Source organism: Rutidosis leptorrhynchoides, chromosome 1 (genome assembly GCF_046630445.1).
Source record: "Rutidosis leptorrhynchoides isolate AG116_Rl617_1_P2 chromosome 1, CSIRO_AGI_Rlap_v1, whole genome shotgun sequence".
Taxonomy (NCBI): domain Eukaryota; kingdom Viridiplantae; phylum Streptophyta; class Magnoliopsida; order Asterales; family Asteraceae; genus Rutidosis; species Rutidosis leptorrhynchoides.
This window is the reverse complement of record NC_092333.1, coordinates 30030844-30102932: the sequence shown is the minus strand read 5'-3', so window position 1 is coordinate 30102932 and position 72089 is coordinate 30030844. Positions and strand designations below refer to the sequence as shown.

At 33.8% G+C, this 72089-nt stretch overlaps 2 protein-coding genes across 3 annotated transcripts; one reads left to right on the top strand and one right to left on the bottom strand.

Moving 5' to 3' along the window:
- Window positions 1–34303: 34303 nt before the first annotated feature.
- LOC139854200 (uncharacterized) lies at window positions 34304–35387 on the bottom strand. Its single transcript, XM_071843536.1, has 2 exons — window positions 35156–35387; window positions 34304–34905 (listed from the first exon to the last, which is right to left on the bottom strand). Exons 1-2 carry the CDS (start codon window positions 35385–35387, stop codon window positions 34304–34306), a joined length of 834 nt encoding a protein of 277 aa, XP_071699637.1.
- A 554-nt stretch (window positions 35388–35941) lies between these two features.
- On the top strand, window positions 35942–39498 carry LOC139858257 (uncharacterized). 2 transcript variants are annotated; one of them, XM_071847134.1, is made up of 4 exons: window positions 35972–36023; window positions 36122–36671; window positions 36974–37074; window positions 38850–39498. In XM_071847134.1, exons 1-4 carry the CDS (start codon window positions 36002–36004, stop codon window positions 39482–39484), a joined length of 1308 nt encoding a protein of 435 aa, XP_071703235.1. In that variant the 5' UTR covers window positions 35972–36001; the 3' UTR covers window positions 39485–39498. The 2 variants fall into 2 exon arrangements, with proteins under 2 accessions (XP_071703228.1, XP_071703235.1); XM_071847127.1 differs by having other exon boundaries at window positions 35942–36671.
- The last annotated feature ends 32591 nt before the right edge of the window (window positions 39499–72089 follow it).

The following is a 72089-nucleotide window of genomic DNA, read 5'->3' as shown; positions in this document are numbered from 1 at the left end:
GCCATATAACATAAGTTCTCGCTTACACCATCTGATGTAACTAATGATAATCGGATTGAGGATTTTCGTTCTAAACTCGTATGTAGAATGTTTGTTTTCCCGTTCTTGTGTTCACTTAGTTCAAAAGAATCGTTTATGTTTTCTCATCCCAAAAGTAAGTTCAAAAGAGTAAAAAGTGGGACTATGATCTCACCTCGAGTGCACGAGTATAAATGTACTTCACAAAGTAAACGTGTGCATGAAAGTTGCTTAGCCTTGACCTAAACAAATAAGTTGTATCAATTAACCGGTTACGACACAAGGTCGGGTGAAATGTGTTCAATTAGTCCTATGGCTCGTTACGACTCGATTAAGTATAGCATGTGAATCACGTTGTCAAGTTTCATACAAGAAACAAGTATAAAAGCATGTTAGAATGATTGTATAAAAGTTTGGTTAAGTTTGACTAAAAGTCAAACTTGGTCAAAGTCAACGAAAAAGTCAACGCGTTCGGGTCGGGTCCCGGACTATTTTTCTATGCTAAATATTCATATACAAGTATATTAAAACAAGTTTCATGTGAATCGGAGGTCGGTAGCTAGTCAAACATTTCACGTGAAATGGGACGAGGAGGTCAGAATCTGACCAGGCACATCTGCGCGCCGCGCGGGGATGGGGCGCGCCGCGCCACCATCTGGGCAGAGATTTCTGGTCAGTTTTTCAAAGTATGCACGAACCAAAACATTTTCCAACCCCACTCTTGACCCGCAAACACTTATAATGCCTATCATATATCGTCGAAAAGGTATTTTGACGAGGAATACAACTAACCACATAACATCAATCAAAAACATCATTTACAATAACCGAAAACTCGTCAATTGATCAAGAAAGGTTTATTTTCAAAGTTTCAAGTTCGTAAAACGTATTTTATGATTCGGGAATCCAATTTACACATACGATATGCCGTTTTGAAGGTAATGAAGCATACATTACAACTAAACACATATTCCAAGTTTCAATAAACATTTACTACGTCAAAATCACTAGCCACGTTATCGTTTCAAAAATCAATTTCGACACAAATGAGACTTATGATTCACTAATCAAACGCTAGCATACATCACACCATTTCGAAGCTATTTACGCATACAATTTAACTAGTTAACTAGCATACATTCAAACAAGTGTCTCAACTAGCATTCAACCGCATCAAGTTCCTACCAAAACGATAATCGATCCACCAAAAACACATTTCATGTTATTGAGCTAGTTCTTCATCATCCAACATATCAAAACGAAGCTAATGAAGTAACTAACACTTTTAACACATACACTTTATCTTATAACATCATTTGAGCAACCAAAACTCAAGATTAAGCTAGACCCATTTGGGTGTTCATGTCATATTTTCAAAACACGAAGAACGAGCATACAAATTACATACACGACATCCCTACGAGCCATAGACACTAATTAACCACTTGACAAGTCTAAAAACGAATTTAACAAGTTAGGGTTTCATGAGAAATTCTTACCCCATGCCATGAGACTAGTATCAAACCGAAGAGGATGAAACGAGGATTCCAAAAGTACAATTTGTTTTGATGTTTGATTCCTTGCTTGAATTTGGATGATGATTGAAGATGATGAAGAATTTAGGATGGGAGTTCTTGGTTGAGAGAAAAGAAGAAAGAAAAGAAATGAGGAGATAATGGTGGGAGGTGGTGACTAGTTGCTCCAATTTGGCCAAGTGACAAGATTTGTCCCTCAAGTTTCAAAGCGGGTGCGGGAATTAACCAAACGAATATTTTTAAAACGCTCGAGTAAACGGGTGATGTCAAAATTAAATAGCGGAAATATAATGAACGTTACTCACGAAAACTATTAATTTAAATACGAAAGATTATGTTTTTAAAAAAAAAACGGTGTTAAAATTAAATTTAACGGAAAAACGCGGGATGTTACATTATCCACACCTCAAAAGAAATTTCGTCCCGAAATTTAGTTGGAAGTAGTAGTTGTTGAATCTTCCTCGAGATCTTGCGTTGCCAATTCCACGAGTGAGGGAGAAGTACGTCCTAGGGTATTTCAACGAATTTTGACGGTCGGGATCATATGTTGTTTTAAGGTTTGGCTTCACGATTTATGGTTTCAACCGGTCCTCCTAGGAAGTGAGGGTTATCGTCGATAGTGAGTTCATCAAAGGAGATAACAAGTTCTCGTTTCGCAAAACACGTCTTTGAGTTGATACATCGAATGTAGGATAAACGGAGACCCAAAATGAGTCGGAAAAGTCTAAACGGCTAGCGACGGGTCCAAAACACCCCAAGAATTTAAAGGATCAAAATATCGCGGATTTAGCTTCCTACGTTTTCCCGAAACGGATTGCACCTTTCCAAGGTGCGACTCTTAACGTGACGCGGTTTCCCACGTGGAATTTGAAATGTTTACGTCTAAATCGGCGTAGCTCTTGGTGATTACGAGTCGCGTAGGGTTTTACCTGAATATGAATAAATTTTCTCGGTTGCTCATGAATAACCTCGGCCCCGGTGAATTGATCATCGTTTACTTGGTTCGACAAAGGAGAATGACGTTTCCGGTCACATGTGGTTTCAAAAGGAGTGACGTTAAAACTCGAATGAAAATCATTGTAGTACGAGGATTCGGTTAAAGGAAAATACTTTTCTCAAGTAAATTTGAAGTTGGTAATACAAACTTGTATTATGGTTTCCAAGGTTTAAATCGCATGTTTGTTCGGTCCGTCGGGTTGTGGATGGTACGCGGTACTCATGTCTAAACGCGGTCCCGAGGCTTTTTGTAAGGTACTCCAAAATCTAGAAGTGAAACGAGGATCTCGATCCGAAACGGGGTACATTTCCCTAAGGCATATTGAACAAGTTTGCTAGGAATTGAAAACGTTAGCTAGGACAAGTTTCTCAAGAAAATTCGCGTCGCGGAAGATTTATCGGTTTCCAAAAACGTTCGTCGGGGCAAGTTCTTACCGGGTTTTGAAAACGATTGTTAGGACTATCCACCCTCGCGGCGAATACTTGTATGACGTGAAGAGTCGCTCTCCATTGAGAATTTAGAATAAGGACCTCCTGAACCGGAAGTACGAGGGTGATGCAAGAGAAGTTTCCGTCCCGATGTGAGCATAACGAGTAAATTGTAGTTAGTCAATAAGACTGCGCGAGGACGAGCTAGTATACCCGTGTGACATACGGTTGAAGTCGAATGGAATCGGTAATTCATTCGGAAGTATAAATATAATTTGACAATAATTGAAGGTGTGTCCCCGGTATGGTTGTTATAAATATTCTCGGAGTTTTCGGATGTCCAAACCTGAAAAGATGAAGTCATGTACACGGCACATGGTGGTGTTTAGGTTGATCGAGTCTAACCACCATCACGCGTCACTAGAACTTTGGTATGTCTTACCGTAATATAACCACGTTGATCGAGTGTCGTTATATTACGCTAACTCATACCTCCATTCCCACATCACTCTATAGATTCAAGTTCGTGTAATCGTGAAGACCTAAAATGAACAAAATGTAACGACGTCTCAAACGTGACTCATATTAAATCGAAAGAATTTCTGCAATTCTAAGGAAGCGTTCCCCGAGGGAAGTGTATAAATGATTGTTCACGTCAATGCGGTTCGAGTCAGACAAAAATGTATTCAGGTATGAAAAGAGTAACGAGTCATGATAACGAGTAGCACTCAACCGTAGTGATAAATGTTGATGACGATACTCACCTAGAGTAGTGATGGTAGTAACACCAAAAAGTAGATAGTAAGAAACACCAGTGGGAAACCGATAGTAAGTTGAAACGGTGGCAAATAACAATCCGGGAGACAGAGTTCCCGAACAAGTGTGACTAATGAAGTCGTCGTCTTCCATACGTGTATGAATCATGAATTTACGTGTGTTACCAAAAAGTGGCGGAATACGAGTTCGTATGATGAAGGTTGGGTACCATTAAAAAGTTTGCCTAAGAATGATTCAAGTATAATGCACAAGTAGTCAAGTAAGTGCTATCTATAGCAAATGTATGTCAGAATGCAAATGCTAACTATCCGGTTGTAGTCTAGACTCACTAATGCGTCCTAACGACTCTGTCAGACACACTAATGCACGTCCTAGTTCCCTACAACCAACGCTCTGATACCACTTGTAACGACCCGACCAAAACCGTTATTGACGGCGTCGTTAACTTAGGTCCCGTTGCGTGGTCGTAGTCCCTATATGAGACTCGTTTGACCAAAATTATGTCGCGTTCATTTGAAAGGTACAAAGTTTAGTTTAACAAACGGATCGACAATAAGTTTAAGTTTACAAAGTTATAAAGTATGAATGAAATAACTTGCGACATAATTAGTTTGAAACCACAGTTGCTATAAATAGCGTAAGTAAGTAGACAAAAGTTTGAATCCAAAAATGCTATCCCTAGCGTATGCATGCATGGTAGACTCCAATCAAGTAATCAAAGAGTGCGGAAGCGTGTAACAATTAGCCATGTGAAAACCTGAGAAAACATAGAAGAATCTGTCAACGTAAAAACGTTGGTGAAATCATAGGTTTGAGTAAGTGAGTAAAAGTAAAGTAAGTCGAACCACAAGATTTGCAAAGTTGAGATAATAGTAGTACATTCTAAAAGTTAATATTCACGAGCACCCAATTATCAAAGCTTAACATTCCGTCCGTTGAATACCCCATCAATTAGTGCTAGAACAACACTGTTCCCGAAAATATATTTCATTCGTAAACGGTAGCGAACCGTTTGAATGAGGGTTTGTCAAACCCATATGGCCATATAACATAAGTTCTCGCTTACACCATCTGATGTAACTAATGATAATCGGATTGAGGATTTTCGTTCTAAACTCGTATGTAGAATGTTTGTTTTCCCGTTCTTGTGTTCACTTAGTTCAAAAGAATCGTTTATGTTTTCTCATCCCAAAAGTAAGTTCAAAAGAGTAAAAAGTGGGACTATGATCTCACCTCGAGTGCACGAGTATAAATGTACTTCACAAAGTAAACGTGTGCATGAAAGTTGCTTAGCCTTGACCTAAACAAATAAGTTGTATCAATTAACCGGTTACGACACAAGGTCGGGTGAAATGTGTTCAATTAGTCCTATGGCTCGTTACGACTCGATTAAGTATAGCATGTGAATCACGTTGTCAAGTTTCATACAAGAAACAAGTATAAAAGCATGTTAGAATGATTGTATAAAAGTTTGGTTAAGTTTGACTAAAAGTCAAACTTGGTCAAAGTCAACGAAAAAGTCAACGCGTTCGGGTCGGGTCCCGGACTATTTTTCTATGCTAAATATTCATATACAAGTATATTAAAACAAGTTTCATGTGAATCGGAGGTCGGTAGCTAGTCAAACATTTCACGTGAAATGGGACGAGGAGGTCAGAATCTGACCAGGCACATCTGCGCGCCGCGCGGGGATGGGGCGCGCCGCGCCACCATCTGGGCAGAGATTTCTGGTCAGTTTTTCAAAGTATGCACGAACCAAAACATTTTCCAACCCCACTCTTGACCCGCAAACACTTATAATGCCTATCATATATCGTCGAAAAGGTATTTTGACGAGGAATACAACTAACCACATAACATCAATCAAAAACATCATTTACAATAACCGAAAACTCGTCAATTGATCAAGAAAGGTTTATTTTCAAAGTTTCAAGTTCGTAAAACGTATTTTATGATTCGGGAATCCAATTTACACATACGATATGCCGTTTTGAAGGTAATGAAGCATACATTACAACTAAACACATATTCCAAGTTTCAATAAACATTTACTACGTCAAAATCACTAGCCACGTTATCGTTTCAAAAATCAATTTCGACACAAATGAGACTTATGATTCACTAATCAAACGCTAGCATACATCACACCATTTCGAAGCTATTTACGCATACAATTTAACTAGTTAACTAGCATACATTCAAACAAGTGTCTCAACTAGCATTCAACCGCATCAAGTTCCTACCAAAACGATAATCGATCCACCAAAAACACATTTCATGTTATTGAGCTAGTTCTTCATCATCCAACATATCAAAACGAAGCTAATGAAGTAACTAACACTTTTAACACATACACTTTATCTTATAACATCATTTGAGCAACCAAAACTCAAGATTAAGCTAGACCCATTTGGGTGTTCATGTCATATTTTCAAAACACGAAGAACGAGCATACAAATTACATACACGACATCCCTACGAGCCATAGACACTAATTAACCACTTGACAAGTCTAAAAACGAATTTAACAAGTTAGGGTTTCATGAGAAATTCTTACCCCATGCCATGAGACTAGTATCAAACCGAAGAGGATGAAACGAGGATTCCAAAAGTACAATTTGTTTTGATGTTTGATTCCTTGCTTGAATTTGGATGATGATTGAAGATGATGAAGAATTTAGGATGGGAGTTCTTGGTTGAGAGAAAAGAAGAAAGAAAAGAAATGAGGAGATAATGGTGGGAGGTGGTGACTAGTTGCTCCAATTTGGCCAAGTGACAAGATTTGTCCCTCAAGTTTCAAAGCGGGTGCGGGAATTAACCAAACGAATATTTTTAAAACGCTCGAGTAAACGGGTGATGTCAAAATTAAATAGCGGAAATATAATGAACGTTACTCACGAAAACTATTAATTTAAATACGAAAGATTATGTTTTTAAAAAAAAAAACGGTGTTAAAATTAAATTTAACGGAAAAACGCGGGATGTTACACTAATTATATAAAATAACTTTAGTTAATATTAATGCGTATTATATTTAAAACTATATGTAACATAATTATTAATTAAATGATAAGTTATTTTAATCATTATATATATTTTTAGCTTATAAAAAAAATAAAAATAAAAAGAAATAAGATTTTTTTTATAAATTAAATAATGAGCTCATGAATTTTGACTAAATATTTTCAAAAACAAAAACTTATTAAAAACATTTTTAACATGTTTTTATTATTTTGTCAAAATTGGCACCTTTATTTTATTATTTTTTTTTCTTTTCACCAACAATTTTTTACCTATAAATACATGACTCCTCATTCATTTTTTCTTGCCAAACACAAAAACTTAAGTTATTCTCTCAAAACCTTGAAGAAAATTTGAGGTACTTTCTATTTTTATTAATTTTTTTCAATATTGTCATTTATATTTATATTTATTGTATATTCTTTGTAAAATTCGAAATTAATTATGTTTATATGTTATAATTAGTATTATAAGTGTTATGATGCATAAAAATAATTTTGATAATTTATGGAATATTATTTATAATTAAATACGAATTATGTAGTGTTTAAACGTAAAAACAATGTAAAATTCGTAATAATTACTTTTAACCAAAAATAAAATATATATAATTTTTTTTCTGAGTTTTTAAAACTTATATAGATCTGAAAAAAAATTATAAAAATAATTACTTGGGTCGAATTGGTATTTATTATATAATTAAACTCTATTATTATGTAATTCGAAGGTAAATTAAGAATAAATATAAAATAATAAAAAAATATTTTTTTAAATATTTTTCTACAGGTTATTAGACTGATAGAAACTTATAAAAATTATAAAAATAATTATTTGGGTTTATTTAGTAATTATGTAGAATTAAAATTGTTTTGTGAATACATTAAGGGTAAAAACAAAAATAAATACAAAAATATAATAAAAACGTTTTCTTAAATTTTTCTACTAATATATATGATTAACTAAGACTATAAAAATTATGTATGTAATTTTTAGATATTTAATTTATTATTTAGACATTTTTGAATAATGTTCGATTAATAAAACACTATTATTTTTGAAGTAATTTAGGTATTTATTTAAAGGTAATTATATTTAATATATATAAGGCATACTAAGGTATAATAACTAAATATTAAATAAAACTTAGGTTATATTATCACATATATAATTATTAAGTACATTAATAATTCGTTGTGTGTATACACCTAAAGTGAAGGTTAATCAAAGATAATGTATAATTCATGTGAACTTCATCGCTACTCACGGTCGTAAGTGAATGATGTCTAGGTTGCCATTTATGGGTAAGCTTGTGGATCTCGAATGCCATGACTTAGATTCTGGTCAAGAATCCTGGGCCCCCGGTTACATCTGGTCATTCCTGACTTATTTGATAGCAACGAAGTTTGAGTAAAGTTATACAACGTCTTGCTAAACATTAACCCGAACTTTCTAAAATTGGAAAATTACTATAAGTGGAAACTTTCCATAAATAGTAACCTTCCGAAAATGAAAATTCTTTAGTAAACCATTACTATCAATATAGTACTATATACTATTGTCTGTTAGTCAATGTCTGATCATACGTTCTATCTCTAGGTTGAGATCTCGGTCACGTCCTTCCGTTCAATTCTTTCGTGGAATACTCTTTTGTGCTACTAAGGTGAACTTCATAGCCCCACTTTTTACTATTTCATAACTGTTTTATAACTTTTGGGGTGAGATACATGCTTGCTTTATAACTGTTTTACGCTTAGACACAAGTACTAAATTGTTAACTATGATGTCATGCTTTGATTCCTGCTAAATCCCTACCGTAATATCGTTAATTGCTACGTTTAAATGCAAACTTAATTATTGTGAGTAGGCCTATTGAGAGTAACGTCTCTAACCATTCGACCGTTGGTCTTTGGTTACATAATAATGATTCCACGACACTGACAGTACAAGGTGTCATAGGGTAAACTTGTTTAGTAGCGATATTACAAAATGCAGCAACACTTTTAGATTGATATTTCTATATCAATCAACTTTAAACTAAATCTTGTGGTCTAAAACTTTGGATATTATTTATAAACCTGTGAATTTCACTCAACCTTTTTGGTTGACACTTTAAGCGTGTTTTGTCTCAGGTGATGATTGAGCTAGCTGCTACTTGCTACTAGATGATTGATGTATGCTTTGCTGCTTGCATGGAGTCCGTCATTCATATTTATCATTTTGTTTAAGACATTTTCCATTTACTGTACTCTTATGATGTAAAACTTTGAATAATGCTTCCGCTGTTTATTTAATAAATAAAACGTCTCATTTAGAGTCATTCTCGCTTATACAACTGTGTTATGATATGATTGGTCACAATTACCCCTGGTCCATTTTGGGGGTGTGACAGATTGGTATCAGAGCAGGTTGTTGTAGAGAACCAGGATTGCATTTTATGTGTGCCTTATACAATTAGGTACCTTAGCAATGTAGGACTACAACTTCCTTTGACTATAGTACCTTTAATTGTTGCCTTTAACTGTTAAATGCTACACTATACTTTAGAAACTTTACTTATCTTTGAATGCCGAGCCAATCTAAGAACTCTGCTCATTCTCCTAAGTACTATTCAATTCCGCTACCACATTTAAATGCGACACCGTTCTCGACATTCCTATGTCATTTATCATGATTTTGTGTATTACATATGTATTACATAAAATATTATCCATGAATTTTTGAAACTCCTATATTTGTTACTATTCATACTCAAACGTATATAACTCCCTGTTATATCACGTACCTATATGCTTTATGCCTTTATGCATCAGTTTGCGAACCAAAAAATGTCATTGAGTTATCGAGAATCTCAAAGACATTATAATGTCATCACTACTCATATTCATTACTTTTATACCTTTTATTTCTCGTTATTGAATTTTCTTGACGGATGGCGTCTACGAAACTCTAGAATGGAAGGGTTTGGATTACCGATTTAAAGGATCCTATAGCTCAAGCCCCTAGACCTGAATAGGCCATTACGAATTGAAAGTCTTTAATCGAAAGATTATCAGATTACATACTTATCATTTTATGATCTCGACACGTCATACTGCTATTATTGGATTATAGACACATCATATCTTATTATATCATATCATATCTATCTTAATAAACTTTGTCTAACACTTTTCCTAAATTTTCTCCGTAAATTACGGAAATCTTTTTGCTATATATACGTATATCACGAAGACAAATATATCATTCAATATTCAACACTCATCTCATAACAAAAACCCTTATTCCGATCAGATAATATGGATTTCTCACTTGATTCCTCGAACTCCTCGAGCTCCAATGGCAGCGTAACCGGAATGAACCAACCAATTAGTCATCATCTATTTTGGATGAATTGGGGATGGGTTCGTAGTAAACTTAATCAATGGAGACAAGAAGAAGGTGATCCCTTCCACCAACCGAATTCACCTCTTGGTGAAGAACCTGAAGCACTTACCGGCGAACCCGTTCGGAACACTATTTTCATCCTCATTTCCAGGGTATCCAGTCACGAATATATAATATCTAAAATTCTAGATCTTATTCATCCACTTGTCCGAACCGCCAATCACCCCGGAATAATAGAAGAAGTCAATGAGCTTCGCGCTCGAGTGGTGGCTCTGGAGAATATGGTGCGAAACCTACGAGCACCAGCAGCAGCACCAACAGCATAACCAGCATCACCACCAGTACCAACAGCATCACCACCAACAACATCAGCTTCACCAACAACAAACACCATAATCTGTACCTCGAATATCAACATCATACGCCCCATAGATACCAAGGAATATTAGTAATAATGAGTTAAGATGTATTGACTCATTCTTCCTGAAAATTATATATGTATACTTTATATATATATATATATATATATATATATATATATATATATATATATATATATATATATATATATATATATATATATATATATATATATATATATATGGTTTGGAACAATAATAAATCTTTTCGTATTAAGCTATTACGTGTGAATCTTAAATAGTATGTACTACTTGGTTAATTCATATCACTAATATGCTATGATATACATTCCTCGTTAATCACTGCTTCATCACAATAAACTCCATTTCATAATAAACTAAGTGTATTATTCAAATACATGTTTGGTTTTACACTTTCATTTTCGATGTACTCAAAACTCTTTAGAAAACATCATTCGTGCCTTGTGAATTTCACAAGAATTCCACGAGCATCAACATCATATACCGAGGTAAATCAATAACAATGAACGATGGAGTATTGATTCATAACTTCATTAAAGAAAGATTCTGCGATGATTATGTAATCTCTCAAGTTTTGAAGATTATTTATTCTCGCTTCAACCGCAAATCAAATGATTTTAATAGTATATTAACTCATTAAATCTATATTATACGTGAAGAATACATATATGAACGTATATCTTCATAAAGATTGTAATTAAAAATCCTTTTGTACAAACTGTTAATTGTGAAAATATTTTAACGGGTAGGTAAAACCCGAGAAATATTTATATCTCACATCAATATCTTACATTGTACATTCTTCAAATTCTGATTCAATAATTAGTAACTATACTACTTACATCCACATATGTATCCGTTCACTAAAGAACAACCATTTTCATACAAATTTAATTACCTATTCTGATTTGGACATATCGGAATCCAAGTAAAGCTTTAGCAAGTGTAATCTTCCTAAAGATCACTACATTCATGAATTATATTCATTTGTATTCTATGATGAATTATCACATCAAACTACCGAAATTATCGTTCATTACTTTTGAAATCAACAACGCCTATTCATCAACCATTAGATCCGTTGACGATTACAATCAGCGTTTAATCATCTAAAAATAAAATTTCTTGAAACCATCTCGGATTGATAACCGATGAATCAAATATAGCTGCATTAAATGCAGAGAAAACAACAAAATTGTAGATGGTCTCAATGGCCAAAAGTTTGATAATAAAGAATGGTACGTTGGAAAAGCTCAAAAGAAAATTTGGAACTGAAAAACGGATTGAGCTAACCATGGAGGAGACCAAGGACAAATACAAGGACCAAACCCTATATTCAAAGAATCCAAGTAATTCTGGATCCGATGAAATCTTTAGAGAATATCTTGCTCCGAAGTTATGTTAAAAGCTTGCGAAAAATTTTTCTTCATCAACCTTCTAACTTAGAAATTCCAAAATGTCGTTATAAATATCCTCTATATTTCTGAAGATATTTTCATAACGATTCTTGTCCACAATTAAGTATCTCTTTGCGATATCTTTATAAAGGAAACTATTTTAGTTTCTATATTCAGTAAAATTCAAGTTTAAATTATAAATGTTTTGAAGAAATGTTGGAAATTGAAGCATGAGTTAGTATAATATAATGACGTCAGGCCAACGTGATTATATTACAGTAAGTCATGCTAAATTTTTAATGGAAGATGATGATTCATAGACTTTATAATCATTATTTGCCATGTTACACGACTCTTACATTCTACTTAATCTCTGAACATATCAAGAACATATATTCTTGATAGTTCTATCCTCAGTAATTCTGGTAATTTACCAAATCAAATCGTGATATTACGCTTAGAACATTAGGTTCATTCGAAACTTCATACCTAAAAATTCTGGACCATTACTCGCTTAACTTAGAGTCGAGAGCAGAATAAAAAGGTAAAGAGCTCTGACATATAAGGGAAAATACAAAGTCCGATAACAACACAGAAATTACAAATCGTGTATATCAATGCGTATAGCAACATAAAGACACGGGAGAATTAAAAACACTATAACCCCAAGAGCATAGTAGAAGTAAACAGATTCCTCTGGTGGTAAAAGAAAAAGAAGCATGACTGCATATATGGTCAATATAATAACAAATATCAATACGGGATTGAGCATATTAACAAATCTTTTGGAAGTATGAATCTAGGAAGAAAGTATAGAAGTGGTGAAGATAATGAAACGGAAGAAGCTAATTTATAGCAAAATTTCCAAACACAGCAATCGAGGCAATTCACTGCATTTAATCAAAGAAATCCCAAAATTCCGTAAATATCGGATAATCAAATCTTATAGATTACGAAGATTTCCTTTAATCCCTTGAATTCCGGAAATCAATCGTGACTACGTCAAAAGTTAAGGCGAACATTTAATTTACTCATTCACTCTTTTACGATAGCTTCGTTTATACTCTTTCTATAATCGAATCGTTCTATCCATATTATTCAATAGTGATAAAACTTTATTCTTCAACTTATATTCATCATTACAATATTCTTGTTGTAAACAATGATGATCTCTATCAAACTTCATGACTATAATTTTCATGAACTACTCTCTGTTTTGTCTACCCTAACATTGTGGCATAAACGCTCAAGGTTTAAATGAGCTCGATATTATTCATAACACATTTTATATATCCAATTTACTGAAATGACTTGTATAACATCATCATTTTGAATGATCTCCGCATTAATAATAAAATGCACTTCGTAGAAGAACTTGTAGAAATTATGGTATGTATGATTTTAATTCTTGAAACAGAATAATATTCTATCCGTTGGAATTCACGCAAGGCCCCGAGCATACCTGGGAACGTGAAAACCAAATAAAACGTAAATATCCTCGTCTATGTACGAACAACACCGATTAATGGCAACAACTAAATTTCGGGACGAAATTTCTTTTAACGGGTAGGTACTATAACAACCCTCATATTTCCATACCTGAATTGACTAATTTGACTATAGGGTTGTTATCCATACGTAATATATAATTAAATTCGACGTTGATCAAATATTTATTTTTAGTCGACATGTTCTGTTAACTAAAGTTTACACTAATTATATAAAATAACTTTAGTTAATATTAATGCGTATTATATTTAAAACTATATGTAACATAATTATTAATTAAATGATAAGTTATTTTAATCATTATATATATTTTTAGCTTATAAAAAAATAAAAATAAAAAGAAATAAGATTTTTTTTATAAATTAAATAATGAGCCCATGAATTTTGACTAAATATTTTCAAAAATAAAAACTTATTAAAAACATTTTTAACATGTTTTTATTATTTTGTCAAAATTGGCACCTTTATTTTATTATTTTTTTTCTTTTCACCAACCATTTTTACCTATAAATACATGGCTCCTCATTCATTTTTTCTTGCCAAACACAAAAACTTAAGTTATTTTCTCAAAACCTTGAAGAAAATTTGAGGTACTTTCTATTTTTATTAATTTTTTTCAATATTGTCATTTATATTTATATTTATTGTATATTCTTTGTAAAATTCGAAATTAATTATGTTTATATGTTATAATTAGTATTATAAGTGTTATGATGCATAAAAATAATTTTGATAATTTATGGAATATTATTTATAATTAAATACGAATTATGTAGTGTTTAAACATAAAAACAATGTAAAATTCGTAATAAATACTTTTAACCAAAAATAAAATATATATAATTTTTTTTCTGAGTTTTTAAAACTTATATAGATCTGAAAAAAATATAAAAATAATTACTTGGGTCGAATTGGTATTTATTATATAATTAAACTCTATTATTATGTAATTCGAAGGTAAATTAAGAATAAATTTAAAATAATAAAAAAATATTTTTTTAAATATTTTTCTACAGGTTATTAGACTGATAGAAACTTATAAAAATTATAAAAATAATTATTTGGGTTTATTTAGTAATTATGTAGAATTAAAATTGTTTTGTGAATACATTAAGGGTAAAAACAAAAATAAATACAAAAATATAATAAAAACGTTTTCTTAAATTTTTCTACTAATATATATGATTAACTAAGACTATAAAAATTATGTATGTAATTTTTAGATATTTAATTTATTATTTAGACATTTTTGAATAATGTTCGATTAATAAAACACTATTATTTTTGAAGTAATTTAGGTATTTATTTAAAGGTAATTATATTTAATATATATAAGACATACTAAGGTATAATAACTAAATATTAAATAAAACTTAGGTTATATTATCACATATATAATTATTAAGTACATTAATAATTCGTTGTGTGTATACACCTAAAGTGAAGGTTAATCAAAGATAATGTATAATTCATGTGAACTTCATCGCTACTCACGGTCGTAAGTGAATGATGTCTAGGTTGCCATTCATGGGTAAGCTTGTGGATTTCGAATGCCATGACTTAGATTCTGGTCAAGAATCCTGGGCCCCCGGTTACATCTGGTCATTCCTGACTTATTTGATAGCAACGAAGTTTGAGTAAAGTTATACAACGTCTTGCTAAAGATTAACCCGAACTTTCTAAAATTGGAAAATTACTATAAGTGGAAACTTTCCATAAATAGTAACCTTCCGAAAATGAAAATTCTTTAGTGAACCATTACTATCAATATAGTACTATATACTATTGTCTGTTAGGCAATGTCAGATCATACGTTCTATCTCTAGGTTGAGATCTCGGTCACGTCCTTCCGTTCAATTCTTTCGTGGAATACTCTTTTGTGCTACTAAGGTGAACTTCATAGCCCCACTTTTTACTGTTTCATAACTGTTTTATAACTTTTGGGGTGAGACACATGCTTGCTTTATAACTGTTTTACGCTTAGACACAAGTACTAAATTGTTAACTATGATGTCATGCTTTGATTCCTGCTAAATCCCTACCGTAATATCGTTAATTGCTACGTTTAAATGCAAACTTAATTATTGTGAGTAGGCCTATTGAGAGTAACGTCTCTAACCATTCGACCGTTGGTCTTTGGTTACATAATAATGATTCCACGACACTGACAGTACAAGGTGTCATAGGGTAAACTTGTTTAGTAGCGATATTACAAAATGCAGCAACACTTTTAGATTGATATTTCTATATCAATCAACTTTAAACTAAATCTTGTGGTCTAAAACTTTGGATATTATTTATAAACCTGTGAATTTCACTCAACCTTTTTGGTTGACACTTTAAGCGTGTTTTGTCTCAGGTGATGATTGAGCTAGCTGCTACTTGCTACTAGATGATTGATGTATGCTTTGCTGCTTGCATGGAGTCCATCATTCATATTTATCATTTTGTTTAAGACATTTTCCATTTACTGTACTCTTATGATGTAAAACTTTGAATAATGCTTCCGCTGTTTATTTAATAAATAAAACGTCTCATTTAGAGTCGTTCTCGCTTATACAACTGTGTTATGATATGATTGGTCACAATTACCCCTGGTCCATTTTAGGGGTGTGACAGAAATGCAGGATTGTTTGTTACCAGGGGATGAAGCTTGCGTGTTTATTCCTACTTTTGGTGATAGGTTAGATAAGCTAATTAAGGAGATGAAGAGAAAGAAGGATGAGTGCTCGGTTAGTAGAGATGAAGATATTACACCCAAACCGAAAACTGGGTTAGCTAAAACGGATTTGAGACTTAAAGGGAAAGTTGTATCCATTGAAAGTTCGTTTTCTCTTAAGGACAATGCCGATGATGTAATGTGAGGTGAGGCGATTCAAAAGAAGTTCGTGGAGTCTAGTGATGGGTGCTCTTCGAGAAGTGATTATCTAGGTGTTTTCCAACAATTTGCGGATGAAGGAATGCCTACGGTACCCGGAAAACGTATTAGGAGCTCCTCTTCCAACGTAGTTGCGTATAATTTTAAGTCTCGGGGTTGGGGTTCACATCGATATAATTAATGGGTTCACAAAGGCGTTCTTAATTTTGTATTTTCGTGCTTAGATGTAGCTTTTTATAGGACTGTTTCGTGTAGTGTTCGTTTATATTTTTGTGATTCGAATGTAGTTTGTTGGGGTTCTTGGTTTGGCTCGGTTGGAGTTAACGTCGAGTTGTGACGTTTTCTAGTTTCGAGCCGGCTGGTTACTTTTCTCTATTTCTCTCGGTTTGAATCTTCATTTTTCGATGAAGGTTTCATTTGTATATAGTTTTCTTTATTTTTGTATAAAATGAAGATTCATATATTATAAAATTCAAACCAACTAATTTTTGTCAATATTTTGGTATACCCCATGAAGAGTCATAGTAACGGACGTCGTTATCCTTGTAGAACGAAGACAATTATTAGAAGACAAACAACTACACGAACTTAATGATACATATATATACCGGGGTACCTCTTAGTTGTTTCTTTTCAAAAAAATATCATGGTTGGTCCCCAAAGTTTGTACCAAAAATCAAGATGGGACCTAAAGTTTAAATCAATCATAGTTGGTCCCAAGTTGTTAACATTGTACACGGTTGGTCCCACAAATTAACAAGCGTTAATACCATCCAGTTAAGTAAAATAAGTGCCAAACAAATGATGGGCTTTTTTGTCTTTCTACATGTTACAGTTTTAAACCCTATAAGCCGGAGTACCAAATTAACCTTAAAATTTCAATTTTACTTACGTTATTACTTGTCAAACCCTAATATGAGGTATTGATCGGAGTCGAAGGATGTTTCATTGAAAATAATGGATATACAAACTGAAGATGCATATGACAGTATTAATATTATTGCCATGTGAGGTTAATTTCATGATGCCATTTTTAAGTAAAGTTCTGTTATAGGAGTAGGTAACAAACATTTTTTCTGGTCGGACATCCAACAACCACATGTTTGAGAAGCACCTTAAATACGGCTATCCCAAAGACTTGTTGGTTGCTTTAAGGTATTCTGGACAGATTATCAGGTCACCCTAATATTTGAATAAACTATCGCATTGCTTAACTAATATAAATGTTGCTCCAATTTACTCATACCTTATACCTTTTGTTCGAAGTTGTTCACATTTTAGAATATACGGAGTAAATATTTAGTGTATATGATATATTCTAGATGTATTTTTTCCCTTGTGCTCTAGTCCCTAATAATGTTAGGGTTTGAGAACACCGTAACTAAATTGGGGATTTTAGGTTAATTTGGTAGTTTATATACTCACGAAATAAAATAGGGTTTAAAACTGTAACATGTAAAAAGACGAAAAAGCCCATCACATTTTTAGCACATATTTCACTTAACTGTAACGTTTGTTAAATCGTGGGACCAACCGTGTACAATTTTAAAAACTTGGAACCAACCATGATCGATTTAAACTTTATGTCCCATCTTGATTTTTGGTACAAATTTAGGGACCAACCATGATATTTTGTCTTTCTTTTCTTAGTAACGTGGCAATTTCATTTATCAACGAACCAATATCATAGTTACAAGTTTAATTCATTATATTATATTATATGTAATAACAATGCTGAATGTATCGTCAGCTATTTAAGATTTGATTGTTTTTTCCTACCTAATTAGATTAGATTAATTCGTAATTCTAGTTGATTTTTCTTATAAAATTCTAATCACTTGAAGTACTTCATATGTTCCAATAGAAAAAATTCGACCGCGCGTTGCTGCGGTTGTATTCGACGCGCGGTCGAATTTGGATATACGTTGTTTGGTACCTAATATATCTAGTATGTTGGGTTGTTTGTTGAACGTGTATGTATATGTATGTAAAGCTTTTTTAACGATGTCCGTTTCGCGTATAGTTAGTTGCGTTGTGTTCGTAAAATTATTTCGAGTTGAACGGTGGTCTCGGAAAAATTTAACTCGCACCGAGCGAGAATATAGGGCCCGTTATTTAGTGTTTTTTTTAACGATATCCGTTTCGCGTGTAGTTAGTCCCGTTGGATTCTTGAGATTTTTTAGAGCTGAACGGTGATCTCGGAAAAATTTAACTCGCACCGAGCGGGAAGATATGACTCTCTGAAAAATCGGGTGGAGTTTATTAATTAAAATAAAAAATTGACATTTTGTACCCCTGTTTTGGGGGGTGAAGTTGCATATTGCTAAAATTTTTGGGGGTAAATTTGTTTTTTTCCATTTGTGGTTTTATTTGTCGTGTGGTTTTATTTGTAGTTAGTCCCGTTGGATTCTTGAGATTTTTTAGAGCTGAACGGTGATCTCGGAAAAATTTAACTCGCACCGAGCGAGAAGATATGACTCTCTGAAAAATCGGGTGGAGTTTATTAATTAAAATAAAAAATTGACATTTTGTACCCCTGTTTTGGGGGGTGAAGTTGCATATTGCTAAAATTTTTGGGGGTAAATTTGTTTTTTTCCATTTGTGGTTTTATTTGTCGTTTGGTTTATTTTTTGGGGCCAAATGGCCAAATTTTTTGTGTCAATTAGTATATATTGAAATTAATCAATTATTTTCCCTTTTTAAAATGTTTAACTTTTATTTAACTTTAGTCATCGAGAAATATAAAATTCTATTGTAAAATAATTGTATTTTTAAAACTGTTTGTATGAATTAAACATAATTGTTGGGTTTAGGGTATGTTTGGCTGATCACATTTAAGACCTTAAAAGAGGTTGAATTTATGATTTTGATAAACTAAAATTCATAAGTTTTCACTACAAGAAAAAATGAGCTTTATGACGAGGCATATTGGTCACTAATATCGCTATGGTCACTAATAACACTAAATTAGTCACTAAATCGAGTTAGTGACCAAAATAGGTTGATCACTTTTCATTACTGTAAATCCGTCACAAAACATTATTAGATAATAATATATTAAAATTGGTCACTTTAGTAACCATTTTTTGGTCACTAATATCGTATAATAACTAAAATTTAGTGACAACCCTTTTAATGGTAACTAAGTAGTGCTATTAGCGACCACATAATAAGTCGTCATCAAAAGATCGTCATAAATGACTATTTTTTTTGTAGTGTTTGTTTGGTAATTAATAAAAAAAATAGAGATATTATTATTTTGTACGTTTTAGTCAATTTACAATCATAAGCTCAAAGTTTAACTACTTTACTAAACATTTACAAAATATAATAAGCTTCAGTTTTCAGATCAAAAATAAACTTCAACTACCGGTTTCAACTCCAGGTACTTTCGTTCAAACAAACACTTAAAATGACATAATTATTATAAATATAAAAGAGGTGAGATATGTATGATATATATTTGGTAGGGGTTGATTATCTGGATGTAACGTTCAGCTAAGTATATAGCACTAGCATGAGGGAAAATGAAAGGTGCGATAACATAAGAGTAACTCCAAATAAGAGCATGTTACCATGACTACAACCAAACTGATTAGTCCAAATGCAACCACATCTCACATGTGCCTTTATTCAGGCCCCAGCCCACCCTTTTTTCCACTAAGCCCGCACCCAAAACCCACACTTGTTCAACCCCCATATATATTCTCAATACGTAATTAAACTTTCTGAGTCATCCATATATCTACCTTAGACCATGGATAATCCGCCTATGCTTCTCACAACCACTTTAACATAGCAAGACAAACGTCCCTACAAACGTCTATAATGGGACATTTTGTGAAAAACGGAGCTGATGCGTTTGTCAATCACAAACGCAACATGTAAGGGAGAAAGAAGATGACGTGTCATTGTGTAACTAGTTGAAATTATTTATCTCTCTCTAACTTTACCTTTCAAACATAATAACATTTTACCATATTACTCACAAACTTTCAACAACCATCCCCATTACAACTCCCCTTCCTCCATCATTGTCATATCATATTCATACCCAAAAAACCATTTATCCACTTTACGTCAACATCACCATTATTCACAGTCTTATAGTAATACCAAGTATTTTCTAACCTTAATTTCAATGTTTAGCAAATAATTTGCTTACATAAAATTTCCATAATCTTATTCACAAGGTTAGGTGTAACTAATAATTTTTAAAAGAGAGAAACAAGAACGAGAAAATATTAACAAATGAGACCACTTTTATTTTATTTATTATTTGTTCTTAATTATTAAATTATTTTTATTTATAGATATTTAAAACGTTACTCCATTCGTTCCGAAAAAACGTCCACCAACAAAAATAATAATAATATACTCCCTCCGTCCCAGATTAATTGTCCTCAGACAAAAAAACACACAGTTTAAGAAATGTCATTATCACATTGTATTTTTTTGTACTTTTTTCTTACTTTACTGTTTTACCCTCAACTAATTAATTATAAGTCTATCTCACCTTTATCAAATTTACTTTCATATTTATAAGTGGACAATTAATTTAGGACGTCTCAAAAGGGAATACTGGACAATTAATTCGGGACGGATGAAGTAAGATATACAATATAATTGTCCAATTTGCCCTCATATATACAAATTATCTAATTTTGATAACTTCAACAAAGTTTCCATTTCCATGAACACATAGTTATGCTAATTTTTTTACCTTTTCAATAATAAAAAAGGTACAAGTGGAACTTTAATATTATTTCAGATAAGGCACATTTGTTTTCGAACAAATATAAATATTAATGTTGCTTCTTTTTTTGATAAGGGTGTGCACGGTTAGAAAAAAATTGAGAAGGCGAACTGAAAATGAGGAACCGAGTGTATCTCGAACTGAACCGAGCTGAGCTATATCAGTCTGGTTATCGGTCCAGATTTTGCTAAATTTTCTGTCTTCGGTCCACACCAAACCCAAAAATAACACCAAAAATAACGAAACCGAAAAATATGGTCTGGTCCTCGATCTGATTTTTTACTATAATTTGGGACTCGAGACAGAACCGAACTACTTTAGTCCGGTTCCGTACCATGCACATCCCTATTTTTTGAGTACGGAGGCTCCTTTCGTCTCGAAACAAACAAGTTTTGGGGCCAGCCGCGCTGCGACGGCGGTGGACCCCTTACTTTTGATATCTAACATAATTAGTCAGCTTTTCGTTGTATACAACTTATGCTTTAATTAAAATACTTAAATGTTAATAACTTATAAGAATCAAAGTGAAAATATGTTTCAAATCAATAATAAGAATAGTTAAAATCAACATAATTTGAATATTCTTGTTATTTAATACTAAAGTGTTGGAGATGTCAGATGACCCGATTTTGTTAATCCGAAAGATCTTTCTGCGTGGATTGACTCCTTCATGGCTTATTCGGCTTCTAAATCTCATCTTTATTGCATCTTCGCCTCAACACTTTGGTGGTTATGGCGTTTTAAAAACGACAACTTGTTTGGATCCCCAACTATTAAAAGAAGTGACATCTTTGAAAGCATTGGATTGTCCTCTTATTCCTGGTTAAAAGCTGTATGTAGATTAGCCCCTTCATGGATCAATTGGATTTCATGCCCTTCATGCCCTTTGATATTTCAAGCAATAGATATTTATTATTAAACAAATATAAATAACAATGTGAACTATTTTTTAAAACGGAAAATTTTTAACAACATTCACCATATATATTCCACTTTTCAACTAATAGTCTGTGATGAACATTGTTAGTGACACCGTGACCACTTCTCGTGTTGTTCTTATGAGTACTGTTGTTGGTAAGATATTTTTTTCTTAGAAATTATACATCAAACAAACTAATGCAACACATGATATACGTATTATATATTTCATTCACTATGTCATCCAATTCAAACCAACCGACTTTTCGGTTACGCTACTTTTCTTCCATCGTTGTTAACCCTAAATCGCGATCAAGATTTGCTATTTAGACATTACAATGTTTAACAACTTATACACTATTAGAATTGATGATTCCGAGACGTATTATGAATAAATGAAAGATATAAACGGTGTCAGAATCATCAGTTCAAATAGTGTTTAAGAACAATGACTAACCGTTTATATCTTTCATATGTTTCTGACACGTCTCAGAATCATCAGTTCCAATAGTGTATAAGTTGTTCATCATCGTAACGCCTGAATAGAAATTCTTGATCTGATTTAGGGTTAACAACGATGGAAGTAAATAGTGGAATTGAAAAGTCAGTTGGTTTGAATTTGATGAAATAGTGAATGAAATCTGTAATACATAATAAATGGATTGTGAAGAAAAAATTTGAATTAATCTCACGTGACCAATGTGAACTAACGTTAAAATTAAAAGACGTTAGTCTTTGGATTGTCAACACAAAAACTGCAAACCACTGGGATTGCCAAAACGATAAAATTAGTTCGAGGACTACTGACGGAATTTATGCAAACTACAAGGACTGTTGGCGCAATCTTCTCTCTCTCTCTCTCTCACTCTCTCTCTCTCTCTCTCTCACACTCTCTCTCTCTCTCTCTCTCTCTCTATATATATATATATATATATATATATATATATATATATATATATATATATATATATATATATATATATAACCACGCATGCTTGCCTAAGTGGCCACCGAGTTTCTCAATGAAGCATACCACCCGGGTTCAATTCATGGTTATGCCAAATTGTTCAAAAAATGAGTGTGACTAGAGGGTGCGCATAATGCGCAATTCACCCGGTACCAGGTCTTGCGCTCGAGGGGCTTGATTACCCAAGGTTTTTCTACGAGGGAGCCATTGTGCTCGTTCATAAAAGGATTTACTAGCTTACCCAAATATATATATATATATATATATATATATATATATATATATATATATATATACACACACACACGTATGTATGACAAGATATTATAGTAAAAGTATAAATTCCTGATTTAATTTAGATATTCGCTTTAAATAGTTATGCTCTACACTTCTGTAACATTTCAAATTTGCATTGAAATTGGTAGTTGGCACTTCAAGATCTACCATTAAAATGACAACAACTTGAGGTCCGGTCACATAGCTAGCATTAACTCTTGGAATTTCAAACTTTTTACTCTTATAAATTTGATTCAAGTAAATTTATGGGTTATTCTAATCATATATGCATAGACACATTTAGTTTCATAGATTTATAATAATATATTAATAATGTAAATCGGTTGGTGATACATATATCTTTGTTGTATTGACATCTTCCCTTGGTTTCCTTGTCTTTGTTCCTTTGTTCCTTTGTTTCTGTATTCTTTTGTGATTTAAGAGCTTTATTTTTCCCTTTAGTTTTACCTTTTCTCTCAAAAGAATTATTATCTTAGTAATACCATAAAGGGTTAGCAGAGAGTAGTCCTGTATTAAAGGAAAAGTAGAAACTTGTGGAGGTATAGTGGGTTATTACATTTGGCATTATATTATATTAAGTCTTATGGTAATAGTTATAATCCTTCTTATTAAGGTTAAATTAAAACATTAGTACAATTTAATTACAAAAACTATTGTTTCACACTTTCACCTATTAAAAACTAATTTACAGGATATGATGGTTTTAATTTATGTACAAAATAAATGTGTTCATTATGCATTAATTTATTTCTCCGTGCATTAACATTCGTCATGTTATTACAAGTAAAAGGTGCTTATCAAGTAATTCTAATCAATAATTATGTTTATATGTGATCTATATAATTAAACGTCTTACCAATCGCATCCGATATTTCATAGAAATACCACCACTCTGTTTTACATGTAATTGGTCCGCATGATAGGATTATTAGCATTTACAACGAAAGAGTTTATAAGGTTAAATATTAACATATGTCACACGAGTCAACCGACGTGCAATTCGTGTGATCATTGAGGAACACTTGGAAGAAGAGTTACATGTAATACGTTGGCCACTTTTCGTTACTCGAATAGTTTATAAGGTTAAATAACTATGATTACCGGATTCAAATACTTGTTTCGAATGTAGTCAAGGTCAAACTTGGTTAATCGTTTAGAGAGATAAAGTTCTTATATAAAGAGAGAAAGTTCTGCTCTGACAAAATGATCTCATCTGCCAGAAAAGAAACGCGTCATGCTCTGACTAATGGGTCAACCTTTATCTTCCGGAGATTGACCAGACAACTCCATAAAACACAGAGCATAACTTTTTGTATGACTTTCAGATCTACTCGCTGTTTGCTCATTTTGTATCTTCTAGGCGCTCTATTCACGTTTATGGCAAACGATTCTTCAATTGTATATGCTTTTATGTTAAATTTCTGTATGCTAGCCGAATAGCGTATCATTAGTTGTATATTAGTATTACATGCAAGCCCTCCATAACAACATCCGACATACATCAAGGAATTTAATATATAAGCACTTTATTATGTGGAGGTTTACACACATAAGGAGTGTGTATGCTACGTAAGCCTCATTTATTCCGGAGTTATGCATGTGCCATGTGTAACACCCTAGGCAAATCCCACATCGCCCACAGACATGAGTGATCATGGGATTATAAGGTAATACTCACGCTTAAATGACACAACGCGTTTTGGGACCACAGGCAGAGCAGATGTGTGAGTACGCTGCAGTTAAGCGTGCTCGGGCGAGAGCACTACCAGGATGGGTGACCTCCTGGGAAAGTACTTCTCGTGTGTGGTCCCCAAGAAAAACCCGTGCGCCTGCGGGCAAAGCGGACAATATTGTGGTCATGTTAAGCTGGGGTGTTACACCATGTCAACACAATTGAAATAAATTATTTTCCTCTGGTAAATAAGCGTCAGAGCCATTCATGTAAACATGTTTTTACTCACTTTAAACTTACTCTTCTAAGACAAACCATCTTAGTTACCTATAATTAGTAGAGTTTCAATCAATTTCAGATAAATTTTCATCGAAATTTGACATTACATAGTTGGGTTCTCATCACCTGTGAGCTTATCTATCGATTGTTTACCACCCACATAGATTTCTTATCTCAATCGGGTTTTCATGATTGCCGAAAATTAAATAGTCAATTCATCCTATTGACCTACTGATCATATACATAGCATTGTATATGTATATTTTATTTGCCAAAAGCCAAGAGCAGAGTTATGCGGATTATAATGCAAAGTCATGAAGTATCCGCTGAAAATAAGCATAACAGCTGTGTTTCCGCACTAATCGGGGACTGCGGTTCAATCCGCTGAGTTTTCGCGGAAGGATAAGCAATCCGCGGATCGCGGTTATCTCGAACACTATAAATAGAGAGCTTGGCCTCTCATCTATAGGTTGTTGATTCTCTGCCATTTTGCCTAAGCCTTTGTAATTTCCACTTGTGATCTTGCCCAAGGGATTTTTACACCGCGCAAAGGTGAATTAAGCTAATTAACAATCAAGACCGGGTCGGGGTCGTTGATCACTTGATAGTTAAAGTGAAAGACGATCATCGGGGCCCAAAATAATCAACAAACATTCCATCCTCCATTACATTCTTATTGCACTCAATCCGTAATTAAGTAACATCGCTAATTAAGGATTGATCAATTGGCGCCATCCGTGGGACACGTTTTATGAATTAAACTGAATTTTTTTTGTTTTATGCCGTTAAAACAATTAATTCGACGGTTTAATTTCAATCGTGTTTTTGTTGTGATGATTTGCAGGTTCATACATCTAAAATCAGCGGCGAATTGCTTGATTGCTTAGAATTATGAGTAATATTGGAAATAATAGTGATGTAGTGGTCGCTGTGCGAGCGAATGCCCAAAAAAGAGGAAAAAAGCGAAAGTCCGCTAAAAAGTATCATAATTGGCAATTTGCGCCAATTAGTTTCCCGAAAATGCAGAGCGATGATTTCTCTGAAATGCCGATAATGGTATCGTGCAAAATCGCAGAAGCTGATATCACAGTCATGAAAGTCCATGTCGACAACGGCAGTAGCGTTGATATTATTTACGAACAATGCTTCGCTCAATTGCCAGAAAGTATTAAAACAAACCTGCAAACAACCGCAGTTTCACTAACTGGTTTTGCAGGAGAATCTTCATTACCTATAGGTGTTTTGTCATTAAACATCGAGTTAGCTGCTGTTAATGATGACGCTTTGGTGCGACAAGCGCGATTAGATTTTTATGTTATGCGAGCCTCTTCTCGCTATAACATGCTGCTGGGAAGAACCGCTATAAGTAAATTTGGAATAGTCCCGTCTACAATTCATGGCATGATTAAGTTTCCAACATATAAGGGAGTTGCCACAATATGTTCAATGAGCATTATGCCTATTTGTGCGGCTGTTAACGTAAAAACCACAGGGCAAGAACCTGTTGATGGTGCGGATGCTATGGAAATATTTAATCCCGCATATCCAGAACAGAAAATCAAAGTAGGACGCAATGTTAGTGCGGATACTAGAAAGCAAATTGTGCAATTACTTGTCCAGTATATGGATGTTTTTGCCTGGTGCGAAAATGATATGACTGGTGTTCCGCGTCATATTGCGGAACACAGGCTTAATGTGAATCCAGCTCTAAAACCCGTAGTGCAAAAGCGAAGGGGTATGGCCCCAGATCGCGTAAAATGGTTGTGCGAAGAAGTAACAAAATTGGTAAGAGTCGGAATTTTGTGCGAAGTCCAATACCAATCATGGATTGCGAATCCAGTATTGGTGAAAAAACCTGATGGTTCTTGGAGAATGTGTATTGATTACAAAGATTTGAACAAAGCGTGCCTCAAGGATAACTATCCGCTTCCAGAAATTGATCTGAAAGTGGAATCTTTACATGCTTTTCCATATAAATGTTTTTTGGACGCAGCAAGAGGATATCATCAGATCCCTATGGCGCAAGAAGACGCAGATAAAACCGCATTTCATACTGGCAAAGGCATATATTGCTATATCATGATGCCTTTCGGTTTAATGAATGCGGGCGCGACATATCAACGGTTGATTGATACCGCGTTTGATAAACAAATAGGGCGTAATCTTGAAGCTTATGTAGATGATTTAGTCATCAAAAGCACGACGCAAGAGCGAATCATTGAAGATATGCGAGAAACATTTGACAGACTGCGAAAAATAAACATGAAGCTTAATCCGCTAAAATGTAATTTTGGCCAAACGGAAGAGAAATTTTTGGGATATCTTGTTACAGAACAAGGTATTCAAGCTAATCCAAAAAAGATCGCGGCTATAGAAAATATGACGGCGCCGAAAACGGTCAAAGAAGTGCAAAGTCTGACGGGAAAGCTAGCCGCATTAACGCGCTTCTTGTCTAAAGCCGCGGAAAGGCAGTTGCCATTTTTCAAAACCTTAAAAGGTTGCTTGAAGCAAAAGAATTTTGCTTGGTCCAGCGAAGCAGAATCTGCATTTCAGGAGATGAAAACGTTGTTGAAAACTTTGCCTACACTAACAGCGCCGGTTCATGGCGAAACTCTTTATCTTTATATTTCAGTAGTAAACGAAGCTTTTGGCTCAGTTTTGATCGCGGAAAGGGACAAAATACAAAAGCCAGTGTATTTTGTTAGTAAAGCTCTTACGGGGAGTGAAATAAACTATGCGCCGATTGAAAAGTTTGTGTATGCGCTCATTTTAACAACGCGAAGACTACGAAGATATTTTCAAGGGCATCCCGTGCATGTATTAGCTAATCTACCAATCAGGCAAGTCTTAACAAAGCCAGAGATATCTGGTAGACTCGCATTATGGGCGGTAGAATTAGGTGCTTATCAAATATCTTACCTTCCGCGTAGCGCGGAAAAAGGACAAGTTATGGCGGATTATCTCGCTGAACTGTCTGGAGAGTTGGAGGTGATTAACGAGCGAACCGCACTAAAACCTGAACACGGTGAAACTTGAGATTTATTTTGGTGCTTCATGTGCAGAAGGTGCAGGTGCGGGTTTAGTTTTGGCAAGTTCAAGCGGTGAAGAGCATACTTATGCTCTGCGGTTTAATTTTGACGTAACAAACAATGAGGCAGAGTATGAGGCATTGCTTGCAGGTTTAAATATTGCGCGAAAAATGAATATTGTTAAGTTGCGTGCATTTACGGATTCGGAGTTAGTAGCGAATCAGTTTAATGGATCTTTTGACGCGCATGATCCCTCTATGCAGAAATACTTGCAGTTGTTGAAAGAAATGGCAATGCGATTTGAGCATTTCGAACTCGCGCAAGTGCCAAGAAGCCAAAACAAAAAGGCGGATGCGTTGAGCAAATTGGCTGCTTTAACGTTCTCGCACTTTCAAAAACAAGTATGGGTTGAGGAATTACCAAGTAAATCAATAGATAGTGACTTAATGGTTGCATCTGTTACAGAAGAACAGCAAAATTGGATGGACCCAATTCTACAATATATCCGCAGTGATATTCTGCCAGATGATGGTCGCGAAGCCCGTTTAGTAAGAGAGCGAGCACCGATGTATATCATCCAAGATGATATCTTATATCGCAAATCATATTGCGGGCCAATGATGCGTTGTGTCGGCCCAATCGAGGCAGAAATGATTATAGAAGAAGTGCATAATGGTACTTGTGCACTGCATTTAGGCTACAAAACTATCGCAGCAAAAATTATGCGAATGGGATACTTTTGGCCATCCCTATACCGCGATGTAGCAAAAATTGTTAAACGCTGTAAAAGTTGCCAAAGGCATGCTCCGCAGAATCGAATGCCGCGGCATGATATGATTCCTGTTAATTCACCATGGCCGTTTAATAAATGGGCTATTGACATTGTAGGGCCATTTCCTGCAGGCCCTGGAAATGTTAAATTCCTGATTGTCGCGATTGATTACTTTACCAAATGGGTTGAAGCTAAGGCGGTTCGCACTATTACTGGTGTGCAAGTGCGAAATTTTGTATGGGAATACATTGTTTGCCGATTTGGCATTCCACGAGAATTGGTTAGCGATAATGGTGCTCAAATAGCGAAAGATCCTTTTAAGACATGGTGCACTGATTTAAATATTATACAAAAATTTACATCAGTGACGCACCCACAGGCTAACAGTTTATGCGAAGTAACCAATCGTGACATAGTAAGCGGTATTAAAAAGAGATTATATGAAAAGGGAACAGGTTGGGTAGATGAATTACCCAATGTGTTATGGGCACATCGCACAACATTTAAGAAAAGCACAGGTGAAACACCTTTTAGCTTGGTGTATGGTTCTGAGGCAGTCATTCCTGCGGAAATTCTGGTACCAACGCATAGAATAGTTAACTTTGAAGAAGAAGCAAATGATGCTGCGTTGAGCGAAAACCTAAATTTCATTGAGGAGCGGCGATTAATGGCTGCTATTAGAGAAGCGAATAATAAGCAGCAAATTGCTAAGTATTATAACAAAAGAGTGAGTGCTTTGTCTTTCGCTATAGGCAAATGGGTGTTGCGAAACAATGAAGCAAGCAGAGTAGAAAAGCTTGGCAAGTTGGGTCCTAATTGGGAAGGCCCTTATCAAATTGTGGCAATTAATGCCGCAGGTTCATATAAGCTCGCGGATATGGATGGGCGAGTTTTACCTAATGCGTGGCATGCTGTTTTGTTAAAGCGATATTACGCGTAGTTTTGCGAAAAATATCAAAGATATATGTACAAAGTGCGACATTGGATTCAAGGCATATGGCTGATATGCTTATTAGGTGTTTTTGTTTTGTATTTTTCTTGCAAGTCTTGATCACGCTTGTAGGAATTTTAAAAATAAGCACTTGTAAAAATATGCGAAAAGCTTATTTGTGAAATACGAATAGTTATGAAATGTTTTAAAGATTGTTTCATAATGATTATAGTATTTCGCAGTGTTTAAATAGTAAAGTGATGAAATTGTCCACTTTTGCATGCGAATTACTGCGAAAGGAATTTTATATCCTAAGTGTTTGATTTTACCAATGCTTAAATGCTTCGCAATGTTAATTAATTGCCTAAGGATCGTTTCGGCGGACTTAGAAGATTCACAACGTATAAGCATATACGCATACAGATTGTTTCGCAAAAGTACGCATTTATTATGTGCACAATAATATATGTTGGAAATTGCAAAGGACAAGTTTGTGTTATGAATGTTGATAATGAAAGCACTATAAAAATAGAAGTACTTGCAAAAATATGAAAAAGCGAAATTTTATTAATAAGGTCGCAGAAGCAGCTGCGTGCTGTTATACAAAGTGAGTACTAATCTTTGGTTAAGTCAAGCTTGATGATGTCATCTGCAGTGACATCTTCTTGCTCACTTATTGTGGTTATCTTGGGGAGGGGAATTTCGGCTATGCCCTGTTGAGCAACCGCGTATGCTGATTTCGCCTCTTCCAGTGAGCAAAGGCGATCATCTAATGCAGAAGGTAGCGGGTCTGGCAGTGGGCAGCGAATAGCAATCTCATCCATAAATTCAACCCTCTCGCATAGCCTTAACGCGGCGGCAAATGTTGAATAATTTACAGAAATAGGCTTAGAATTGAGAATCTTTCAAGCCAGTTCAGGGAGATGTTGGCGGACCTTGATGAACTCAAGTTTCGCAGAGGCTTTAGAAGCAAGAGCGTTGTCTCGCTCTGTCGTTAGTTTTGTCACATTCTCTGACAGTGCTTTAATGGTGTCCTGCAGTTGGTTTTCTTTCTCAGTCGCAGCAGCAACCTGTTGTTTCAAGTCATCAACGGTGGTTTTTGCTGCGGTTAGCTCATGGGAGAGATTAGCACAACGTTTTTCGCTATCTTCATCTTTGATCTTCTCAGCATTGTACTTTAGTTGTTCAGCTTCAAGAACATTGAAAAATTGTTCTTGACGGCATATAACATCATATGCTGAATTGAAGCACATGTAGAAATTTTGAACAAAACTATTATGCGCGTCCAGCGCAGAGAGTTTAGAGAACTCGCGGCGAAGCTCTCCGGGGATTGCTAACTTCATCTGTTGGCGCTGATCCAGAGCAGCAGCAGCTGAAGCATAAGTGTATCCTGCTAAACCGTCAATCCGCACTCCATAAGAGTCAGGTGGAGTGCGGAACAATTCGGTGATTTGATCAAGAGTGTTCGGGCTTGGAAAGATAGGATCACCAGAAGAATCGCCTGCAAAATAACATCGTTGGTTAGTCGGCGAAATAAAAATAATGTATATTTTACATATGCAATAACAATCCGCAATATACCAGTTTGCTGGTCCCCTTCGTGTTCCGATATAAATGGATTATCGTGAGGGGGGGTTCTCCTGTTGTTTATGTTTTTTGCTTTGCGAAGACGGCGGCATTTGTAACGGCCGCTTGGTATAGGGAGATTTGGAGGTTAAGTCGACGATTGAAATGGGTTGCTTTTCTTTTGATGATGACGATTTAGCTTCCGGGCTTGTTAATAGTTTGGTGATCAGGGTTTTTGGATCAGCCTTCCTATCTAACTCGTTAATCTTCATTTAAAATTAAATAAGAGCTGCAAGTAATGACTAAAATGATAAAGATTGACTGACGAATTGAGAAATTTTTAGATATTTTGGAAAAATGAGTAGTGAATTTGTGATTTCGGATCACAATATATATAGGTGACGGGGTTAAATATGTTAATTATCTATTGAGATAATTCAAACGGTAACATTGACTGTTATAACGGTAACAAAGATAACGCGAAATATGTTTCAATGCGGATAGTGGTCAGGTTAACGGCGAATTCATGGAGTTTATCATGATATATTTGCTTCGTGAAAGTGTATCATAATAAACTGGGGGGACTTGATCATATACATAGCATTGTATATGTATATTTTATTTGCCAAAAACCAAGAGCAGAGTTATGCGGATTATAATGCAAAGTCATGAAGTATCCGCTGAAAATAAGCATAAAAGCTGTGTTTCCGCACTAATCGGGGACTGCGGTTCAATCCGCTGAGTTTTCGCGAAAGGATAAGCAATCCACGGATCGCGGTTATCTCGAACACTATAAATAGAGAGCTTGACCTCTCATTTATAGGTTGTTGATTCTCTGCCATTTTGCATAAGCCTTTGTAATTTCCACTTGTGATCTTGCCCAAGGGATTTTTACACCGCGCAAAGGTGAATTAAGCTAATTAACAATCAAGACCGGGTCGGGGTGGTTACACCATGTGATGTTGGGGGTGGTGGGGCAAAACTCATCAAGGACGATGAGTCCCTGAGGGGGGGGGGGGTGAATGTAACACCCTAGGCAAATCTCACATCGCCTACGGACATGAGTGATGATGGGATTATAAGGTAATACTCACGCTTAAATGACACAACGCGTTTTGAGACCACAGGCAGAGCAGATGTGTGAGTACGCTGAAGTTAAGCGTGCTCGGGCAAGAGCACTACCAGGATGGGTGACCTCCTGGGAAAGTACTTCTCGTGTGTGGTAGCCAAGAAAAAGCCGTGCGCCTGCGGGCAAAGCGGACAATATTGTGGTCATGTTAAGCTGGGGTGTTACACCATGTCAACACAATTGAAATAAATTATTTTCCTCTGGTAAATAAGCGTCAGAGCTATTCATGTAAACATGTTTTTACTCACTTTAAACTTACTCTTCTAAGACAAACCATCTTAGTTACCTATAATTAGTAGAGTTTCAATCAATTTCAGATAAATTTTCATCGAAATTTGACATTACATAGTTGGGTTCTCATCACCTGTGAGCTTATCTATCGATTGTTTACCACCCACATAGATTTCTTATCTCAATCGGGTTTTCATGATTGCCGGAAATTAAATAGTCAATTCATCCTATTGACCTACAACCTCAAATTCACACTCAAGTAGTCAATTCATCCTACTGACCTATAACCTCAAAAATTACAATAACAAAAAAAATGTCCTCGTTTTTTTGAGGCATATAAATTTAATGCTTTGTACGTTGGTAAATCTTAACACAAACCCAAAAACAACGACTAACTTACTGTAGACCCTCCAATATTCGGACCAGGAATCACCCAAGATAACAATCAGAGGACACCGGCCAGAAAATCAATTGGCGCCACTGGAAAATAAGAAGAACAATTGGATTCAAAAGCATTCTCGAAAGCCCTGACCACCACCAATTGATAAGATAAAAGATTGAGAGAAGATGACCAAAAAATAAGTAATGTCCAGTCGGGAAGGCAAAAGCACAAGGGTACGGTCACCAAAGAATCATTCAAACGAAGGAGAAGCAGATTCCGATGAGAAGAGCAAAAATGGGAACTAGATAGAGTTTCGACGAGGGAGAAGCAGATTCCTACGAGAAGAGCAAAATGGAAACTAGATAGAATTCCGACGGATGAGTTTTAGGAATACCTTATTTTATATATAGTAAATTAAGTGCACCAATACTAATTAATCTGTTACCACTTAATTTTTTTTTATTATTACTTATTTATATATAGATGTAATTAGAATTGTTAATTGAAATCGATTAATTGAATAGAATGTATAAGAGCACTGGGAGTGGTGACTGATATCACTTGGCATGTCAGGGCTGACTTGCTGAGTCAGAAAAAGTGGGGAGTGGTGACCTATGTCAGTTGGGCATGTCAGTTTATATTTTAATTATTATTTTAATGATTTTAAATATAACATAAATTGATAAAATTATAAAAATTAACATAAATGGAAATAACTTTCATTAAAAATAAAAAGAAAACATTACATTTCCTAATAATTAAAAAACATACGATTCCTAAAAATTTAAAAAAACATTACGTTATCGCGATTAAAAAATTACAATTCGTTAACTATTTCGCCATCGCGATTATGCCATAGATGCGAAACTAGAGTATGTCGAAGATACTCATTCTCGTCTTTGTCACGCAGCTCTTTTGTCTTCTCGGCATATACATCACACCTTTCGTACCAAGTTGATCCTTGTAGGTTGTTGACAGGCAAGTAGTAAGATTTATTTTCAGCGATTATAAAACCATTGTCTTCAATTATCATGTTGTGCAATATGATGCAACCATACATGATTCTTTGATTTTGTTTACGCTATATGCCCTAGCAGGTTGTCTTAAAATACCCCAACGACCTTGCAAAATTCCAAATGTCCTCTCAACGTCTTTACGAGCTGCATATTGTTTCTTTGTAAAGTATTTCCTTTTTGCGTCAACAACACTTGAGAATCCCTTAACTAAAGAAGCCCCCGAAGGGTAAATCCCATCGGCAAGATAGTAGCCTCGTTCAAAATCAATGTCCCCAATTTCGTATGGAACTTGAGGAGCCGTGTCAGTTAGTAAACTATCAAACAATGGAGACGCATTAAGGACATTCAAGTCATTGTTCGAACCGGCCATTCCAAAATATGCATGCCAAATCCAATTGTCATACGATGCAACGACTTCCAACATGATTGTCGGGTAACCGTGATCGCCTCGGGTGAAATGCCCTTTCCATGCATTTGGACATTTTTCCCAAGCCCAATGTATACAATCAATGCTTCCAAGCATTTCAGGAAAGCCGTGAAGTTCTTCATGTTTATGATACAACCGACGTATATCGTCCTCGGTCGGTTCTCTCATGTATACATTACCATGCAAGTCTATAATACATATTGTAAAATTTTGCAAAGACTCACGTGATGTTCTCTCCGAAATTTGTAAATATTCGTCAAATAGATCCGGTGAATCACCGTATGCTAGTTGACAGTAGTGACTTTTAAAAGAGTAGATACTCCGAGAACACCTCGTGCATCGGGACGTTCTTGAAAATAAGTAATTCACTTTGTTGCATCGGGACGAGTAGAGTAAGAAAGTATAACTTCAATTATTTTTTCAAGAAGACTTTGTGACATTCGATAACGCCGTTTGAAATATTCAGGGGATACTTCGGATCTTGAACAAAATAATCGTTCATCAAACGATTGTGCGCTTCTACACGATCACGACGAATGTAGCGACGTTTTCGTCTTGAACTTCGAGCCTCATTTTGTTCCTCGACCTCTCTACGTATTACCACGTTATTTTGATAAGCAAATATACTTTTCATTGCGTTAACCAAACTTTCTTCGTCGGAACTACTCATTTTTAAAGAAATATTTTTATTTTGATGATAGAATTTTGATTTGATTGTGTGAGTATATGTTGAGTAAAATGGATGTAAAATAATATGTGTTTGTGTTTGTATATGTGTTGTGTATATATAGAATTTAAAAAGAAGAAAAAAAACAAAAAATGGCAACGGTAATAAAAAATAGCCGTTATATGTTTATTTTATTTTTTATTTTTTTAATGGCCCGAACAAAAACTCGTCGCCTATGCGACTGACCAGACCGGGACGCAAACTCGCAACATGGTTGGGGAGTGAGGTGACTTGCGACGGGGTAGGTGACTAAGGGGAGACGAGCTCTCACTCCTGGTGCTCTAATGTGTCGTGAATATTGAGAAACCCTATTTGCACCGCCTCTAAAGTCTAGTAATATTGCCTCATTTTTATGTGGTTTGATATATAAATATAAATATAAATATATATATAAATAATTATAAATTAAAGGATATTTCAAAAAAAATAATTAAAAAATAAAATAAAATAAGTCCCACCCTCTCCATTGCTTCCTCAATTTAGTTGTTTACTCTATTTGGATCCCATCTTCCATTAAAGCAACCAAAAAACCTTCAACAAGGATCTCTCTTTTTCCCATGAACAACAAATCAATTATAGGTACTTCTTCTTCTTGAGAATTAAACCAAACTACTTGTAATCTTCTAACTTTTTTCTTTTTCTTTTCATGGCTCTTCTCACTTTCCCATCTTCTTCAGAAACACATAAGGTACAACCCACAAAACACACTACTACTAACATTAGAAAACCACACCAACAAAAACCTAAATCAACACCAAAATCTAAATCAAAATCAACACCCAAAAAACAAGTTAACCCGCCATCATCATCATCTTCTTCTTCATGGGACAACTTCAAGAACTTGTTGACTTGCAAACAAATGGATGTTGTGGGGTCAAACAAAGTCAATCATGACCCAGTTAAGAACAACCCGAATGGGTATTCAAAGTTGAGTTCTTGTAGCTCTATTTGTAATTTTAGGGATGTTGTGCATGGGAATACAAGAGTTGTTCATAGAGCTGATAACTCGCCGGAAAGTAGTACTGTTGGTCTTGATTCCGGCCTTCTTAGCCGCCGGAAAAAACATATAAATGGTGGTGGATCTTCTTCTTCTTCTTCTTCCAAGAGTTTAACGGGTAATTCGGTGAGATCCAACGGCAATGGAAGTTACACGTCAACTTCAAGAGGCATGCAATTTAGAAAGCTTTCTGGATGTTATGAATGTCACGCTATTGCTGATCCTTCAAGGTCTCTATCTCAATTTCACTTTTCTTCTTTTATTTTTTAGTACTTTCACACTTAATTTGTGACATATCATTGGCATTGGCATAATTATAATTATTTAGATATATTTATTTTTATTATATTGGTGTTACCAAAATATATATACTCAGCTCGTTATACAATTAATATGATTATGTAGCTACCAATTATTATGATTATGTATTATGTATTATGTATTAATGTATTATGTAGTAATGTTATTAAAATAATCTATCTATATGAAATTTAAAAATGGAAGTACTAATATTTATGATGATTATATGTAGGTATACATTACCAAGAAGTAGCATATGTGTGTGTTCTCAATGTGGAGAAGTTTTCCCAAAAATGGAGAGTTTGGAGCATCATCAAGCTGTTAGACATGCTGGTAATCTACTTAACCACACTTAAAATATATCATTTTACGTTATTTTTTTATTATATCCAATGATTATAAGATTTATTAAAACGGTATCTTCGTTTTAACTAAAAGTTACTACTACAGTATTAAGGTATATATAAATATAAATGGAAACCATAAATATTTATTATTAAATTAATTAAATTAATATATGAGTACTATTTGTATGGCAATACTACAGAGTAACATGGTTTTTTGTCTAACCCATATTAGTAAATGCAATATTTGTTGACGCGACACATGAAAATCGACATTTTATTAAATAATCTAATTTAATTTGAATGACGACTTGAACTTATGAAGTGTTATAAAGCCGATAGAATATAGTCTGTGAAGTGTTATAAGCACAATCAGTGAACTATAAGCTTTTAAAGTTAATGTAAATTGTAATTAATATTTTTGGGCCAACCTTACTTTGGAGCTTTGACTTTTTAAAAAAAAAAAAAAATTTCTTGTACGTGTTTCATATTATAGTTTAATAATATTTACTTTGCTTTTCAAAAAAAAAAAAAAAAAAATGGTAATGCATGAGTTTAATAAATAAATATATTAATAATAAATAGATATAAGTTATAAATGGAAATTTTAAGTGTATTTAATCTTTATTATCTTGTGATTTTAGAGCATAAGTTAGCCAAGAAAATGTTTTCCTTTTTTTCATATATACATATTACAGTACATATATAATATAAAATCTATACATTATATAAAGAGCGTGATAATATGTGTCAACTCTTTATTAATTTCTGTCATTTGTTAACTCCTCCTTTATTCCTGTCACATGTCAGTCTATCAATTATTTTCATATATTAATTGAATCATTAGATTTCTAATTTTTAAGTTAATATAGAGATTTCATTACCAAAAATAAAATATTATATTACCATATATTATTTTTTACATATGTTATAATTATATTAATATTTACAAGAAATTTAATTTTTCTAAAAAAAAAATATATATAATATTATATTAATATTTACATATGTTATAATTATATCAATAAAGTTATATATTTTTTATTATAAAATTATTTTAAATGGTCTAAATAATACGTAGTATTGTTTTAAACGTTACATTAAATTTATTTAGATGTATGTGTGTAATGCTTCGTTTGAGATTTTGACATAATGAAATTAGTTTTACTAAAAACATATACAATTAGAGATGTGTATAAAACATTATTCTTAACGATCGGTAAACAACTTTTAGGTACTCATATTTGGTGTTTTATCGATTATTTGTCAATTAAAGTTAAAATAATTTCAACGGACGGATGCATAATCAATGCGTTAGTATTCAATACTAATGTTTTCGATCAAACGTTATCAATATTAAAAGATTTTATTATTATAATTGTATTATATATTTGATAAGTTTTAATATTAACGTGATCGATTACTAATTTATATAAATATCGTGCAACTCACATGCTCATAAAATTAGTAAATATAATATATAATGTACTGGCATTTACATTTACAGAGTATTTAATGTTGTCCATGATGGTTTCTGCATTTTATACTAAATTAAATTTATAAAACGTAAGACTAATATAATAGAGTAAGTAGATCAACCACCGACACTGATTTTTAAACAAATCTAAATCAACAATAAACACTATACAATAAAAAATAGCATATCTTCGGTAGGTGTATTGATTGAATTTGCCATTACAGTGACATTGTTGTACGAAGTAACTTTTATTCGTTCATTCACGTACATATATTGTTCAATTACAGTTTCGGAGCTAGGTCCAGATGATTCGGGGCGAAATATTGTTGAAATAATATTCAAATCAAGCTGGTTAAAAACCGACAATCCAATTTTCACGATCGAACGTATACTAAAAGTCCAAAACACACGTCGAACAATTCAACGTTTCGAAGATTGTCGTGACATAGTCAAGACACGTTCAAGCGCAACAGCGTCTCGTTGCGTTGCTGATGGAAATGAACTCCTTCGTTTCCACTGCACAACTATTGCGTGCCCGCTTGGTGCCCGAAACTCATCCGGGCTCTGCAATGCAGTTCCCGGATGCGGTGTTTGCACCATTATCCGTCAAGGGTTTCAAATCCCGAAACTTGGGGGCATTGGGGAGCGAGGGGCCAAGGGCGTGCGTACAACAGCGAGTAGCGGAAGAGCACATGATTGTTTAGGAGTTGAAGCGCGTGGGCTAAGGGCGATGCTTGTTTGTAGAGTAATCGCTGGAAGAGTTAAGCGCTTGGAGAAAGACGCGCTGATGGAAGATGATGGACCGTACGATTCCGTGGCTGGGCATGGTGGAGTGTATTCTAATCTTGAAGAGTTGTATGTTTTTAATCCAAGGGCTATACTTCCTTGTTTTGTTGTCATATACAAGGCATTTGATTGCTGACGTCATTAATAACGTGTATTTGTTTGTTGTATTATTATTTCTTTCATTTTCAATATATTTAATATTTAATGTGAGTTTATATAGTTCATAACAATAGTTTATCATTGAAAAAAACATTTACTGTTAAATACACTCATTTATACACGTAAGGTTGACCAATTAGAACATATAAGGGAATTGCTTTTTTTAAATAAGCATAAGGTAGTTATATTATTACAGTAATATTAATTGTTATTATTAATATTACTCTATAATATATTAATATTAACACTCTCCCCGTCTCACAAAAATGTCCAACGATTTTTTTTGTTTTAAAAAAAATGTTGATAAATTGACAAAATTGTTTTTTATTAAATAAATCGTTATAATTAATTAACTTTCAAAACGAAGATGAAAAAGAAAGAAATATAATTAAGAGTTTTGCAGACCTTTTCAATATATATATATATATATATATATATATATATATATATATATATATATATATATATATAAAGAGTAAAATTGAAACTTTAATGCATTTTCAGTTTATTTCATATAAGAGACATTTATTTTGAAACATATATAAATAGTAGTATGAACAATTTTTATGAAATGAAGTGATTATATAACGGTCATGTTTGGCAACAAAATTTTTGGAAATTTTTGGAGATTTTAACTTTTATGAAAAAGCTCCTATCAAATAAAAAACTTCGTTTGGTTGTAAGAGCTTAAAGATTTTTGAAGTAGAGAAAAGTCTAAAAGCAACTAAAACAAGTGTTTAGTTTTTAATTTCTAATTTTATGTCATTTTACTCTTTATTTTAATAGTTTCAGCTACTCAACCAAACAATTAAATACATAAGAAAAGCTAACATGTACAAACTACCAGCTAAAAGCTAAATATGCCAGCTATCAGCTACAAGATACCACATACTGAGTTAGTTTGCAAAACATACCACATATAAAATACAAATACACATTGAATCAATACTTGTTACACCATTCCCAACCATTAAACTCATGTTGTTACATTAGCACCACTTCACCATTCTCTTTCCATTACGCACTCAAGATATTTTCATAACAATCATGACGTACTCCTTCACACAAATGAACCTACTAAATTAATTATTAACACAAAGTACAAACGGAGTATATTGATAATATGATGTCAAAAATAAAAATACAATCTTACTAAATCAAAAAAATTACAAATTTGAATTGTGTTGTCATTGAGAACAAGGCAATTTCTGATAAATTTTAATGGCGTACTTCTACATTATTTAGAAGTTTAAGAAGAATCTTGGAAATCAACATACACTTTATCCCATGCTTCTATATTTAAACACTCCGTATATTATTGGAAACACATGCAGTTTCAATTATTTTCTAGTGTTTGGAGTTTGAACTACAGATTTCAGTGATGATTATAATAGTTTGGAGTAGTTATGAAAGATTTTTCCCCTTTCTAAATTATCATATCTTTGTTTCAAATATTCATAATTTTTATTTTAGTTTATGAATTACTCATTTATAAAATGTTTCAAGATGTGGACATAAAATATACATCGCGTATTAATAAGATTTAATATTAATATAGATACTTAACAAACCATTTGAAAATGTGTTACTAATAACGGCGGATCTAAACATGGTAGTAACGGATATCACCGTTAGAAACTCAAAAAATTATAGTATTCAATGTTGTCACTACAAAAAATTACACTATTCAATAATGTTACTAGTTAAAAGTTCAAATATTTTTAAGCCATATACTTTATTTCAGTAGTAACACGTGTTACTAGTACTAAACTGATACACTCGACCCTGTTACTAATTGATGTCTTGATAATTTTGAAAGAGGTGTCAAAATTCTTTTGGGTCTACCGTGCCCCCTAATGCCCGTATTGATTGATGGATCGAGTCCCTGTTACGCGATTCGAATTTCCGCTTTAAAGTGCATGCGAGCGTGAAAAATGATCGGGTACGTGATTTCTATAAAATTATAATAATAATTAGTACGAGAAATATTTATTAGATAACTCGATTAAATCGTATACATAGATTAAAACGATATATATATATATATATATATATATATATATATATATATATATATATATATATATATATATATATATATATATATATATATATATATATATACATCTTTCTTAAATTGTTTCACAAAAAAAAAAAAAAAAAAAAAAAAAAAAAAAAAAAAAAAAAAACTTCTTGTGCTAGTACAAAATACACGGCGTAGTTATTAATTTCTTATATATTCTAGACAAAATTACTCCAGTCGTCCTTGAACTTGTATCCAAATCACTGACGTCGTCCTTAAACTTTTTTTTTTGCTTGCGTCGTCACTAAACTTTCAAAAAATAACACTTGTCATCCTTCCGTCTACTTTCCGTCTCATTTTCTGTTAAACTGAATCATGTGCCAAACATGTGAGGGTATTTTAGTCTTTTACTCTCTTTCTCATGATCTCCTTTTTTGACTAAAACATATTGTACTGTATGCATATTTATTTGTACCAAGCATTTTATGAAACCCAAATCTCAAAAATCATCAATTCTCTATTATAAAATCCAAATAAAATATCACAATGTTCATGAACCTTCATCACCATTTTGAGAATCAAACCCCATAAATCCATATATTTTGCACAGTAAGTTTGAAAGAAAATCAAAATCCATATATCATCATTCCAACTAATAAATTGTCACAACTATTTTACAATTTATTAATAGTGTCAATCTTGGAGAAGAACTGGGAATCAATCAAGCAAAGATAGTGGAAAAAAAAATTAAAAAACTTATTTTTTATGTAGATTAATAGAAGAAGAAGGGTACTTGCATATCCAATCATTCTTCTTGAAAATCCGACCGAACACCACCACTTAACACAACCTCATTAATTTTCATTTTCTGTTTTTTGATTTCAAAGTTATCCTAATAGCTTCCATTTCAAAACCATGGGCAAACCCATGGCAGCCATTTCAATATATTATCCCGACGAGAACGCACACCTCCAACCTCTATTATGGATCTTATCAAATCCGACGGATCTGTTAATTCCACTGTCGAAACCACCGTCGTCGAAACCACCGTCGTCAAAACCATCGCCGTCAAAACCCAGATCTGTACTCGTTAGCGTTTCTACCCTCCAACATTTTTAGGATTTATGATAGCGATGGGGATATTTACTTTCAGTTTGTGAACACTAAGAGAAATTAGAGGTTCTTGATGATTAAATTTCTTGCAATTGAGATTTGAGACGAAAATGGGGTATGATATCGATACAGAAAGAAAAAAGAGAGAAAAGAGAAGAGAAAAGAAAAGAAAAAAGAGAAAAGAAATGAAAATATAAAAGAAAAAATAAATTATTTAATCAAAAAGTTATAAAAAGACTAAACTACCCTCACATGTTTGACACTTGCTTCAAGTTAACGGTTAATTTAGACGGTCATGAGACGGAAGGATGATAAGTGTTATTTTTTGAAAGTTTAGTGACGACACAAGCAAAAAAAAAAGTTTAAGGACGGCGTCAGTGATTTGGATACAAGTTCAAGTACGACCGGAGTAGTTTTGTCTATATTCTAAGGTCAGCAGATTAAGTGGAGTGAGTGAATAAAAAATAAAACAATAAAATATGTAACTAGTTGGTGTTGTCAGCCAACTAATCGTTATGTGATTTTATGCTTTTGTTAACTGGGATTCGCATGTTAGCATGCTTTACTGGCTACTCAACTTCTTCTACGTCTTTCATTGACCATAATATATTTTATGGTGTCGATAAAAACGGAAAAAAAATGCAAATAAAAAAAATAAAAAAAAAAATAAAAAAGAATAAAAATGCAACAACCACGTCAATTTTGCATATGTGAGTTATGAGAGATATAATGTAGACATTCATTTTTTTTTTGCTTTTTATAGAGAAAGATGTTTATCTCTATCTTCAAATATAAAGAGTCAAGATCTCTCAACCTCAAGTTAAAATGAGACAATTTTTGCAAGAAGATTAATGAATATAAATAAAAGTATCAAATTTAAATTAGTTATAACTTATAAGATCCAATTCAATGATATAAAATATTATTTGAACGGCTCATAATGAATGCTTCTATATAAATTATAATAGCTAGTAAGTAATAAGCAATGTTCGTTTTGAGAATATTTTAATATATTCAAAAAATAAAAAATGAATACCTAATTAATATTAATATACTGATTATTATGCACCGTAAAATTTATTGTTATTGTTAATTTCCTCTATACATCAATATTTTAACTTTTAAAGTATTACTTCACTGTCACAGTATAATATATAATTTAACTGGGTATTAAATTTTAAAGTTAGATTTATTCTACACTAAAATGTTATTTATCTCTATTCATTAGAAAAATGGTAAAAGCATTTGCCGCTTACAACGCGGCAACTTGATATTGAAGTGTGAATATTTGACTATTTGTAATGGTTCTTGTTTCACATTTACGTGATTATTGTTTCGAAATGAATTAATGCTAGTTTGTTGAATTCTTTACAAATGTTAATGATTTCCGTTGTTTTTTGAGATTAAAAATTAATGTTGCTAAGTTTTACTTATACGGTTTGGGTGTATATGATTTAGTTGTTGACGGGTATGTACATGAGATGAAGAGTGAAGCCAATATTCACGTATAAAGAATGTATATCAAAAAAATTAAATATAACATAAAATTTTTATATATACATCGTAATTATGAGATATTTAAGGGATGCTTGTGTTTATTATTTGAGAATTTTGACAACTAATATACAATTTTTAACACACTATAATTCACTTATCTGAAGAGTTGGGGGATGCAAAACATCCACATGCATCCCCTGTCTCCGCCCCTGATGACATGGGTTACTCCAAAGGTATATTCTCATTTACTTACTTGGGATTACATATGACTCTGTGAGTAAACATGAATAAAATAGCATTGTGGAACTCACTTAGAGATCGGTTTATTAAGAAGTTGTCGTGTTGAAAAGCGAATCTCTTATTTATTGGAGGAAGTTACACTCTTGTCAAGTCAATGTTGGGTAGTTTGTGCATTTTTTCGTTGTTTAAATGTCCCGAACTTGTTATCAACGACCTGGAAAGTTTAACATCACAAATTTTTCGGACAAAGGGGGTTTAGATATCGGGATTATTCGTTTTTTTAAATCTTGGTCTTATTTTTAAATGAATTTGGCGCTTCGTTTCCTTTCCTAACGCTTTATGGGTTCAAATTCTTAAAGCTATTCATGGCCCATGTGGTGGTTTGGATCACTTCATGGGTGGTAGTGGGGTTTGGTCCTCTATTGTTGGTACTTTCAATAAGGCAAAAAAAAACTCTAATATCGTTCCAGTTGATGTCTTGCGTATCAAAGTGAGTTGCGGTTCTAGTGTACGATTTTGAAAAGATAATCGGTAGGGGATAGGACATTGAAAGATAAATTTGGGAGGGTTTCGTTTAGAGGTGGACGAAATAGGCGATAGACTAACTAATGACAACTGGAAATGGTGGTGGTCCCGTAGCAGTATCGGCGCCGGACCAAGTTGAGTCTGCAACTACTTTGCTTGAAATTGGGGAACATAGTGTTGGGTCATGGTTCAGACGCTTAGTGCTAGTCATTATCATAAGATATTGGTTACTTAGTTTTCAAGACGAGATCATTTGTAGACGATCGCATGTTGCCTTTGGTTGAAATTTATACTATGCGGCTCAATCTCATTCTTCGGAAAATTAACATATTTATATGGAGATTGGTATTAGACAGACTTTCAACCCAGCTTAATTTATCACGTCGTAGTTTGGAAATTGATTCAATTGGGTGTGTCTCGTGCAATCATCATATCGAATCGATTCATCATGTTATGTTCGAGAGTGAAATAGCTAGATAATTGTGGTGCAAGCAGTGTTGTAAATCTCCTTATTTCTCTCCGAGATCTCATTTTTAGAAGGCAACCGAGACGAGATGTCCATCTCCCGAGAATTCCCGGACAACGGGGTCAAACTTGGTCAAAGCCACGATTTCTCGGATTTTCTTGCTCATTTTTCGGATTTTCTCCTAATATCTCGAAATTTCTTGGATTTTCTCACTCATTTCTCGAATTTTCTTGTAATATCTCATATAAATATATATAAATATACATATATTTATTTATACATACAAATTTATACTAAAAAAACTAAAAAGTAAACGTAAGTCAACGTCCGAGATCTCCCCGAGATTATTCCGAGATGCCGAGATCTCCCTAAAAATGTCCAAACGAGATCTCCCCGAGATCCGAGTTCTCCAACCTTGGGTGCAAGGTAAGATCAAGGTTGGAGAACTCGGATCTCGGGGAGATCTCGTTTGGATATTTTTGGGGAGATCTCGGCATCTCGGAAAAATCTCGGGGAGATCTCGGATATTGACTTACGTTGACTTTTTAGTATAAATTCACATATATATATATATATATATATATATATATATATATATATATATATATATATATATATATATATATATATATATATATATATATATATATATATATATATGTATATATATATATATATGTATGTATGTATATTTATATATATTTTTACGATATTTTACAAAAAAATTCAAGAAATGAGTGAGAAAACTTAAGAAATTACTGAAACAACCCAACCTGTATTTAAACCGGCCCATAAAATTTTTTCTATATAATTCATTAATATCATTAACATTTAGGTCCCAATTATGTTTTCAAAACATCTTTAATGCAATAGTAAGGTTAATAAACTTTAAAACATTTAATACATAAGTTAAATATCCAAACGGGCATACACGACCAGACTAATTTAATTTACAATAAAATCGTGCATGGTGATTAGGGATACGCTACCCAATCCTAATAAATCCAAAAGCACATCTTCTAAAGCAAACTACGCGAGTCCACTAGTCCTCACGCTTACCCGAGCCACCGCCTCCATGTAAATCTATAAAAATGTAAACAACGAGAGGGTAAGGTAACGCTTAGTGAGTGAAAGTATACTACATACATATATATGCATAAAATGGACACGCCACAGGATAATAAACAAATAGTACATACCGGAGCATCCAAGCATAAAGGCAAGCTAATCTAAGCATACCGTACGATCGCTACACAACAAGTTAATAACATCAACAATATAAGTACACCAACGACGACGTGTACAACGCCAATAAGCTACACCCGGAGGGTTAGCTACAACACAACAATACAACAATATCCATATGTATAACAAAGCGTAAACCGCCCAAGGTTAACCCCTTAACCCAATACCGAAAGCCACATAACTAAATGAAGATTGGCCGAACTACACGAGCCTTAGTAAATCCGCATCCATGTACACGAGACTACTATCTTCAATATCAACAACACATCGAGGTTGGCCCAACTACACGAGCCTTAGTGAATCCGCATCCACACGAGATCACTACCTCAATAAGATGACCGAACTACACGCGTCATCGTGAATTCGCATCCACACGTGATTCACTTCCCAAATCAAAACCCACATCATCGGGGTTACACAACCGCAACTCAATACCAATCCCACTACATCGGGATTATATAACTCCACATCATAAGTCCATGTGATAACGTACACACAAAGTGTGCACCTCGCCAAAGGTGGTCAACCAAGACGCACAACCGTGCCCATTGGACCTATACACAAGTCCATCAAATCCACCTATATGTGAAGTAAGCTCTATAGCCGAGAATCACTTCACTCGACCTGCACCCATCCTATACATACATATGCACATAGTATATTAACACTCACCTTGAAGTCTTGATGGATGCACAACCAAAAATCCGCAATCGCCAATGAAATGTACCTATTCCATTTATCACATAACAAACAACACATTTAGGGTGGATCACAAACCAACCCATATTGACAACTAGTGCAAATTCGACTCAAATGCACTTCCAAGCACAAACCGCGCTCAAACTAACCAATAATCACTAACACAAGTGAGAATTGTCCTAATACACCAATTAAACCCAATCATAAGTGTTAAACACCAATCTTGTCCAATTTGACACCTAAACCCTAATTTTGACCCATTTCAAAATTAGTCAACCCAAATACACCCAAAGTGGTTCCAACACTTCTGATGTGCGAGCGGAGGTGTACGAAATACTATATATTTTTATTACGAAATATGATGAAATATGATACAATTTACACAAGTTTTAATTATTTATTTACAAATGGGATATACCTAAACTCTGCTACAACACTATAGGCAGTGTACCTAATCGTAGAGTAGTATAGTTTTTAGTAAGTCTGGTTCGTTCCACAGGGAGACGGCTTATTTTACACTATATTTTTATATAACAATATATATATATATATATATATATATATATATATATATATATATATATATATATATATATATATATATATATATATAGTGGTATGATCAAGAAGGAAGTAACCATTCGGGGGGAAGCGGGGGGAAGAAAAAACGTTTTTTTTTTTCGTTTTTTGAAAAAATTTTGTTCACGAACATTATAGATGAGATGAAAATATGAACATTTAGTAGAGACACTTTGTGATAAATGTTTTTATTTTGGCGAGAAAATGCTCGAAGAAGTAATATATAACAATTATCGTGTTTTTCGAGCGTATTTTGAGGTTTTAGCTATTGAGGTTTAGATATTAGGGTTTAGATATTAGGGTATATAGAATTTAGGGTTTAGGGTTTAGATTTAGGGTTTAGATTTAGGATTTAGATTGAGTTTTTAACACGAACGGTTTAGAGTTTAGGTTTAGGGTTTAAGGTTTAAGGTTTGGTGTTTTGGGTTTATGGAATAAACCCAAAACACCAAACCCTAAACCCTAAACTCTAAATCGGGCTAAATTTTACTTCACAAAACATGAAAAAAAAACGTTCATATTCTTCACGAACAATATTATCTTGAATGTTATTTTTGTCGATCATTTTCCCGCCTAAATAATAACATTCATCACGAAGTGTCTCTTCTAAATGTTCATATTTTCGTGTGATCTTGATGCCGGAAAAATTTTTTTCAAAAAAACGAAAATTTTTTTTTTTTTGCTTCCCCCCGCTTCCCCCCAATTGGTTACTTCCCCATTGATCCTGCCCCTATATATATATATATATATATATATATATATATATATATATATATATATATATATACATACATATATATATATATACATACATATATATATATATACATACATATATATATATACATACATATATATATATATACATACATATATATATATATATACATATATATATATTATATATATATATATACATATATATATATTATATATATATATATATATATATATATACATACATATATATATATATATACATACATATATATATATATACATACATATATATATATATATATACATATATATATATATATACATACATATATATATATATATACATATATATATATATATATATATATATATATATATATATATATATATATATATACATACACATATATATATTACAATTATTATTATAAAAGGAGAGTTTTACCGTTTAATGACCGGTTTGTCGATTTTATATTTTTGCGTAAAGATAAATGACAATAAAATAAATTGCAATAATTAAAATGACAGTAAATAAAAGTACGATGAAATATGAAATAAAAGTATTATGCTTATTTAAACTTCCGTAATCATGATGTTTGACGTTTTGATTTTAATTTATAACCCTGGGTTAATTGTTCTTTGTCCTGGATTATTTGATAAGTCCATCTGGTTTTGTCCATAATAGTCCATCGATCATAATTATAAAGTGCGAGGGTCTTCGCCAAATTAACCTTATACCCGAAGTCAAATATTCCAACTAATTGGGGACTTAAACTGTAATAAGGTTTTAATACATTGTTAATGATTACACCATGTAACACCGGCCATTTTTTTTTAAATACACAGCGGAAGACTTTATTAACAAACACAATATAAGTCATGTCATTACGTTTAAGTTTACACAACGGTGTTACGTTATCACAAAACATTATTTATACAAAAGTCCACATCAGAGTTGGGTTGTCAAACCTGTCTTCTGCAATAGCACCCTTCCCGACTAGCAGTACCTAAACCTGCAAGGGGAGAATATGTGGGGGATTAGCGCACCGCTAACTGAATGGAATCTATCTAACAGATATAGCTTAAGTCACACACAAGCTATATACTAACAACAACACATGCTAACTATTAACTAGCATACAATAAGACAATACAAGGATCGGCGGCTTGTACGAGCACACGACTCCTAGCTGATCGGACTTGAGTCTACCGATAGTCCCTGCTACTCAATTCACAGTATAGTTATCCAGATGCAGGGGATGCATCATTCACACTATACTCTACAATCAGTAGCCTATGGACCCAACCTCCCCTAGGCACGGTTGACCTCATACGGACTCTAACCTCTCCTAGGCACGGTCTTGAGTCCCCAGTCTCCCTAGGCCCGACTGGTGCCATTCACACAGTGTACACATAATTCACATACAACATCAGGCATACTATATTATTCTAACATGGAAATTTCTACACTATGCATGGTAAAAGAGTCAACCACAGTAGCATGATATGCTACTTAAACTCTATCCGGAGATAGACCCACTCACCAATTACCAGCAACTGCTCAGTTATTATTTCTGAGCTTCCTCCTTGTCCTTATAACCTGAGAACAACATAAATAAAATTAATATACATATCCAATAAATAATTTAATCATTTCATACGATTAACTAGGTCATAACACCATATATTCATAATTTTATGAGTCTACATCATGACTCCACTCAATAATGGCATACAGGTGCGTGCAAAACACGACATACACACTAAGACTCCTTTTCCGGCCCAAAAACAGTTTGATCTAGTTTCTTAAAAGTTCACCATTGAAAAGTATTCTTTATTACGATTCTAACGATAGTTTATTCATCAAAAACGGAGTTACGTTTTGAAAGTTACGTCCGTTTCAATTTCATAAAAGTATTGTAGCAAATAGTGACACTGTAGCAACTCGGTACTGTAGCAAATAGTGACACTGTAGCAACTCGTGGTACTGTAACAACTCCGTACTATAGCAAATAATGACACTGTAGCAAAATAGTGACACTGTAGCAAATAGTGACACTGTAGCAGTTCGGGTACTGTAGCAAAATAATGTAGCAAGATGCTGTAGCAAAATAATGTAGCAAAATAATGTAGCAACTGGGTTTCGAAGCAGTTCGCTGTTTTTGCGATTTTTTTCGCCCAAAACTCGATTTTTGAGTTTTTTTGATCCGTTTTAAGCACATGGAAGCTACTAAACATATATACAACCTATTTCTAACATCAATTAAGCATAACAAACACCAAAAATGAAGATTCAAGCTTAAAATCACACTTTTTATTCAAGAACACAAAACTCATTTTGAGCAAGAATTAATACATGAATCTATGATATGCATACCTTATATTGATCACGAAATCACAAGGAATATATCTCTAGCTTCAATTAATCCAAAGGCTCACAAAATCAAATTAGGGTTTATGTGTGTGTTTGTGTATGTGTTCGTGTATGTGTTTGATGAAATGAGAAATGGATAGAACTATCCAGATACATACACTTAAATGAGTTATAAACTCATACCCATATCACACAGGTATTTAATAGTTATCTTATCTGATAACCTTTCGTATCTCCTTAGGCGGTCCTAACGGAGTCCAAATTAAATAAACCAACCTGTTCTGGGACCCTTGTCACAAACTGGTCACAACACAATTATAATAAAACACTAATAAAATAATTAAAATAAAAGCACTTAAGACTAAGCACAAACCCTAAGGGCAAAATAGGCAACTTACAACTAGCCCGGGTTTCAGTCTGTTACAAATCCACCCCCCTTAAGAAGATTCCGTCCTCGGAATCTGGTCTTGGTCAAACAAATGAGGGTAACGTTTTCTCATCAACTCTTCCGTTTCCCACGTAAGATTAGAACCCAAACTGTGTTTCCACTCAATCAACACCATCGGAATCTCTTTCTTTCTCAGCTTAGTCACCTTCTGGTCAACCACACGGACCGGATCTTCCACCAATTTCTTATTCAAATCGACCCTTAAATCTTCTAAAGGAAGAAGTTGTGTTTCATCGTCGACTTTACACTTACGAAGATAACATACGTTGAATGTATTATGAATACCAGCTAACTCTGGCGGAAGATCTAACACCACAGTCTGATCATTCAACACTTCACTGATCGGAAACGGACCAATAAATCTCGGTGCTAACTTACCACGTTTACCGAATCTGATAACCCCTTTCCACGGCGAAACTTTTAGATACACTCGTTCACCACATTAAAGGTTACCGGACGTCTACGCGGATCAGCATACATTTTCTGCCTATCTCTAGCGGCTTTCAACTTTTCTCTCGCAATTGCAACTTTTTCGACTGTCATTTGAACAATTTCGGGACCTGCAAACTGTTTCTCCCCGGCTTCTAACCAACAAGTCGGAGTTCTGCAATGAAGACCGTATAACATTTCATAGGGCGGCATCCCTATACTCGAATGATATGAATTATTATACGCAAATTCGACCAACGGCAAATGTGTATCCCACGAACCACCGTATTCTAACACACAAGCCCTTAACATATCCTCCAAAGTCTGTATCGTTCTTTCACTCTGACCGTCTGTCTGAGGATGATAAGCTGTACTTAAATTCACACGTGTACCCAAATTCTGTTGAAGACTATTCCAAAAATTCGACACAAATCTGGAATCTCTGTCAGAAACGATCGATAATGGCACACCATGTCGACTAACTATCTCGTTTATATACAATTCAGCTAACTCACTTAATGAAGCTGTTTCACGAGTAGCAAGAAAATGAGCACTTTTAGTTAGGCGATCCACTATTACCCAAATCATATCATGTGTTTTCTGAGTTTGAGGTAATTTAGTCACAAAATCCATCGTTATATGTTCCCATTTCCACTCTGGAATCTGTAACTGACGTAACGAACCATAAGGTTTCTGATGTTCGGCCTTCACTTGAGCACATATATGACACTTTTCGACATAACGGGTGATATCTGATTTCATTGTTGGCCACCAATACACTGTTTTCAAATCATGATACATCTTATTACTACCCGGATGTACTGTCAATCTGGATTTGTGAGCTTCCGTCATGATTAAATCCCTCAAATCTCCAAGCTTAGGCACCCAAACATGATTGTTTAAGGTCTTTAGTCCACGTGAGTCATCAATTAAGTCCACTTTTCGTTTGGTCATTTGTTCAGATTTAATATGTTTGTCCTCTAAAGCACAGGCCTGAATGGTTTTTAAGCTTTTAATAAAATCTGAAGTTATATTCAAACGAAGAAATTTCACATTTTCACTTGACTTTTTACGACTTAGCGCATCTGCAACCACATTTGCCTTACCCGGATGGTATTTAATTTCACAATCGTAATCTTTGATCAACTCTTGCCATCGTCTCTGACGCATATTCAATTCTTTCTGTGAGAAGATATACTGCAAACTCTTGTGATCTGTACATATAACACAATGGGTTCCATACAAATAGTGTCTCCATAGTTTCAAAGCAAACACTACTGCAGCCATTTCAAGATCATGCACTGGATAATTCTTCTCATGAACTTTCAACTGTCGCGAGGCGTAGGCGATTACTTTATTTCTTTGCATTAATACACAACCCAACCTAGCATATGATGCATCACAGTATACCACGAAGTTGTCTGAACCTTCTGGTAAAGCTAACACTGGTGCCTGACACAGTAGCTGTTTCAAAATCTGAAAAGCCTTTTCCTGTTCATCAGTCCATCGAAAAGCTACATCTTTACGAGTCAACTTAGTCAACGGACCTGCTATTTTCGAGAAATCCTTGATAAATCTGCGATAATAACCGGCTAATCCCAGAAAACTCTTAATCTCAGTCGTAGTCTTCGGAGAATTCCAATTCATTACCGCTTCTATCTTTGTCGGATCAACTTTTATACCTTCGGCACAAATCACATGACCCAAAAACTGCACTTCACGTAACCAAAATTCACACTTTGAAAATTTTGCAAATAGTTGTTCACGTTTCAACATGTTCAAAACCTGTCTCAGATGTTCAGCATGTTCACTTTCGGTCTTTGAATACACTAGTATATCATCTATAAACACAATCACAAACTTATCTAAGAACGGGCGACACACTCTATTCATTAGATCCATGAAGATTGCTGGCGCATTCGTCAACCCAAACGGCATGACAAGAAATTCATAATGACCATACCTTGTTCTGAATGCTGTTTTCGGTATATCTGATTCAGCAACACGAACCTGATGATATCCGGATCGTAAGTCTATCTTAGAAAAGAATGAAGCACCCTGTAACTGATCGAACAAATCGTCTATTCGAGGTAACGGATACCTATTCTTCACTGTTCTTTTGTTCAATTCACGATAATCAATACACATACGCATTGACCCATCTTTCTTTTTAACAAACAATACCGGAGCACCCCACGGTGAAGAACTCGGTCGGATAAACCCACGATCTAATAGTTCTTGAATCTGTGACATCATTTCACGGATTTCAGACGGCGCTAATCGGTATGGAGCTTTTGCAACAGGAGTTGTTCCAGGAACCAATTCAATCTTGTATTCAACTTCACTTACCGGCGGCAGACCTGGTAACTCATCTGGGAACACTTCGGGAAATTCTGATACTATCGGAATATCGGCCACTGTTTTCTTTTCTTTCTTCGCATCAATCACATATGCAAGAAATGATTCACAACCCTTTGCCATCGACTTTTTCACTTTCATCATGGTTATCAACAGAAAATTATACCCTCCCCGCTCCCCTCGGGCCACAACACGGGTTCCATCGGTCGAACGAAAGGTAATCATTTTCCTATCACACTTAATATTAGCCCTAAGCGAGCTCAACCAATCCATTCCTAGTACTACATCAAAGCTAGGAATAGGTAACACTAAACAAGTCACCGGGAAAGACTTCCCTTCGATCTATATACAAACCCCAGTCACATAGGTTGTGATGGGTGTGGTCCTACCATCAGCTACTTCTACACTAACCGGCTTGAGTAACACAGTAGCTGGTAAATTCAACTTAGCACAGAAATCTAGGGACATAAAACACCTATTAGCACCACAATCAAATAATACGCGAGCAGGTATTGAGTTGATTAGAAACATACCGGTGATTACTTTGTCAGTTGCCACAGCATTTTCCACCGACATTTGAAAAGCTCTAGCCTCTGCTGTTGGAGGGTTCTTCCTCTTCTGCCCACTCGAGGCAGTTGACCCTCCAGCTGATGCTGAACGCGCCCCTGACCCTGCCCCGGAACTACCACTCTTCGACGGACAACTAATTGCATGATGCCCTGGTTTGTGACAACTCCAACACACACTATTCGGATACGGGCATGCTGAAGACTCATGCCCAACAACACCACACTTTAAGCATCTTCTTGTAGCCTCAGAACACTGACCACTGTGAGAAGATCGACACGTGTGACACCAATTCCCTTTACCTGATCCAGATCCAGTACTACTCTGACCACTTTTACCCTTCGATTTAAACCCACTAGACTTCTTGAATTTAGATCCTGATTGACCAGATACTTGCCCACCTTGTTGTAGCACATTACCAAACATTCTGTTTCTGGCAGCCTGAACATCACTTTCTACCATCTTAGCCATCACAACAGCTTGAGACAATGATGTAGCTGTTCTAACAAAAGTTCTGTACTCAGGCAGAATGATATTAACAAAATACTGGATATGAGACGCTTCGTCTGGCACCCATTGTTGTACAAAGCTCAGTTTATCCATAAACTTCTCTACTACCTCATCGATCGTCATTTGAGGTGTCATCTTCATTTCAAGAAACTCAGTCTTGATTCGGTTCATATCAAATGGATTACAATATTGTTCACACACCTTCCCATGAAACTGCTCCCATGTGATCATACTCACTTGCTCTTTTGGTATACTAGAAATCAAAGAATCCCACCAAATCATAGCCCTACCTTTCAACAGTCTACTAGCATATGTTACCTTCAGCTCGGGTTCACACTGACACGCTTTAAATACCCTTTCAACTTCTCGCAACCAATTGAGAGTTACAGTTGGATCAGTACTTCCAGAGAACTCGGAGGGTTTGCAATCACGGAAGTTCTTATACGTACATCTTTTGGGTGGTTGCATGTAAGGTTGATGGAACATTTGCATTTGGTATGGATTCATCATCATGGGATTTTGGTAAGTAAAGGTGTTTTGTGGTGGCATATAATATTGGTTAGGTATTTGATTCTGAAACTGGTTCTGGGGCACATTAGGTATCGTTTGGGATTGCGCGGTTGGGAATCCAGGTGGTGTATCATCATTTTCAGAATGCCTCGCCAATTCAAGCTCATTAATTTTGTCCTCGGCCTCTTTTAGCTTGCTTTCTAACTGAAGGATGTAACTACTCTGATCATCATCTGACTCAACACCTTCTTCTGGTGCTCTGAATGTTCCGGGGTTAGATGGGCCAGTTGCGTTTCTATCAGCCATACCTGTGCTACAAAACAGCTCACACAAAAGCTTAGTGGATAACAGTTAGTTCAATCACAACTAACACACGTATATCCTATTTTCACTTAGCCCCCACTCCCACAGACATGTTTGACTTGCCTCAGGGTTTGGGAACAAAATACGCGCACGTATTTGCTGCCAAACCATGCTCTGATACCAACTTGTAACACCGGTCATTTTTTTAAGTACACAGCGGAAGACTTTATTAACAAACACAATATAAGTCACGTCATTACGTTTAAGTTTACACAACGGTGTTACGTTATCACAAAACATTATTTATACAAAAGTCCACATCAGAGTTGGGTTGTCAAACATGTCTTCTGCAATAGCACCCTTCCCGACTAGCAGTACCTAAACCTGCAAGGGGAGAATATGTGGGGGATTAGCGCACCGCTAAGTAAATGGAATCTATCTAACAGATATAGCTTAAGTCACACACAAGCTATATACTAACAACAACACATGCTAACTATCAACTAGCATACAATAAGACAATACGAGGATCGGCGGCTTGTACGAGCACACGACTCCTAGCTGATCGGACTTGAGTCCACCGATAGTCCCTGCTACTCAATTCACAGTATAGTTATCCAGATGCAGGGGATGCATCATTCACACTATACTCTACAATCAGTAGCCTATGGACCCAACCTCCCCTAGGCACGGTTGACCTCATACGGACTCTAACCTCTCATAGTTACGGTCTCGAGTCCCCAGTCTCCCTAGGCCCAACTGGTGCCATTCACACAGTGTACACATAATTCACATACAACATCAGGCATACTATATTATTCTAACATGGCAATTTCTACATTATGCATGGTAAAAGAGTCAACCACAGTAGCATGATATGCTACTTAAACTCTATCCGGAGATAGACCCACTCACCAATTACCAGCAACTGCTCAGTTATTATTTCTGAGCTTCCTCCTTGTCCTTATAACCTGAGAACAACACAAACAAAGTTAATATACATATCCAATAAATAATATAATCATTTCATACGATTAACTAGGTCATAACACCATATATTCATAATTTTATGAGTCTACATCATGACTCCACTCAATAATGGCATACATGTGCGTGCAAAACACGACATACACACTAAAACTCCTTTTCTGGCCCAAAAACAGTTTGATCTAGTTTCTTAAAAGTTCACCATTGAAAAGTATTCTCTATTATGATTCTAACGATAGTTTATTCATCAAAAACGGAGTTACGTTTTGAAAGTTACGTCCGTTTCAATTTCATAAAAGTACCGTAGCAAATAGTGACACTGTAGCAACTCGGTACTGTAGCAAATAGTGACACTGTAGCAACTCGGGGTACTGTAGCAACTCGTGACACTGTAGCAGTTCGGGTACTGTAGCAAGATACTGTAGCAAAATACTATAGCAACTGGGTTTAGAAGCAGTTCGGTGTTTTTGCGATTTTTTCGCCCAAAACTTGATTTTTGAGTGTTTTTGATCCGTTTTAAGCACATGGAAGCTACTAAACATATATACAACCTATTTCTAACATCAATTAAGCATAACAAACACCAAAAATGAAGATTCAAGCTTAAAATCACACTTTTTATTCAAGAACACAAAACCCATTTTAAGCAAGAATTAATACATGAATCTATGATATGCATACCTTATATTGATCACGAAATCACAAGGAATATATCTCTAGCTTCAATTAATCCAAAGGCTCACAAAATCAAATTAGGGTTTATGTGTGTGTTTGTGTATGTGTTCGTGTATGTGTTTGATGAAATGAGAAATGGATAGAACTTTCCAGATACATACACTTAAATGAGTTATAAACTCATACCCCATATCACACAGGTATTTACTAGTTATCTTATCTGATAACCTTTCGTATCTCCTTAGGCGGTCTTAACGGAGTCCAAATTAAATAAACCAACCTGTTCTGGGACCCTTGTCACAAACTGGTCACAACACAATTATAATAAAACACTAATAAAATAATTAAAATAAAAGCACTTAAGACTAAGCACAAACCCTAAGGGCAAAATAGGCAACTTACAACTAGCCCGGGTTTCAGTCTGTTACACACCAGGTTATCGACTGCGTGTAACCCAAGGTTTTAATACTTTATTAATAATTACATCAATTACCCTTGAATGTAATCCACCCCTATTTTAATAAGTCCATTGACTATTAATCCATCCCCGTGTCCGGTCAAATGAACAATTATTAGTTTTTATAAATATTCCTTCTACCGTACCCGATCAAGCGTATGTGGTTATATATAAATACGTCAAGTTGTAAATCTCTATATTAAATTAACAAGATATCATTTAGTTAATCAAATATAAATCCCATTAATAGCTCATAGTCTAATTTCCACAAGTGTCGGTCTTTTGTCCAAACCCCAATTATGGTCCAAAGCCCAATAACCCATCTTAATATTTAGTCCAACATCACGATTACTTCGGCTCAAATAAGCATAACAATAACTTAGTTACGATACATAATTGAAAAAGGAGAATTTAACTTACAATGATTATTAATCGCGTAGCGTTACACGGACAGAGTTCCGACTTTAAAACCCGTAAATAACCGTTACATTAACTAAACTAATCTAATATAAAACTAAACTAATATATATTATAAATATATTATATATTATATAGAGAGTAAGAGATATGTGATGGTGTGTGTTTTTCGTTCGACAGAAGCCTGACTTTTATAGGCAACATTTCTGATCCTGAACCCCATGCGATCGCATGGGGTTTTAGTGCAAATCTCATGCACTCGCATGGGTTTTATGCCTATTTCCCATGCACTCGCAAGGACAGCCTGGCCAGCTCATTTCTTGATTAAAACGTGGGCTGCTGATATATTTTAATATATAATATAATATATATAATTTTATATAATTATATATATATTATATTATATTCTTGTGCATAGTTGACTTGTAATTTTAGGTCCGTTGACTCGCGCGTTGATGCTCGGTTTATGTCTCTGTTCCGGATTTTCGAACATCTTTTCGTATGCTTAGATATCTTGTACTTTACGTTCCGTGACTTGTACTTTTATCAATATTTAGATGTTGATCATCAGTAAATTGAACCACTTGGATTGTAACTTGTACGTTTGAGCATTTTGGACGTTTGCTTCTTCAAATCTTCGTTTTCTTCTTTTGTCTTCGCACTTATTTATTTAAACGAATATTACATAAAAATATAACAATAGTAACTAAAAGCTTTACATATTGGAAGAATATTGTTCCTAAATATATGTTCATTTGGAGCACTATCAAATATCCCCACACTTGAATGTTGCTTGTCCTCAAGCAATACATAACTTGAAATTAAATCACACTTCACTCGAATCACTTTTTATTCTCACACTTTATACATCAGTGATTTTGGTACGATAGTATAAACAATGATAGTAACGATGTGGTTTACAGTCCCACATGACTATGAAAATTTAGATCCTTTAGGAAATTGGATCTTTATGAAAATATTTGATCTTTTGAAAATTCATTCTAGCTTTTACCCTAGATAAGTTTTCCGGAATAACCCTTCATCGGTGTTTGCAAAATATTTTTGTGGGTTTTGTGGGTTTCAGATTTTAAAATTTTAGCTCAAAACTTATGGTTTTGTGTCACCCACTTGCTAACCTTGTATTAGGAAAGCACACGTCCAGTTTACTTGCTCCGTATATTACCTTTCGGTAAACTACCATCCAGTTGTAAAGGAAAGTGTTGAACAAGCAACTGTTAAGGCGATGTCTAATGACATGCAGATGTTCATGGTCCACAATGTGTCAGATGCAATTACTATCCTTTGTAGGAGAAATAGTAAAGATCACCCTATAATTTTTCGGTCTGGCACAAGGTCCTGTCTTCGACCATGCTATGCAACCACCGTTCTTACGGTTGACACCCGATTTGGTTCAGGTGACCTAATGAATTTCAGGTGAATTCCTAGGATTTTACGTTCAATAGTAATGAACGCAATGAAAATAGGGTTTTCAGAAAACAATTCGGTTTTAATTTGATCAAAATATTTTCTCGTTCAAGCTCGAGTTTAGATATCATCGAATTCCATGAGTTTGTAATTCTCAATCTTTAAGGTCAATCTCAAGGATTGAGTAATATCAGGCTTAAAAGCTGATTTTTAATCTTTTAAGGAGATTATCCTTTCTGGGGGTCTGATTCATTAGTCTTATCAAGCTAATTTGCACGACACCCTCCCCATTTTATGAGACAGATCCTCTCATGGATAGGATAAGTCTGATCACTTGGCAACCCTGTTTGATGCTGAGGTCCGTGAATTTCCTGCTGATTTTAGAGATGATTTTTCTAGATTTTTCGTCAACCTACAGCTGGTCTGGACGACAACTTTCCGACCTAAATCAAGAAGCGCGTGTCTTTTTCGGAAGACTTTACTTCCTTTTAATGATGGAATTGATTCATCGTGTAGATCCATCTTTTCTTTCAATGTATTACAATAAACCGGGTAAAACAGTTCATTTAGTCCAAAACAAAAGCACCTGCAATAACTTTACAGAAACATGTGATAGATAGTTTTTAATTGAATAACTTGGTACATTCTTCCCACACTTGGCTTTTCTCATGCGTCTTTTTATATCTTAATAAATAAATTCAAGCATTTAGTTATTTCTCAATTTATGTCCTCTTTTTAGGGTAACAATAATTTTGGTATTAACACCTAGTTTTATCGTCCATAAATATATATAAACAAGATTTTGAATTCATTTAGTTGAAAATTTTTCAAATTTTCACAAAATTTTGAAAATAAACCAAGTATAAACCCGAGAGAATTTATAACCCTTCCCCACACTTGAGATCATGCAATGCCCTCATTTGCATGAAATCAGACTATAATTATAAATTCATGAGGGTGATTAGTGTAGAAAAGTGATTGAAAATACCCAGTTAGTAATTGCTAAGCTCGTCGAATGATAGATGGCGCGCCTCATCGTCAATTACTTTTGTTATTTTATCACACATGTTTTTCTTTAAAAATGGTTACTTTTCTGAACTGTTTGCTAATCTTTGAAAATGCGTTTTTTACCCTAACTTATCATGCATTTTTATTAACGAGTTATGCACTAACCCGAACCCCTAATTTAACGTTAAGTGGGGTTAGACTTTCCCACATTTAGCTGGTGACATGTGAATTCGGTAGAATAAGTTCCACGAATTAAAATAGTGAGCCAGTTATTTATCTCTCGGGTGGTGTATAATATATCAATGGGTTTAAAGTTTAGACTCACCCGATTGTCACTACTTAATTCCTTTTTTAAGTGTAGCTTTTAGTAAATGGATATGTCTCTTTTGTGGTTCTTGGTCAAATGGATCGTTATACACTGACATACATATTTCTATAGGGTGGACAATTCCTAACATTTCCTTCCGTTCATTCTCGGGATCAAAGGTTTCACCTCTATTACCCAATTGGGTGAAATCCGAGGTGTCATTATCTATTACAGCTTGTAGTTCATCTTCGGTAAATGACTCGTCTATTGAGAATATTGGGTTGGAAGGTTGTGGAATTTTGAATTTCGGGATCGAAGCAAATTCTTCTTCATTAACGGTCCTTATCGGTCCCACCACTTTGGTCTCGGGGGTAAAATTTTCAATGTTATCGTTTTCTCAAGAGTACCAATTTGTCACCCTTACTTCTTCTTCATCCATTGATGGATCGATGATTTCGTCGGTAGAGGCTAATGTGTCGATATGTTGTGAAATTGGTAAAACTGAATAAAAAGTATCATTGGGATAATTGGTGATTTCGGAGCTCTCGAATTCATCAAAATTCGATGATATGAGATTTTCTTGCACACGACTCCTCAGATCAATAGGTGTGTAGTCTGATAGAGTTTCAGCTTGCCAATTTGCAAACTCTCTCATTTGTTCATTTTGAGCGTCAAATTCTTCGAGTTTGATTTTCATATAATCTAATAACTTTTCAGACACATAATTTTTCTCGTCCTCTGGTTGTTGAATTTGGATATATTCTTGAGAATAATCCCAATTTGAATTGTATTCCTCATAATCATTCCATTCAGGTTCCATGGGTGCATAATTTTCCATAGAAACGTAATAATAACATTCCCATGTTGAGTGATAATCTTCACAGATTTCACAACTAGTTATTGTTTCGTCATTCGTGATCCAAGATTGACCGAATGAATTTTCATCAACACTCGTTTGAGAGTATTGATTTAATTGATTTCACATGTCAGAAAGAGTTTCCAACATATTCTCAAAATTTTCCATAATACACTTTTTACCAAATTTTAGCTACAATGTGGTGCATTTACTAATTATTCTATTAGTTATAAAACTAAAAATTAAATAAGTTATCAAATTAATAGACTTTTCTGCTTTTACGCACGTTTTGAATAGCCAATAGATGCAGCAGGTAGCCAGGACCCTTTAAATCGGATGCCCACAACTCGCCACTAACAAATCCAACTATTACTACGAACCATAAAATTGACATCTATTAATTTAATCGCTTGCAATAATTTTTCGTCGAAACTTAAAGATTTAAAAAAAAAATCTATGTCCTATGAACTAGCGCGTAGAAACGAAAAAGAAAAAGAGCGTCAAAAAATAAGAAGTCGAAAAACAAACGTCGAAAAACAAAAAGTCGAAAAATAATAATAAGAAAGTAAAGCGTCGAAACTTAAAAGTCTAAAAACTAAAAATTAAAAATTGAGTCTAAAGGTATTAAAGCTTAAAAGGAATTCTATATTCAAAACGGTAATAACTAAATTAGGCACTAAAATCTAAAAACTAAACTTAAACTAAGGCAAAAAGAAACTAAAACTATAATTACGAACGATACGATTAAAAAGATACAATTAATAAAAAAAATTATATAAAAATATTATTTTTATATTATTAGTATATAAAAATATTAATTTATATAATTAATAATAATAACAAAACTTAAAATTACTAATTATATATTAAAATTAAAAATTAATTAATTAAAACCCTAATGAATTAATAATAATAAATTAAAACCCTAACATATTTAATGTGGCGTACGAGGTATGTGGCCTGTCAGTATACCTCATGTTACCGCATGAGTTTTAGCTAGATGGGTCATGCGATCGCATGGCCCAATATTCCAGATTTGATTCGGGCTTCGAACAGCTTCGGCCCAGTTTTCTATTTTATTTAATTTTTTTCTGATTTATATAAAATATTTATATAATAATAAAAAAACTTATACTTTAAAAATCTAAAAATAAAAATATATATATTTTTTTTAATTTTATAGTAAAATGGAAAATTAGCTTTTAAAAATATATAAACTTTTTATACACTTATATATATATATATATATATATATATATATATATATATATATATATATATATATATATATATATATATATATATATATATACTTTTTCTTTTTAATGTTTTATATTTTTTTTATTTTTTTATTAATTATATTTTTGAAAATATAGCATTTCGCCAGTTCTCCGGCAGCGGCGCCAAAAACTTGATGTGCGAACGGAGGTGTACGAAATACTATATATTTTTATTACGAAATATGATACAATTTACACAAGTTTTAATTATTTATTTACAAATGGGATATACCTAAACTCTACTACAACACTATAGGCAGTGTACCTAATCGTAGAGTAGTATAGTTTTTAGTAAGTCTGGTTCGTTCCACAGGGAGACGGCTTATTTTACACTATATTTTTATATAACTATATTTGTACAATATATATATATATATATATATATATATATATATATATATATATATATATATATATATATATATATATATATATTACAATTATTATTATAAAAGGGGGGTTTTACCGTTTAATGACCGGTTTGTCGATTTTATATTTTTGCGTAAAGATAAATGACAATAAAATAAATTGTAATAATTAAAATGACAGTAAATAAAAGTACGATCAAATATGAAATAAAAGTATTATGCTTATTCAAAATTCCGTAATCATGATGTTTGACGTTTTGATTTTAATTTATAACCCTGGGTTAACCTGGATTATTTGATAAGTCCATCTGGTTTTGTCCATAATAGTCCATCGGTCATAATTATAAAGTGCGAGGGTCTTCGCCAAATTAACCTTATACCCGAAGTCAAATATTCCAACTAATTGGGGACTTAAACTGTAATAAGGTTTTAATACATTATTAATGATTACACCAGGTTATCGACTGCGTGTAACCCAAGGTTTTAATACTTTATTAATAATTACACCAATTACCCTTGAATGTAATCCACCCCTATTTTAATAAGTCCATTGACTATTAATCCATCCCCGTGTCCGGTCAAATGAACAATTATTAGTATTTATAAATATCCCGCCTACCATACCCGATCAAGCATATGTGGTTATATATAAATACGTCAAGTTGTAATCTCTATATTAAATTAACAAGATATCATTTAGTTAATCAAATATAAAGCCCATTAATAGCTCATAGTCTAATTTCCACAAGTGTCGGTCTTTTGTCCAAACCCCAATTATGGTCCAAAGCCCAATAACCCATCTTAATATTTAGTCCAACATCACGATTACTTCGGCTCAAATAAGCATAACAATAACTTAGTTACGATACATAATTGAAAAAGGAGAATTTAACTTACAATGATTATTAATCGAGTAGCGTTACACGGACAGAGTTCCGACTTTAAAACCCGTAAATAACCGTTACATTAACTAAACTAATCTAATATAAAACTAAACTAATATATATTATAAATATATTATATATTATATAGAGAGTAAGAGATATGTGATGGTGTGTGTTTTTCGTTCGACAGAAGCCTGACTTTTATAGGCAACATTTCTGATCCTGAACCTCATGCGATCGCATGGGGTTTTAGTGCAAATCTCATGCATTCGCATGGGTTTTATGCCTATTTCCCATGCACTAGCATGGACAGCCTGGCCAGCTCATTTCTTGATTAAATCGTGGGCTGCTGATATATTTTAATATATAATATAATATATATAATTTTATATAATTATATATATATTATATTATATTCTTGTGCATAGTTGACTTGTAATTTTAGGTCCGTTGACTCGCGCGTTGATGCTCGGTTTATGTCTCTGTTCCGGATTTTCGAACATCTTTTCGTATGCTTAGATATCTTGTACTTTACGTTCCGTGACTTGTACTTTTATCAATATTTAGATGTTGATCATCAGTAAATTGAACCACTTGGATTGTAACTTGTACGTTTGAGCATTTTGGACGTTTGCTTCTTCAAATCTTCGTTTTCTTCTTTTGTCTTCGCACTTATTTATTTAAACGAATATTACATAAAAATATAACAATAGTAACTAAAAGCTTTACATATTGGAAGAATATTGTTCCTAAATATATGTTCATTTGGAGCACTATCAAATATCCCCACACTTGAATGTTGCTTGTCCTCAAGCAATACATAACTTGAAATTAAATCACACTTCACTCGAATCACTTTTTATTCTCACACTTTATACATCAGTGATTTTGGTACGATAGTATAAACAATGATAGTAACGATGTGGTTTACAGTCCCACATGACTATGAAAATTTAGATCCTTTAGGAAATTGGATCTTTATGAAAATATTTGATCTTTTGAAAATTCATTCTAGCTTTTACCCTAGATAAGTTTTCCGGAATAACCCTTCATCGGTGTTTGCAAAATATTTTTGTGGGTTTTGTGGGTTTCAGATTTTAAAATTTTAGCTCAAAACTTATGGTTTTGTGTCACCCACTTGCTAACCTTGTATTAGGAAAGCACACATCCAGTTTACTTGCTCCGTATATTACCTTTCGGTAAACTACCGTCCGGTTGTAAAGGAAAGTGTTGAACAAACAACTGTTAAGGCGATGTCTAATGACATGCAGATGTTCATGGTCCACAATGTGTCAGATGCAATTACTATCCTTTGTAGGAGAAATAGTAAAGATCACCCTATAATTTTTCGGTCTGGCACAAGGTCCTGTCTTCGACCATGCTATGCAACCACCGTTCTTACGGTTGACACCCGATTTGGTTCAGGTGACCTAATGAATTTCAGGTGAATTCCTAGGATTTTACGTTCAATAGTAATGAACGCAATGAAAATAGGGTTTTCAGAAAATAATTCGGTTTTAATTTGATCAAAATATTTTCTCGTTCAAGCTCGAGTTTAGATATCATCGAATTCCATGAGTTTGTAATTCTCAATCTTTAAGGTCAATCTCAAGGATTGAGTAATATCAGGCTTAAAAGCTGATTTTGAATCTTTTAAGGAGATTATCCTTTCTGGGGGTCTGATTCATTAGTCTTATCAAGCTAATTTGCACGACACCCTCCCCATTTTATGAGACAGATCCTCTCATGGATAGGATAAGTCTGACCACTTGGCAACCCTGTTTGATGCTGAGGTCCGTGAATTTCCTGCTGATTTTAGAGATGATTTTTCTAGATTTTTCGTCAACCTACAGCTGGTCTGGACGACAACTTTCCGACCTAAATCAAGAAGCGCGTGTCTTTTTCGGAAGACTTTACTTCCTTTTAATGATGGAATTGATTCATCGTGTAGATCCATCTTTTCTTTCAATGTATTACAATAAACCGGGTAAAACAGTTCATTTAGTCCAAAACAAAAGCACCTGCAATAACTTTACAGAAACATGTGATAGATAGTTTTTAATTGAATAACTTGGTACATTCTTCCCACACTTGGCTTTTCTCATGCGTCTTTTTATATCTTAATAAATAAATTCAAGCATTTAATTATTTCTCAATTTATGTCCTCTTTTTAGGGTAACAATAATTTTGGTATTAACACCTAGTTTTATCGTCCATAAATATATATAAACAAGATTTTGAATTCATTTAGTTGAAAATTTTTCAAATTTTCACAAAATTTTGAAAATAAACCAAGTATAAACCCGAGAGAATTTATAACCCTTCCCCACACTTGAGATCATGCAATGCCCTCATTTGCATGAAATCAGACTATAATTATAAATTCATGAGGGTGATTAGTGTAGAAAAGTGATTGAAAATACCCAGTTAGTAATTGCTAAGCTCATCGAATGATAGATGGCGCGCCTCATCGTCAATTACTTTTGTTATTTTATCACACATGTTTTTCTTTAAAAATGGTTACTTTTCTGAACTGTTTGCTAATCTTTGAAAATGCGTTTTTTACCCTAACTTATCATGCATTTTTATTAACGAGTTATGCACTAACCCGAACCCCTAATTTAACGTTAAGTGGGGTTAGACTTTCCCACATTTAGCTGGTGACATGTGAATTCGGTAGAATAAGTTCCACGAATTAAAATAGTGAGCCAGTTATTTATCTCTCGGGTGGTGTATAATATATCAATGGGTTTAAAGTTTAGACTCACCCGATTGTCACTACTTAATTCCTTTTTTAAGTGTAGCTTTTAGTAAATGGATATGTCTCTTTTGTGGTTCTTGGTCAAATGGATCGTTATACACTGACATACATATTTCTATAGGGTGGACAATTCCTAACATTTCCTTCCGTTCATTCTCGGGATCAAAGGTTTCACCTCTATTACCCATTTGGGTGAAATCCGAGGTGTCATTATCTATTACAGCTTGTAGTTCATCTTCGGTAGATGACTCGTCTATTGAGAATATTGGGTTGGAAGGTTGTGGAATTTTGAATTTCGGGATCGAAGCAAATTCTTCTTCATTAACGGTCCTTATCGGTCCAACCACTTTGGTCTCGGGGGTAAAATTTTCAATGTTATCGTTTTCTCAAGAGTACCAATTTGTCACCCTTACTTCTTCTTCATCCATTGATGGATCGATGATTTCGTCGGTAGAGGCTAATGTGTCGATATGTTGTGAAATTGGTAAAACTGAATAAAAAGTATCATTGGGATAATTGGTGATTTCGGAGCTCTCGAATTCATCAAAATTCGATGATATGAGATTTTCTTGCACACGACTCCTCAGATCAATAGGTGTGTAGTCTGATAGAGTTTCAGCTTGCCAATTTGCAAACTCTCTCATTTGTTCATTTTGAGCGTCAAATTCTTCGAGTTTGATTTTCATATAATCTAATAACTTTTCAGACACATAATTTTTCTCGTCCTCTGGTTGTTGAATTTGGATATATTCTTGAGAATAATCCCAATTTGAATTATATTCCTCATAATCATTCCATTCAGGTTCCATGGGTGCATAATTTTCCATAGGAACGTAATAATAACATTCCCATGTTGAGTGATAATCTTCACAGATTTCACAACTAGTTATTGTTTCGTCATTCGTGATCCAAGATTGACCGAATGAATTTTCATCAACACTCGTTTGAGAGTATTGATTTAATTGATTTCACATGTCAGAAAGAGTTTCCAACATATTCTCGAAATTTTCCATAATACACTTTTTACCAAATTTTAGCTACAATGTGGTGCATTTACTAATTATTCTATTAGTTATAAAACTAAAAATTATATAAGTTATCAAATTAATAGACTTTTCTGCTTTTACCCACGTTTCGAATAGCCAATAGATGCAGCAGGTAGCCAGGACCCTTTAAATCGCAAGCCCACAACTCGCCACTAACAAATCCAACTATTACTACGAACCATAAAATTGACATCTATTAATTTAATCGCTTGCAATAATTTTTCGTCGAAACTTAAAGATTTAAAAAAAAAATCTATGTCCTATGAACTAGCGCGTAGAAACGAAAAAGAAAAAGAGCGTCAAAAAATAAGAAGTCGAAAAACAAACGTCGAAAAACAAAAAGTCGAAAAATAATAATAAGAAAGTAAAGCGTCGAAACTTAAAAGTCTAAAAACTAAAAATTAAAAATTGAGTCTAAAGGTATTAAAGCTTAAAAGGAATTCTATATTCAAAACGGTAATAACTAAATTAGGCACTAAAATCTAAAAACTAAACTTAAACTAAGGCAAAAAGAAACTAAAACTATAATTACGAACGATACGATTAAAAAGATACAATTAATAAAAAAATTTTATATAAAAATATTATTTTTATATTATTAGTATATAAAAATATTAATTTATATAATTAATAATAATAACAAAACTTAAAATTACTAATTATATATTAAAATTAAAAATTAATTAATTAAAACCCTAATGAATTAATAATAATAAATTAAAACCCTAACATATTTAATGTGGCGTACGAGGTATGTGGCTTGTCAGTGTACCTCATGTTACCGCATGAGTTTTAGCTAGATGGGTCATACGATCGCATGGCCCAATATTCCAGATTTGAATCGGGCTTCGAACAGCTTCGGCCCAGTTTTCTATTTTATTTAATTTTTTTCTGATTTATATAAAATATTTATATAATAATAAAAAACTTATAATTTAAAAATCTAAAAATAAAAATATATATATTTTTTTAATTTTATAGTAAAATGGAAAATTAGCTTTTAAAAATATATAAACTTTTTATACACTTATATATATATATATATATATATATATATATATATATATATATATATATATATATATATATATATATTTTTTTTTTTTTTCTTTTTAATGTTTTATATTTTTTATATTTTTTTATTAATTATATTTTTGAAAATATAGCATTTCGCCAGTTCTCCGGCAGCGGCGCCAAAAACTTGATGTGCGAACGGAGGTGTACGAAATACTATATATTTTTATTACGAAATATGACGAAATATGATACAATTTACACAAGTTTTAATTATTTATTTACAAATGGGATATACCTAAACTCTGCTACAACACTATAGACAGTGTACCTAATCGTAGAGTAGTATAGTTTTTAGTAAGTCTGGTTCGTTTCACCGGGAGACGGCTTATTTTACACTATATTTTTATATAACTATATTTGTACAATATATATATATATATATATATATATATATATATATATATATATATATATATATATATATATATATATATATATATATATATATATATATTACAATTATTATTATAAAAGGGGGGGTTTTACCGTTTAATGACCGGTTTGTCGATTTTATATTTTTGCGTAAAGATAAATGACAATAAAATAAATTGCAATAATTAAAATGACAGTAAATAAAAGTACGATCAAATATGAAATAAAAGTATTATGCTTATTCAAAATTCCGTAATCATGATGTTTGACGTTTTGATTTTAATTTATAACCCTGGGTTAACCTGGATTATTTGATAAGTCCATCTGGTTTTGTCCATAATAGTCCATCGGTCATAATTATAAAGTGCGAGGGTCTTCGCCAAATTAACCTTATACCCGAAGTCAAATATTCCAACTAATTGGGGACTTAAACTGTAATAAGATTTTAATACATTATTAATGATTACACCAGGTTATCGACTGCGTGTAACCCAAGGTTTTAATACTTTATTAACAATTACACCAATTACCCTTGAATGTAATCCACCCCTATTTTAATAAGTCCATTGACTATTAATCCATCCCCGTGTCCGGTCAAATGAACAATTATTAGTATTTATAAATATCCCGCCTACCATACCCGATCAAGCGTATGTGGTTATATATAAATACGTCAAGTTGTAATCTCTATATTAAATTAACAAGATATCATTTAGTTAATCAAATATAAAGCCCATTAATAGCTCATAGTCTAATTTCCACAAGTGTCGGTCTTTTGTCCAAACCCCAATTATGGTCCAAAGCCCAATAACCCATCTTAATATTTAGTCCAACATCACGATTACTTCGGCTCAAATAAGCATAACAATAACTTAGTTACGATACATAATTGAAAAAGGAGAATTTAACTTACAATGATTATTAATCGCGTAGCGTTACACGGACAGAGTTCCGACTTTAAAACCCGTAAATAACCGTTACATTAACTAAACTAATCTAATATAAAACTAAACTAATATATATTATAAATATATTATATAGAGAGTAAGAGATATGTGATGGTGTGTGTTTTTCGTTCGACTGAAGCCTGACTTTTATAGGCAACATTTCTGATCCTGAACCCCATGCGATCGCATGGGGTTTTAGTGCAAATCTCAAGCACTCGCATGGGCTCATGCACTCGCATGGGTTTTATGCCTATTTCCCATGCACTCGCATGGACAGCCTGGCCTGCTCATTTCTTGATTAAAACGTGGGCTGCTGATATATTTTAATATATAATATAATATATATAATTTTATATAATTATATATATTATATTATATTCTTGTGCATAGTTGACTTGTAATTTTAGGTCCGTTGACTCGCGCGTTGATGCTCGATTTATGTCTCGGTTCCGGATTTTCGAACGTCTTTTCGTATGTTTAGATATCTTGTACTTTGCGTTCAGCGACTTGTACTTTTATCAATATTTAGACGTTGATCATCAGTAAATTGAACCACTTGGATTGTAACTTGTACGTTTGAGCATTTTTGACGTTTGCGTCTTCAAATCTTCGTTCTCTTCTTTTGTCTTCGCACTTATTTATTTAAACGAATGTTACATAAAAATAGAAGAATAGTAACTAAAAGCTTTACATATTGGTAGGATATTGTTCCTAAATATATGTTCATTTGGAGCACTATCAACTTCCATAACCACTAACACTAGTGATTATGCACCATTTACAAGCCTTAAACATGGTTAAATCATTAACCAACCCAAAACCCGCCAAGTATCAAAAATTACAAGTTTTCATAAACCCTCTTCATCATCTAAATGGGTTTTTACAACTAACGAATCTCAAAACCCTAACATTGAATCTCAAATTAAACAATGAAACTCGGAGTTAGAACTTACCAATACCGCCAAAATGATGCCGTTGATGAGTAGAACAACTTTAACACTTGAGGTTTGACCCGAAACACCCTTCTTCTTCTCTAAATGGAGCTCTCTCTCTCTCTCTAAACTCTCTCCTCTCTCTCTAGGGTTTGAAGATGAGAGTGTTGATGTGTG

Excerpts from the sequence above, each read along its gene's own strand:
- LOC139854200 (XM_071843536.1), bottom strand. The coding sequence starts at position 35,387 with ATGAGTAGTTCCGACGAAGAAAGTTTGGTTAACGCAATGAAAAGTATA. Across the intron at positions 34,906-35,155 it reads TTCAAACGGCGTTATCGAAT|ACTTGCATGGTAATGTATAC; the intron begins GTCACAAAGTCT and ends TATGTATTATAG.
- LOC139858257 (XM_071847127.1), top strand. The coding sequence starts at position 36,091 with ATGGCTCTTCTCACTTTCCCATCTTCTTCAGAAACACATAAGGTACAA. Across the intron at positions 36,672-36,973 it reads GCTATTGCTGATCCTTCAAG|GTATACATTACCAAGAAGTA; the intron begins GTCTCTATCTCA and ends GATTATATGTAG. Across the intron at positions 37,075-38,849 it reads TCAAGCTGTTAGACATGCTG|TTTCGGAGCTAGGTCCAGAT; the intron begins GTAATCTACTTA and ends GTTCAATTACAG.